At 33.2% G+C, this 69,205-nt stretch overlaps 1 protein-coding gene across 2 annotated transcripts; it reads left to right on the top strand.

Annotated features, from left to right (window-relative positions):
- The first annotated feature begins 14,113 nt into the window (after positions 1 to 14,113).
- LOC143058633 (uncharacterized) lies at positions 14,114 to 58,028 on the top strand. 2 transcript variants are annotated; one of them, XM_076232105.1, is made up of 8 exons: positions 14,114 to 14,210; positions 25,528 to 25,700; positions 27,252 to 27,673; positions 28,205 to 28,373; positions 34,953 to 35,140; positions 38,066 to 38,093; positions 48,846 to 48,944; positions 54,264 to 58,028. In XM_076232105.1, the coding sequence occupies exons 2-8, from the start codon at positions 25,601 to 25,603 to the stop codon at positions 54,434 to 54,436; spliced, it is 1,179 nt and encodes a 392-aa protein (XP_076088220.1). In that variant the 5' UTR covers positions 14,114 to 14,210; positions 25,528 to 25,600; the 3' UTR covers positions 54,437 to 58,028. The 2 variants fall into 2 exon arrangements, with proteins under 2 accessions (XP_076088220.1, XP_076088222.1); XM_076232107.1 differs by lacking the exon at positions 14,114 to 14,210 and adding an exon at positions 23,184 to 23,309.
- Positions 58,029 to 69,205: the final 11,177 nt, after the last annotated feature.

Genomic DNA, 69,205 nt, shown 5'->3' on the forward strand with positions numbered 1-69,205 from the left:
ACTTTGAAAAAAATAGATTTGGCTCGTTAAATTTTCATAAAATATTTCGAAATATTTATTTGTCTTGTTGACAACAATATAACGTTTTTAGGAAATTTAAACAACTCAAATTACAGGTTTAGTTTATCGTTTATAAAGCAGATAAATGAACACTAATTTTGATCACTGAGAATCTTCTCACACCTAATACTTTCAGATTTTCGGTATTGATATGCTATGGTAAAGTGTTCATTTTATATCCTCATCATGGGAAATAACATTTTCTTGCTGGGCTTGCTTTTGTTAAAAAAATTATTTTACCATTCAAGATACGTTTAAAGCATCTGTTTATATAACAGATTTCTTTATGTGACATGTTTATGGCCTTATAACAACAAAATGTTGCTAATACAACTAAAATGCCCACGAATTAAAGTACTTTCATAATAGTTAATTCTATTAGGTGTGCTTGACCTCCGATCTGTTAACATTAGTCCAGTGTCAATATTTTATTTCTCACATAACTTAAACGAACCAAGTATACTCGATGGATGCAATTCCTTTACTTATGATTGGAAAATTATGATTCAGAAAATCTGTTCAAACGAAATAATGAAAACAGACAGTATGATGTTATCATCAATGCGAAAGAGAATTGAAAGGTGACAACGGAACATTCAAACTCATCTGACAACGTAAAAGTACACAATGTTGAATGTACAACATGATATATAAATAGGCTCTAGAATATAAGGAATAGAGACTATTGGGTAAAATAGTATGAAGATTAAAAAAAATGGCCTTCCAATTAATGAAAATATAAATGCAAGACTCCCATGCAGACCATCAACCAGACAAAGATGTTTTGCATAATTGAAGTCTTTTAGATCTACCAAACCGTTAACCATACTTGTTCTTTACTGTGAAATTTTGTCTCCTAAATAACATGTAATATATGTTAGGTTGTTTACAAACAATGCTTAATATTATTAATGGATCTACATCCATGTAAAAAACACAACATGAGACAACATTTAAAAAAGGAGGTTAATCATAAACAACCCCATATAAAAACATTACAAACATTTAAAGCAGGAGGTAAATTATAAACAACGCCACATAAAAACATTACAAACATTTAAAGCAGGAGGTAAATTATAAACAACGCCACATAAAAACATTACACACATTTAAAACAGGAGGTAATAAAGTAAATTATAAACAACGTCACATAAAAACATGAGACAACATTTAAAACAAGAGGTAAATCATAAACAACGTCACATCAAAACATGAGACAACATTTAAAACATAAAATAAATCATAAACAACGTCGTATCAAAACATGAGACAAAATTCAAAACAGGAGGTAAATCATAAACGACGTCACAGCAACACATGAGACAAAACTCTAAACAGGAGATTAATCATAAACAACGTCGCATCAACACATTAGAAACATTTAAACAGGAGATTAATCATAAACAACGTCACATCAAAATATGAAACAACATTTAAAACAGGAAGTTCATCATGCATAAGTAACGTCTCATCAAAACATAAAACAACATTTGAAATAGGAGGTTCATCATAAACAACGTCACATCAAAACATTAGAATCATTTAAAAATAAATGTTCAATTTTCTTAAATGGGGCTCTTCAAAGGCTTGTTGTGCATACTCGTGGTAAAAATCGAATATGTTGCATATCATCTGGTTTGGAACGTCGTGAATTGTTTTAGATGTACAAATTCTTCCCCACGCTTTATGTGCTTTTTAAAACGAATGTGAAACTGATGGTCGTCAAAATATAGACACATAATCCTCCAAGGACAAAATATACAAGAGAGACAGTCAAACTCATAGATCGTATAAACTGACAACGCCATGGTCAAAAAAGAATAAAAGACACAAGACACATAATTTAAATCTAAATTCTATGTCACACGAACCCTACCAAAAACTCGGGGCGATCTTAGGTGCTCCGGAAGGGTAAACAGATCCTGCTCCACATGTGTCACCTGACGTGTTGCTTATGCTAATACAAACCCGAATGCGGTAGGTCACATTCATGAAAAAGGAAGGGGGTTGAAGTTTGGACATAAGGAACATATCCGATATCATCTGTGTAACGGATATTCCCTAACGTTCAACCAAATCGTGATGTCATCCCTTTCAATTTACGAAGGAATGATTTAAACTTCACCATTTGGAACTCTTGGTTCAATAGCTTTATTGTGAGGAGCAACCCTCTATCTAGATCATGATAGGAAATAAGCTTGGGAATATTGTATGTATGTATATAATTCGTATGCAGGCGCTCTTTGAATATTGCTTTATAGAAATGGAAGGTTCACAATTGGGTAGCTAGAATAACCTCTTTTGTCGTAAAGTTTTGTGTTAAACCGACCCTTATTGTCAATTTCTAGATAAAAGACAAATTTTGAGACAGATTTAAATGTATCTGTTGTATCCTTTATCTCTAATCTAATGGGATAGAAGCGTTCAAGAAAGGCACCAAAACTTGATTTGCTTCGTGAACGAACATCATCTATATAAAGGAAAGTCAAGTGATAATGCAAGCTTATCTTTCTTCCTAAAATGTAAAAACACAAAAATACTGAACTCCGAGGAAAATTCAAAAAGGAAAGTTCAAAATCAAATGACAAAATCAAAAGTCCAAACACATCAAACGAATGGATAACAACTGTCATATTCCTGACTTGGTACAGGCATTTTCTTATGTAGAAAATGGTGGATTGAACCTGGTTTTATAGCTAGCTAAACCTCTCACTTGTATGACAGTCACATCGAATTCCATTACATTGTCAACGATGCGTGAACAAAACAAACAGACACAATAAGTAAAAATGTCAAAAAAGGTCAGCAGTCAACATTGTGTTATCATCTTATATAATCCCTATAAAAACAACAAATGTACATAAGAAGCACAAAAAGGCATACATCAAATTCAACATCCTCATTTTTCTTATCTTATACGATTTTATTTATCTATGTAAAATCTACCCATAAAGGATGGAAGGTTTTCAGTACTGGTGTAAAATTGCGAGTTTGAAATTCGCACAGGTAGTCATAAAATAATTTTGTCGTTCAAAGTATGACGGCATACATGAATGAAGAGTCACGTAAGATAGATATAACATAAAACAGACTTAACAGTAAAAGTAATAATAATAAATAAAATAATTATGTGGTTCAAAGTATGACGGGATACATAAGTACAGAGTCACGTCAAATGTATATCATAAAAACAGACTTAACAGAAAAAGTAGTATTAATAAATAAAATAGTTTTGTCATTCGAAGTATGGCAAGATACATAAGTAAAAGTAATATTAATAAATAAAATAATTTTGTCGTTCAAAGTATGATGGTTTACATAAGCACAGTGTCACGTCAAATGAACATCTAAAAAAACTGGCTTAACAGTAAAAGTAATATTAATAAAGACAAAAAAAAATAAAAAAAATACTATAACACGTTATTAAGATGATAACCAACGTCAGTACGCAAAATCTATACTTCAAGATCCTCTTGTATTATTTGTGAAGTTGATACGGAATATTTATCAACAAGTTCTTGGTACCTTCCGATGAACTTTTTAAAAAAAAGGACGAGAGGTTCTTTGACATACCCCTGGCTCATCAACTTTCTGCTGAGACACTGGTGACGTTTTACAAAGTCTGAATAGGACTGAAAAGATCTTGAATGTCAGCTTTCGAAAAATAGAGGAACAAGTTGACAAGAAGAGGGGCACAATTGATCTTTATTTGAAATTGAATAATTGACTTACTTTGACTGAAATCATGAATTAGCTAAATAAGTACACAAAAAAAAAAAAAAAAAAAAACACATTACAAATTGTAACAAGAGGTCAAATTAACAAAAAGTACAACGTAACAGTACTCGCAGTTATTGAAAGCTAGTTTGAAGCCAAAATCAATTAATAATTAAAAAAAAAATCATCATTTAATCAACTTAAAAACAATGGAAAGTCACAAAAAATATATACTTACATATTTATTACTGATTTAAACTTAACTTGTTTTTAAACTGTTTTATGTGTTGTATGTTTATTGTGCATATGTCTATTGTTTTAAAAATAAGGTCAAATATTTGCGAATAAATCCACATGGGAAAATGGGAAATTTAAAAAAATAACAATCTTTCTTTTTTGGTTGTTGTTGTTTTAGTTATATAATCTGACAAAACAGAAAATGTATACATGTTTATCTACTGGACGATACCCTTTCACTAGTAAATGGTTCTTTAAGGTATTTTAACGATAAGTACGTTTTGTTGTCAAGTTTCCAACTGCAATTAACAATCCCTGGACACTACAACATATGACAAATAAGTATTCCATTACTTCATTTTTGAAAATGGCTCTTAAAAGTCCTGTAATCCATAGCATGCCTGTCACAAGACTTATGCGCACAAACACAGGAAGGTACTGAACTGAATTTTAATGTGCGTATTGTTATGCGTTTACTTTTCTGCATTGGCTAGAGGTATAGGGGGAGGGTTGAGATCTCACAAACATGTTTAACCCCGTTGCATTTTTGCGCCTGTCCCAAGTCAGGAGCCTCTGCCCTTTGTTAGTCTTGTATTATTTTTTAGTTTCTTGTGTACAATTTGGAGTTTAGTATGGTTTAGTTCATTATCACTGAACTAGTATATATTTGTTTAGAGGGCAGCTGAAGGACGCCTCCGGGTGCGGGAATTTCTCGTTGCATTGAAGACCTGTTGGTGACCTTTTGCTGTTATCTGCTCTATGGTCGGGTTGTTATATCTTTGGCACATTCCCCATTTCCATTCTCAATTTTACTGGAAAGAATTTGATCTTCGAATGTGTAGTATACCTAACGACTGTTTTGTTATCACACCTGCAATGTACAATAGACATGCGATGTTGATCACAACGGCCAATCATATAGGACCGGACAAAACTATCAAGTTACCTGGATATCCCGTTGGAAAACAAATAGACCCACTGTAATCAATACTCACACCTTGGAATTCCAACAAATCAATTATAACTGCTGGTACAACAAACAAAGATGGCAGGAGGAGTCCGAGCAATGTAAAATGGGGCCTCTTGGAAGACATGTCTATATCTTCAGCGATAAGTGACATGCTCATAAGGCTGTGGCACATGTGAAGTAACGCAATGCATTTAAATGAAAACACTAGCAGCCAAAGATAATGAAGTGCAACCCCTACATTATAGCAAACCAGAGAGAAATCATTAGCACCTATTCCTTAAATAAATATAATATCTGAAATTAACAAAGCAATTGATAGGTTTTCTACATTTGACCCAGGAATACTTCTGTGCACACCCAACCTTCTATAAACGAGTATATATGTTGTCAAGGCAATCACAGAAATGCCCATACCTGTATATGTAATAACATTCCTGTTCATATTCGTACTGCTGGCAAAAGATGGTTGCTTTTGGATAAAATCAACACCACAAGTAAATTTTTTGATGACGGTTGTTGGATTGTCAGAGTCCCTCTTTGACTCACATTCAATAATACTCTTAGCACATAGCTGTGTCATGAAGTTGTCTTTGAGGCCAACTTTTAATTAGTTCAATCTGCTGTTGAGATTAAATGACGTACTCTGCCATGATCTTTCATTCCTGTTTACAAACATTGCATTTACTTCATATGTTAATCCGTTTTGGGGGGAAACACGTATCAGCCACTGTGCTTCTTTAAGTTTGTTATCAATGTTTAAAGACTCTTCATATGACACCTTTCCTACTACCTGACCAGTAATAGAAACGTGTTTTACATGAAATAGATTGTCGATCTTTTCTACCATATAAGAATATTAGATGTCGTAAGTTTTGATTTCATCACTAATGACCATGCCATGATGATTAGTATTTCTTCTATCATGCTGCTTGACAAATCTGTAGATGATATCAGTGAGTAATCTTGTTTTATATCCTTTCTGTAAGTGCGTGCCAAGCATGTTCCATTAACATCAAACTATTTAGGAAAAAAAAGAAAAGGTTGATTTATAATCAATTACATAAAATTGAGAATGGAAATGGGGAATGTGTCAAAGAGACAACAACCCGACCAAATAAAAAACAACAGCAGAGGGTCACCAACAGGTCTTCAATGTAGCGAGAAATTCCCGCACCCGGAGGCGTCCTTCAGCTGGCCCCTAAACAAATATATACTAGTCCAGTGATAATGAACGCCATACTAATTTCCAAATTGTACACAAGAAACTAAAATTAAAATAATACAAGACTAACAAAGGCCAGAGGCTCCTGACTTGGGACAGGCGCAAAAATGCGGCGGGGTTAAACATGTTTGTGAGATCTCAACCCTCCCCCTATACCTCTAACCAATGTAGTAAAGTAAACGCATAACAATACGCACATTAAAATTCAGTTCAAGAGAAATCCGAGTCTGATGTCAGAAGATGTAACCAAAGAAAATAAACAAAATGACAATAATACACAAATAACAACAGACTACTAGCAGTTAACTGACATGCCAGCTCCAGACTTCAATTAAACTGACTGAAAGATTATGATTTCATCATATGAACATCAGGCACGATCCTTCCCGTTAGGGGTTTAGTATCATACCATCATAACATATATGAGAAGAACATAACCCGTGTCATGCCAACAACTGTTTTTAGAATAAATGTGTTTAGTTCCGATGCAAAGACCTTATCAGTGACTCAATATTAACGCCAAAATATGCAATCTTTAATGACTTGACTACAGTATCGTAATTATATCCCTTCTTAATAAGTCTATTCAAAGGTTTTGTAAGTTTCTGAGGTGAATACTGACACCTTTGTGCTTTATAAAGAATATTACCATAAAAAATTGGATGTGAAATACCTGAACGTATTAGAAGTCTGCATGTTGAGCTATATTTACGAATATACCGATGATAAAATTTAGTAAATGTTTTGACTAGTTTGTGATATCGAAAACCCTGGTGTAATAATTTTTCAGTAATACATAAATTTCTCTCGTTAAAATCGAAAACATTGTTACATAAACGAGCGAATCGTACAAGTTGAGATATATAAACACCGTAAGATGGTGACAAGGGAACGTCACCATCTAAAAACGGATAATCAACGATAGGAAATGAAAAATCATCCCTTTTATCATAAATTTTAGTATTCAGCTTTCCATTAGTGATATAGATAACAAGATCAAGAAAAGGGCAGTGGTCATTGTTAGTATTAGCTTTATTTAAAGTAAGTTCAACAGGATAAATTTTATTAATATACATACTGAAGTCGTCATTATTGAGAGCCAAAATATCATCCAAATATCTAAAAGTATTATCAAATTTGTTTATCAGATGTTGTTTCGATGGGTCTTTGCTTATTTTTGTCATAAATTGTAACTCATAACAATACAAAAACAGGTCCGCAATAAGTGGTGCACAGTTAGTCCCCATTGGAATTTCGATAATCTGACGATATATGGAATCTCCAAAGCGAACAAAAATGTTATCTAGTAAAAATTCAAGGGCATATATAGTATCAAAGCATGTCCAATTAACATAGTTTTTTTGTTTATTGCTACTAAAAAATGACCTAAAAGAGTTTGAACATATATATTCACATTCTGATTTTTTGAATGCCCATTTAATTAGGTGTGTGAATTTTTTCTTAATGAGAATGTGAGGCAATGTGGTATACAGGGTAGAAAAATCAAAACTTTGAATAGATTCAAAATCACCAATATAAGCATGCAATTTATCAAATACTTCCAACGAGTTCTTGACACTCCAAAAGTAATTTATTCCACTATTTTCGAAGGCCTTATTTGAACAATTTATTATCAGGTTTTTAATTGTACCAAGTGTGCTGGTAAGAAGAATAGACAATTTAGTAGTTGAACAATGGCTTGAAGACGAAATAAATCTATATTTGTAAGGGGTTTTGTGTAGCTTCGGAAGCCAATACATAGTTGGGACTTTCATTGTATTTGGCTCTGCTTGTAAAGCGGTGGCTAAAAGTTTATGTTTGTTACAGATTTCGTTTTCTGAAAATGGAGTCAGTTGGAATGTTGGTGAATTGGTGATTTCCTTTTTCAGAACCTCAATGTAAAATTTACGTCAAACAATAATAATATTATTAGCAGCTTTATCTGCCGGGACAAAAACAAATTCCTTGGCTAGTTCTTTTAGTTTATGTTTGATGCGAGAAATAGGTTTATTGTGGTTATTGTTTATAGTAAAATGTTCTTTAAAATGTTGAATACGTATATCAACTATCTTCATTACTGAATTAAAAAAAGAGTCCAAAGATGTTTTGTCAGCTTTTTCCTGTTTTGTCCATTTCATACAGTAAGTATGGAGTGAGTCGTGGATGATATTACGACACTCATTCCAATTAATAATTGACGGGGGACGATATTTAGGTCCTTTACTGAGGAATGATTTTAACTCTCGGTCTTGAACGATGTTAAGATCTCCTGTTATAACATGGGAAATGGGTCCATAAATATATTCAGAATTACTGCAATTACATGAAGTAGGTGTATTTTCACTGATATTAACATTTTACATGTATGTAATTCTACTTATTTGTTGATATAGTCACATTAGAGAAAATACTGTTGATATAAGTAAGATAAGATCAGGGGCGGATCAAGTTTTAAAAGGGGACTTAACCATATGTCCAAATTAAAAAAAGCGTTGATTGTCAAGGAAGGGGATTCAAACCCTTGGACACGCCACTTTTTTATCTGTCACTAGGGTTCGTTGACCGATCAAAGAAATGTTTTCGGTCAGTTGTACCTCCTGGACTACTAAAATTCATACAATATTTTCATTATGAAATATATATCGGTAAACAAGTTATAATATTTGTGTACATCACTTTCACAAAACAATACGTAAGAATTAGGACATCAAAATAATCCAGTCTGTTACCTAGAAAAATATCAACTTCAACCATATACCCAAAGTAATATTTAAATCTGAATTATTAATTTTTTGTAGTCTTCAAAAAAGTCTTACTTTCCTATAAAAAGTCCGTCTAATGGTTGTTTCGTTTAGAATAGGGGTTGCAAGATTTAACTTTCATGAATCAACCGTTTGGTAAAACTTTTAGGAATTTTGGTCCTCAATGCTCTTCAACTTCGTACTTTATTTGGCCTTTTTAACTTTTTTGGATTCGAGCGTCACTGATAAGTCTTTTGTAGACGAAACGCGCATCTGGCGTATATACTAAATGTAGTCCTGTTATCTATGATGAGTTTATTAATTAATTAAAATTGTATCTTCCATCCTTTGAACTTTAGCCGTATTTGGCTTTTTTGGAATTTTGAATACTTAATGCTCTTCAACTTTGTACTTGTTTGGCTTTATAAATACTTTGATATGAGCTTCATTGATGAGTCTTATGTAGACGAAACGCAAGTATGGCGTACTAAGTTATAATCCTGGTATATTTATATAAGTTAAAACAAAAACAATAATTTACTTTAATAAGTTTAGTCAAGGAATAACTTACTATCTATTTCTGCTCATGACGAAATAACATTAAAAAGGTGATGCAGACTAGATAATCCGTGTAGGTCACCTTACGATCATATACTTTAATATGTTTAGTAAAGGAATAACTTAACTATCTGTTTCTGTTCATGACGAAATAACATAAAAAAAATTGGTGCAGAGTAAATATTCCGTGTAGGTCATCGAACGATCATATACTTTATTATGTTTAGTCAAGGGAAATTGGTAAGCAGAGGAGGCATCCTTAACGTTCTTAGTTCTTGCAAAACCATAGCAAAAACTGTATTTGTTACTTGTCATAGCTTTATTTATACCTTCTTCGATTAAAGTCGTCATTTTCATTTACTCCTTAGCAAATTACAAGTACTAAATATTTGTTCTTTCTGCATTGGTCATTCTTATTGTAATAACATTGAGTTAATGGTCAACAGTAAATGCTGCCTTTTTAGACATATTTATCGATAAACTCATCAAGGATACAAATTTCAAAATTGTATACGCTAGATGAACATTTTGTTTATAACAGACTCATCGTTAACGCTGGAATCAAAAACATAAGCAGGTACTTGTCATTGCGTTGATAGCGCGTGAAGAAAGTAGCCATTTAATGTTTTTTTTCTTATAACCTTTTCTAACTGTTAAACATTGAATTGATTGTGCGTAAATAAATTAGTCATTTATTAGCTAATTACTTTTTTTTCTCTTTCTGTTAAAACATTGAACTGATTGTGCATAAGGGAAATTTCATTTAATACCTAATTAATTGACAAAATTAAAAATGGAAATAAGGAATGTGTCAACGAGACAATTACCGACAAAACGCAGAAGGCCAGTAGTGATTATAGGGTATCTACACGTCTCAATCTTCAAAATCGCTTACATTTTTTGCAATAAAAATCATGGTACCCTTCTATCGAAAAGTGGTATGCCAAAAAATGACTTACATGTACCCATCTTTCTACCAACATTACCATGATTACGGTAAAGTCCACGATTAATGGTCGCACAGCTTTTTTAATTTTGAAACTTATATTTGGAAAATTTAGTGTTCACCCCAAAAACCGGTTTGGCCACAACATAAAAATTTCAATAATTTAAACACGCATGAACACTAATTATGAATAAGAAAGCATTAACCTTTTATAACATTAGGCATAAAACAGCACAATTTGAATTTCTAAAAGAAGTCGTTTCCTTAAATACACAAAGTAATCGTTTCGAAGGACAATTTTTAGCTTTTATTCTCCACTAATTCAACGTGGTCACCTTCTATAGATAAGTGTAATGCCAAAAAGTTACTTACATGTGCCTTTCCTTTTAACAATGCGGTAAAGTGCACGTTTAATGGTCGCACATCTTTTTAAATTTTGAAACTTATATTTGGAAAATTTAGTGTTCACCCCAAAAACCGATTTGGCCACAACAAAAATTTCAAGTTTATTTACAATTTTCACAGTGTGTATATGTTAAGTATGTTTAAATGAAGATATATTCCAATAGTTTGGACTTTATTCATTATAATTATGTTAACAAATACAGGCAAATTTTACATGTTGATGAAGTGTCCTATATTTTGACTTATAGTGGAACCTTAATTAGCCATTGTTAGATGGTGACGATCCCTTTTCACCATCTTATGGTGTTTATTTATCTCATCTCTTACTATTCTCTCGTGTATGTAACAACGTATTATATTTAACGAGAGACATTTACTGAAAACATATTACTCCAGGGTTTTCGATATTACAAACTAGTCCAAAAATTACTAAATTTGATCATTCGTAAATCCAACTCAATATGCAGACATCTTATAAGTTCAGATATTTCACATCTAATCGTTTATGGTAATATTCTTAACAAAGCACACAAATGTCAGGTTTCACCTCAAAGTTAAACAAACTAATTAAAAAGGGATATAGTTCCAATACACAAAATAGGTTCAGACAATATGAAAATGATGAGATGTGTTATAATTTGCAATAATACAACTATCCACCAGAGATCAAATGACGTAAAACTAGTCAACCATAGGGCAAACTTGTTATTTTAATACAACTAGGTCGGTTAATTTTGTTGGCTGGGTGACTGTTTCTGATCGAAAGTGTTTTTTTGTAGTTTTATTTACGTAGCAAATAATTCGTAACTACAGTATAAAAAGGGTATGACTAAACATGCTAAACAAAAGTTGCAATTGAAAACAAATATTGAAATCAAATTCAAATCAGGTATCAATTTACCGTTAACTTGTATAGAATTTAATAGATTGTTTGAATAACAAGGAAACATAGAAAAGTGCTGTTTTACATTTTACACAGGGACAAAAAAAAAAATAATCAACAGTGTTCGGAATTACGCGCTTTGGATGTCGGAACGAGACCCGTGTAAAAGGAGGGGATATGGAATATAGGTCGTTAAAAGAACTCTGAGACGGAAGGGTTATTGTACCTGTAGAAAACTTACAAAAAAGCAAAAAGAATGAGAAATGAGCACTGAGTGTCAACTCTGTCCCTCCTATATATATATGTATAACAACAAATATATTAGGTATTTCAAAAAATGTAACACAGATTTGATTTTTCTCTTTCGATATATGAAATTGAGAATGGAAATGGGGAATGTGTCAAAGAGCCAACAACCCGACCATAGAGCAGACAACAGCAGAAGGTCACCAACAGGTCTTCAATGTAAAGAGAAATTCCCGCACCCGAAGGCGTCCTTTAGCTGGCCACTAAACAAATATATACTAGTTCAGTGATTATGAACGCGATACTTATCTCCAAATTGTACACAAGAAACTAAAAGTTAAAATAACGCAAGACTAACAGGGGCTAGAGGCTCTTGACCTGGGACAGGCGCAAAAATGCGGACTGGTCAAACATGTTTGTTAAAAATGCTATATATGAATTTTCATAGTAAATGTCGTTGTATAGACTCTGCAACCTTTAGAAGAAATATTGATATGAACTTTAATTTAAAAGTGTTAAAATATGTCTTGTTTAAAATTGATCTTTTCTGGCCTAGAGCGCTAATTCATTATGTTTATGAAGAACTCGAAATGAGAAAAACACATTCAGCCAATGTTACAAACGAAAAAATGTGCTGTATTGGTCTATTCATAGAATGTCCTCTTTTTATTTGAATAATAAACAATAACCAATGTAAATAAAAGGATAACATTCAATAAAAAGACCAATGCTTTCCGTAATTTAATTAATGCCTTTTCCATTCGGAAAGGGAGGACATTTAAATAGATGCTAAAACGTCTTGAATTTAAAGCTGTCAGTCGATATACATTTATATAAGTGCTAGCTTCCGGTATCAAATTGCATAGGTGATAGATAAATGCCTCTTTCTGATAAAGTATTTATAAATTCACCAGACGACAGTATCTGCTCAGCCTTTCTGACTATGTTGAGTAAGCAGCAAACGAAGACGGTGGAGAAGATTATAAAGACTTAGGTATACAATGACAAAAAAGGTATGCATTTCTAACTTTGCTAAAATGTTTCAAACCGTTGAATAGTTCGAAATGCTTATGATTTTTTTATCCAAATGAATAGTTACATGTACCTGAGCTGTAAGAAAAAAACAAAAAAACTTTCGGAATTTCGGATCCTCTTTGGTCTTTAATTTTGTTTCTTATTTTGATAAACTTTTTAAATTACTTTAATTTTGCGAACCAAATTATTATTTTGTTCTCGAATTGCGCCTCTGGAGTACTTTATTTTAAATCTGGTATGCATGGTTTATTTCCATTCGAATTTGTTGAACCGAATACTTTAGTCAAGGTCTGTTCACTTCCGAATTTTGCTGATTTTACACAAATAACTATTTGTGATTAAGTCGTTTTAAGAACAGAAAATCCTCTTTGAACAGGCTGAATTAAATGGTCAAACAAATCAAACAAATTGAAAACAACGTCATATTCGTAACTTGAACAGGTGTGTCTTTATGAAAGAAATGATGGATCATAGCCAGCGAAACCGTTCATTTGAATGAAATTAATATAGAATTACACTAAATAGATAACAATAAGTGAAATAAAATAGAACTAGCACACTGAATTTGTATGTTCCCTTTGAGGAATTTTTTAAATTGGTATGATAAGGGAGAAAAAAAAGCTAAATATAGTGAATTGGTATTACCCTGCTGGGGTTCATTTTTACAAACTAAAATCCAGTGAAAGAGGCAATTTCCATAAAAGTGTATAAACAATATACCCATACACCTATGATAAACAAAATTAAAGTTGTCTCTATACCTAAAACAAAGAAAATCATTAAGACAATATACTACACAATCTATCAAAACCATGTATGACAAATTGATAGACATTATTAAAATCTCATTTGTGTTGGTCCTATAGTATTTCTTGTTTCGAATTGTTATATTTGTAGGGTGTTTTGAATAAGAAAAAATTGTTTAGTGTTTTTAATTAAAAAAAATTATTTTTTTCTGTTTCTATATTTTGTTTTTGTTTTTATTTTTATTTATATAGTTTTCTTCTTTTGTACCGAGTACGGGTACGTCTCACTAATTTTATATATATTACATGTAACTATTGATTATTTTGGTTTTCCCACTAAACCGAAAGTACAACGTCAACAAGTACAAACTGTGACAATAGTGACTAGAATATTTACCTATTATGTCCCAGGTAATATATAGGAATGATATGACTTCTACGATGGTAAGAACATGATTTATTACATGGTATATTCTATCAGCCGTACTTATAATTTTGGAATAAAGTATTATAATCAGGCATGATAATGCTAACTATTTGACAATAAAAACATGAAAAATTAAAATGGTTAATATGAGTTACCTGTGAAAGATGTTTAAATACTTATTATTCCAAAATAAAAATATTACGTGTGAATATAATATGCCCACCATTTGTATTTATTTTATGACTTTATATTTAATGTTTTAAGCTAGGTGATGTAAATCATATTTAAAAGCAAAGATCGACTGTCCTATAAATAAATTTAAAGTTATTTTTAGAATGATATCATTGATAAAAATGCCCGTATGTTATGCAAGCGGATATGGTTGTCGTTGTGAACAATTAGCTGCATGAGGTGAGAGAAGAGGGACGAAAGATAATATCAGAGGGACAGTCAAACTCATAAATCGAAAATAAACTGACAACGCCATGGCTAAAAATGAAAAGGACAAACAGACAAACAATAGTACATATAACACAGCACAGAAAAATAAAGACTAAACAACACCGTCACGAATCCAAACAAAAAACTAGGGATGATCTCAGGTGCTCCGGAAGGGTAAGAAGATCCTGCTCCACATGTGGCATTTGTTTATGAGATAACAAATCCGGTAAAAAGTCTAATTCGGTAGGTCACATTCATGAAAGGGAAGGGGATTGTAGTTACGACGTAAAGAACATATCCGATATCATTATAGGTGGCGAACTAAAATTTCCTGGCACATAAAGGAGAAGGATAGCCTTTTTAGAATGTTCACCACTTTCTAAAAATGCCGCAACTTTATGCCTTAAAATGCCAATGATGAAAGATAAATATTTGACTTAATATAAATCTTTCTGTATTTGATTTCAAAAACAAAATATCAAACTAATAAACCAGGAAATGGATATATTTTTTTAAAGATTTAAACGATTGTTCTAAGTGTTTTCTAAGGTACAGGCCTCCTATACAGGAAGAAGCTAAAGTTAGCAATTCTACAAAATTTAACACACTAAAACACAGTTCCATAAAATCCCTTGTATACAGTCTGAAGCCAAGACGTATCATAGAATGATCTTGTAGCAACATTAAAGGGTCATTAGCTACTATTAAATAATAAATGGTTACCTATAGGTGTTTGTTAAAGTGTCATTAGGCTTTTGTGGAGAGTTGTATCATTTATGAATTATAAAATATTTTCCACATCCATGTAAAAGTAACACAAAATCATTCCCTTTTTATCAGAATGAGATACTCAACATATCAAATAGACTAATATATAAAATCATATTGTTTAAATCCCATGCCTTTGTCTTGCCTCAGCGACTTGAGCTGATTAGAATACATCAATTCTAAATTTGTTATCAAAGGTACCAGGTTAATGTAATACACCAGACGCGCGTTTCGTCTACATAAGACTCAGCAGTGACGCTCATATCAAAACAGTTCTGAATTCACATATAATCCGCCTGGCCACGTTATTACCGGTGACCTCAACACTGTTAATAACACTTCCCTACGAAATGTGTTATCTTAAATTAATCCTAATTCTATCTTATTCATTTTTATGTGACGTCATTTTTTGATGCTCTGTTTTACTAATTCAAATGACGTCATTTTTTCGTCATTTTTCAGTTTCAAATAGGACGTCACTTGGCGTAGAGGTTTAAACGTATTCGGATGTGTCTACTTTTGTGTTTCAAATGTCTGGTTATGTAAATGTATTTCAGTTGTTTCCTGTAATTAGTTAATACTTCAGCTTGATCATGTACATCTTTTGTATATTCATTTTATTAAATTTACTGTTTGCAAAAGTATAAATTACTCTAAATTATAGGGATTTTCTGGTAACTTAACAGAAAACCCTTGCCGTTTTTGGCACAACCTTTTTGATCTTTTGGTCCTCGATGCTGTTCAACTTTGTACTCGTTTCGGCTTTCAAACTTTTGTATCTGTGCGTCACACATAGGTCTTGTGTGGACAAAATACACTTCTGGCGTATTAAAATTTTGAACTTGTTGCCTTTTGTTGGCTGTTGTTCGTGTGATTCTTTGTCAATTGTGTTCTCCAATTTATTTATATTGTAGTCCTGTATTGTCATTTTGATGTTATATTTCACATGGCCATAAAAGTGCGAGGTTTGGCATGCCACAAAACCAGGTTCAACCCACCATTTTTTCCTTTAAAAATGCCCTGTACCAAGTCAGGAATATGGTCATTGTTATATTGTAGTTCGTTTCTGTGTGTATTACATTATAACGTTGTGTCGTTTGTTTTCTCTTATTTTTGAGTGTAAATTCACATTGCGATAAGACGTGTCACGGTACTTGTCTATCCCAAATTCATGTATTTGGTTTTGATGTTATATATATATGTTATATTTGTTATTCTCGTGGGATTTTGTCTATGTGTGTTACATTTTAGTGTTATGTCGTTGTTCTCCTCTTATATTTAATGCGTTTCCCTCGGTTTTAGTTTGTTATCCCGATTTTGTTTTTTGTCCATGGATTTATGAGTTTTGAACAGCGGTATACTACTGTTGCCTTTATTTATCGAAAGGTCCAAAAAATCGTGAGCCGAAATCAATCAATTGGAAATACAACTTTAAAATTTTGATGGATTCAGTCGAGGAAATTGCCAAGCAATGGGCTAAGCGTGAAAAGGAAGACGTAGATACTTTTTTCCGAATGGATTAAGGCAGTGAGGTCGTTGATACAAATCAGAATTAAAAAAACTGAATGGATCTATCAATGCCCAAGCTACGTCAATATTTAAAGACCCTAATGTTGCAAAACACTTATCCTACATTCATGACAAATATGTTGTTGTCCCCGCAGATAAAGCCCCAAACAACATCATTTTTGTGTGTAAAACTTATTACATTCACTGCTTGATAAACGAATTAGGTATTGCCAATTCACTTGGAAACCCAACATATACCCAAACGACACTTACCAAAGAGGAAATCTTGATAATCATAGGTCTGTTCTATGTTCCTTTGGAATTTCAACCAAATATGATGAACTGGATCTTCCATCACTGTATTGGATACATAAACTGCATAAGTGTCCATACAAACAACGGTATATTTCTGGGTCTTCCAAGTGCTCCACGAAACCTATTTCTAAATTATTAACATCTATTTTATCAGCAATCAAAAACGGGCTTCAAAGTTATTGTGAAACTGCCTGTTCTAGAGGTGGCGTGAATCAGATGTGGATACTTAAAAATTCCAAAGATCTTTTAGAGTACATACAATCTAACTCTCTTTCATCTTGTAACAGTATTAAAACATTTGACTTTTTTACACTTTATAGAAGTATTCCATATTCCAAACTAAAAGACAAATTGAAAGAGTTGGTATTGCTTTGTTTTATAAAAAAGAATGACCAACGAAGGTACAAGTATCTTGTCTTAGGAAGGGATAAATCTTACTTTGTAAAGGATCACTCTGATTCAAACAAAAACTGACATTATCAAGATGCTTAATTTCTTGATTGATAACATATTTGTAACGTTCGGAGGACGTGTTTTTCAACAGACTATCGACATTCCAATGGGAACGAATTGTGCCCCTCTTTTTGCCGACTTGTTTCTTTATTATTATGAGGCTGACTTCATACAGGAACTTCTTAGCAAGAAATATTCAATTGCACAGTATTGTCCCGTTTTCAAATTGGTCTACATTAAGGTCCAAAGGGTCAAAATTTAAACTTTGTTTGATTTCAACAAAAATTGAATATATGGGGTTCTTTAATATGCTGAATCTAACCATGTATTTGAATTTTTAATATTTGGGCCCGGTTATCAAATTGGTCCACATTGAGGTCTAAAGGGTCTAAAATTGACCATTATTTGATTTCATCAAAAATTGAATTATTGGGGTTCTATGATATGCTGAATCTAACAATGTATTTAGATTTTGGATATTGGACCATCATAGGTAAATGTCCAATTTAAAATTTTTAAGTTTTTAAGTGTAAGTTCTTGGACGACATTCATTCTGTGTCAGAAACCTATGTTGTGTCAACTATTTAATCACAATCCAAATTCAGAACTGTATCAAGCTTAAATGTTGTGTCCATACTTGCCCCAACTGTTCAGGGTTCGACCTTTGCGGTCGTATAAAGCTGCGCCCTGCGGAGCATTTGGTTTCTATTTGCATACTTGTCCATGACAAATCCAAGAGATCTCGCCCCACAGCAAAATTAGCCCAGACAAATTTGCAACACTAAAATTGAGAATAGAAATGTTGAATGTGTCAAGGCGACAACAACCCGACCATAGAGCAGACAACAACCGAAGGGCACCAATGGTCTTCATTGTAGCAAGAAACTCCCGCACCCGAAGGCGGACTTCAGCTGGCCCTAAACAAATATGTATACTAGTTCAGTGATAATGGACGTCATACTAAACTCCGAATTATACACAAGAAACTAAAATAAAAAAATCATACTAGACTAACAAAGGCCAGGGGCTCCTGACTTGGGACATGTGCAAAATTGCAGCGGGATTAAAAATGTTTTTTGAGATATTAACCCTCCCCCTATACCCCTAGCCAATGTAGAATCTTTATCAACTTTGGCTTATATATCTACAAAATGTATAATCATGATAATGGTTGCATTATGTCATGCATCAATTGTAAACAAAAATATCAGGTTTGCAACACAGGCTTCTTAGAGCCTCTAGTTCATATTTGAGACATGTTGACAAGACTCAATACATTGGGATCTTACATTTTTCATAAGTGATGCTGGTCAATGTTGGTTGGCAGACCTTTATTCATGAAGATTTGACCTGTTTTCAGAAATTGATAAAAAAAATTAAAAACTTTTTTTATTCCTTTGGAGGAAATTTTATGTCCGAAATACTTCCTTGTTACTTTATCTTAAAATGGTTAGTTTTCTAGAAAAAAAAGATGTCATAAAGTGATGAGGTCATGCAAGTTAATTATTTTTTAATCAATTTCTGTTATCCCCTTCAATATATACACGTAGTGTACTGTGTGTAACTTATTCATTTTAGATGAAATAAGTTCGACAACATGTTCAAGATCTGTTCTGATTGAGCAAAAGCATTGTTGGAAAGAAATAGAGATTTAGAATTATGGACGAAATGAGGATTTTGTTGGTTTATTTGACAAACATAGATCTATCATGTGTCTATCATGTCTATGTTTGCCTCAAAACAGCAAAATATGACAACAATTTCTTGTTAATTTAGGAACTAGATTCACAAGTGACATTACATAGTCCTTAGTCATTTTAGTACTCTGTTGTCCATGGGTTAATTTTCTTTTCGACTAAGTTAGTATTCATGAAATTTCTTGCAAATATTGGCACACTAGTAACTTGCTTTTCTGTGTTTAAATAAGGAATAAAATTGAAAATGGAAATAAGGATTATGTCAAATAATAAAATTAACGGTACCAATTTTCTTGCACCAGATGCGCATTTCGACAATACATGTCTCTTCAATGATGCTCGTGGCCAAAATATTTGAAATCCAAAGCTTATATAAAAGATGAAGAGCATTAATCCAAAAGGTCCAAAAAGTAAAGCCAAATCAGTGAAAGGAATCAGAGCTTTGCATGAGGGAGATACATTCCTTAATTTAAAATAATTTCTAATATTTTGTAACAGCAAATTTAAATAACACAAACAATCCGTATTTTCATGCCAGTACCGAAGTACTGGCTACTGGGCTGGTGATACCCTCGGGGACTAATAGTCCACCAGCAGAGGCATCGACCCAGTGGTAGTAATAAAATTAACGGTACCAATTTTCTTGCACCAGATGCGCATTTCGACAATACATGTCTCTTCAGTGATGCTCGTGGCCAAAATATTTGAAATCCAAAGCTTTTATAAAAGATGAAGAGCAATAATCCAAAAGGTCCAAAAAGTAAAGCCAAATCAGTGAAAGGAATCAGAGCTTTGCATGAGGGAGATACATTCCTTAATTTAAAATAATTTCTAATATTTTGTAACAGCAAATTTAAATAACACAAACAATCCGTATTGTCATGCCAGTACCGAAGTACTGGCTACTGGGCTGGTGATACCCTCGGGGACTCCACCAGCAGAGGCATCGACCCAGTGGTAGTAATAAAATTAACGGTACCAATTTTCTTGCACCAGATGCGCATTTCGACAATACATGTCAAAGAGTCAACAAAAACAACTGGACCATCCTAGACCTAACTTTTGGTAACACTTTTAGTGTAAAGGATGTACTTGGGTGAGGTTTGGTGAAAATGAATAGATCGAGAATTTAAAACTGATACTATAAATTGGTAGAGCATTCTTTATTTAATTTAAAGGATAAAAATAAGAATAATATTTTGATAGGTCATGGACCTACTTTTTGAAATATTTGAGATTTAAAACCAGGCGTAAAAAGGCTGACTCGGACTTTTACCTTATATTTGCATTGGTATTATTTTGGTCTCAAAACAAAAGAAAGAAAATCCAGAATCTTCTTAAATATTGGTAAATGACCTTTTCATGGTGCAAAATGTTTTACCCTGTAACGGTATGGAAAAACACCAAGGAGTCCGAACATTTCACAGGAATTCCAAAACATCACCTAAGTACATCCTTAACATTTCAATAAAAGAATGAATTAAGTTCTAATTAACATGATAAACATGATAAAATTGAAGAGTTTTGTGAGGTATTAATTTAATTGAACATGTTGAAGATAATCATCAATTTGAACATGATAAAATTGTGTACTTTTCACTAATCATGCTAATCCGAGGAATTATTACTATGATCCTCGAAATTTACAGAATTTTTTCATGTGCATGTATTCCATTATTAGATACATATATTATATATCAGTAAGAGATATTATAAGTAGTACCCCTAACAGTATGCTATTTTGATTCTATAACTGTTTTTGGAAATGGCTAAATTTAATATTCTGTAACTCAGGACATGAAATTGCACATATGCAAGTATGCCAGGCTTTAACTTTTTACCAGAATAATGTTTTGATATCTGTAATTCTTCAATTGAGAGTAAATTATTAAAACTTCCTGTCCAAGAATAATTTGAATTTACCATTTTGTATGCCCCTACAGTAGTGGCATTACTGTACACCTTGTCCATCTGGCATCTGACATCTGTACGTATGTCTGTATGTACTTCCCAAAGTTGGTTTCCTTTCTCTAACTTAAGTTTGCTTCAACCAAATCTTATGAAACTTATACATAATGCATATTACCAGTAAACACAGACAAAGTTTAAATTTTGATGGTGTCACTTTTAATGAATAAAATTGAGAATGGATAGATAGCTAGAGTAATGTTCCTTTTCTATAAAGTAAAAATTGCTCTATTTTTTGGTTCCGTTTTCTAACTTAAAATTTGTCTCATGAAACTAAATGTTATGAAACATATACACAATGCTTATTACCACAAAACTCAGATCAAGTACAAATTTGTGTAGAGTCACACATGTCACATTTACAGTTCTTAAGTTATGTCGCTTTATAACATTATAATGCAAGCGTGGCATCATCTCTATCACATGAACAAATTCCCTATTTAATCAATTTTTTTTCTATAAGCATATATTATAAAACCCATTTTCTCATGTTTTCTTTTAAAAGAGGGACGAAAGATGCCAAAGGGACAGTCAAAATCATAGATCTAAAATAAACTGATAACACCATGGCTAAAAATGATAAAGACAAACAGACAAACAATAGTACACATGACACAATATAGAAAACTAAAGAATAAACAACACGAATCCCACCAAAAACTAGGGTTGATCTCAGGTGTTCCGGAAGGGTAAGCAGATCCTGCTCCACATGTTGCACCCATCGTGTTGCTTATGAGATAATAAATCCGGTAAATAGTCTTATTCGGTAGGTCACATTCATGAAAGGAAAGGGGATTGTAGTTAAGAAGTAAGGAACATTTACGATATCATTTGTGAAACGGTAATTCCATAACGGTCAACCAACTCATGATGGCGTCCGTAAAATGTACGAAGGGATGATTTCAACTTCACCATTTGGAACTCTTGGTTTAACAGCTTCCTTGTGAGCAGCAACCTTCTATCAAGAAAATCATGATAGGAAATACAAGCACGGGAATATCGTATCGATTGGGAGATATATACCCCGTACGCAGGTGCTGCTGGAATGTTGCTATTTAGAAACGAGAAGTTCACAATTGGAAAGCTGAAATCATCTCTTTTGTCGTAAAGTTTTGTTTTCAACCGACCCTCATTGTCAATTTCTAGATGTAAATCAAGATATGAGGCCGACTTAATTGTATCTGAAGAATCCTTTATCTTTAGTTCGATGGGATAGATGCGTTCCACATAGTCACCAAATTTTGAATTATTTAGTGAAAGAACATCATCTATATAGCGAAAAGTAGAGTTAAAGGATATTGCTAACTTCTTGTCTTTCTTCCTAAGAAGTTCCTGCATGTAGTCAGCCTCATAATAATAAAGAAACAAGTCAACAAGTAGAGGGGCACAGTTTGTTCCCATTGGAATGCCGACAGTCTGTTGAAAAACACGTAATCCGAACGTAACAAATATGTTTTTTTTTTGTTTGAATCAGAGTGATCCTTTACAAAGTAGGATTTATCCCTTCCTAAGACAAGATACTTGTATCTACGTTGGCCATTCTTTTTTATGAAGCAAAGCAATACCAACTCTTTCAATTTGTCTTTTAGTTAGGAATGTGGAATACTTGTGTAAAGACTAGAAAAGTAAATGTTTTAATACTGTTACAAGATGAAAGAGAGTTAGATTGTATGTACTCTAAAAGATCTTTGAAATTTTTAAGTATCCACATCTGATTCACGCCACCTGTAGATTAGGCAGTTTCACAATAACTTTGAAGCCCGTCTTTGATTGCTGATAAAATAGATGTTTACTATTTAGATAGAGGTTCCGTGGAGCACTTAGAAGACCCAGCAATATACCGTTGTTTACAAGGACACTTATGTAGTTTAGGTATCTAATACAGTGATGAAAGATCCAGTTTTTCAACTTTGGTTGAAATTCCAAAGGATCATAAACCTATGATTATCCAGGATTTCCTCTTTGGTAAGTGTCGTGAGGGTAAATATTGAGTTTCAAAGTGAATTGTCGATACCTAATTCGTTTATCAAGCAGTAAATGTAATGATTTTTACACACACACACGATGTTGTTTGGGGCTTTATCTGCGGGGACAACAACATATTTGTCATTGAGGTAGGATAGGTGTTTTGCAACATTTGGGTCTTTAAAGATTGACGTAGCATGGGCATTGATAGACCCATTCAGTTTCTTAATTCTGATTGTATCAACGCCCTCACTGCCTGAATCCATTCGGAAAGAGTGTATACGTCTTTCTTCTCCGGCTTAGCCCATTGCCTGGCATAATCCTCGACTGAATCCATCAAAATATTAAAATTGTATTTTCAAATTGATGGATTTAGGTTCACGATATTTCGGACCTTTCGATAACACATTTCGTAGAGAAGTGTTATTAACAATGTTGAGGTCACCGGTAATAACGTGGCCATCAGGATTATATGTGAATTGGGAACTAGCACAAGTGCATTCAGGAGGTTTAGACTTGAAGTCCTCAATATCGAGATCCTGCAAAACGTGTTTGTAATTGAAAATTTTAGTTGCAATAGGTTTGGTATAGGTATACGAAATGATTGGTACAGACTGGTCTTTGTAATAAGGAGGTATTTTTGATTGAACTAATTTATGAAGAAGGATATTGCCTAAGTTGACGCCATCGAGACCTTTGTTGGCAAAGGAAAGATTCAGGAAAGATCTTTTCTCTTTTTCATCTTTTCCAATGCAGACTGGCTTGAAAACATGTTTAAATCTTATAGATTTCTTTCTATTAACAAAGCAGAGGAACTTTTCATAAATAATCCATTTCGGCAATTAACACACCATGCACACATATGCAACTTGAAAATAACAAGCTTACACATACTTTTTACTGTATTTTTAAGAGCGTAATAACATTTACATTTTGACAAAATATTAGTAAATATAATCTGAGGAAATATTTAGTGATGATCAACTTTCAATAGGATGTGCAAATATTACAATGTTGTATACACATCATATATTAAAAAATAAGAAGATGTGATATGAATGCCAATAAGACAACTCACCACCAAGAAACCAAATAACATAAGAATTGAGAACTGAAGATCACCATACGACCCTCAACAATGAGGCAACAGCTAAAAGTCTATAAGACCCAAAAATGACAAATGAGAAAGTTAAAAACTATTTCAACAAAAAGACTATAACCGCCAGATTTTAAGAATGTACCTAACTATGAAAAGAAAAAAAAATATGATAAACAAAAACAAACGACAACCACTGCATAAATGGCAGGTTCATACATCAATGTTCCATGTGTATTATCGATCTGTCATGAGGGGAAATAATTTGAAAACATCAGACTAAGGAAACAACCATTTAACTTCAAGGGGGTTTAGGTTTTTTATTTGAGTCAGAATTTATCATCGCACACACTGTTTTAAATAGTTTTTCAATGCTATCATCAAATTATTTTTGTTCAAAATTTAACACAAGTCCGGATTCAGAATATTGTTTTATTCATCTGCTTGAACACAATAATTTTTTTCATCAATTTGGGAATCAGAATATTTTTAAAACCATATAACCCCGCCCTTGAAGTTAAGTGGTTGCTCCCTAAGTGTGTGTTGTCCTATTTACCCTCTGTATGTTTTACTGGAGAAAGGTTTATCTCAAAACGATTGCTCACAGAATGAGAACATTTTGTTCCAGTTGCATAATTTATGTGTATTATACAGATATAACAACAGACAAAACTAGAGATTGAGCAATATATAAATACCTGAATGTGCAATCATCGAATTCATTTTGATTATATGATGATTGAAGGTCAGGGGGTTCTCTCCTGGTACACCACATCCTCCCCAACGAAACATGAATGTCATGATAAAAATATCAGATTGAAAATTGCATTAAACAGCACAAAAACACCCAATTGGAAACCTTTTATTATATATTGTCAATTGTTATCAAAGGTACCAGGCGTATACTAAATATGTGTGATATAATATACATGATAATTCAGTGCTCATGCTACCAGGCGACTAGGGCGAAGAAGTCACTTTCCCGACACTCAATTCTCTTTCCCGTACCCCCAAAAGCGAAAACAAGTCGCCCTGTTATTTCCGATACTCGCTTTCAGTCGTTTCATCATCAGAAATTTTCAATCTTTACCAAGTTTATATAATTTTTTACTTTTTTTGTAGCCATTGTTAAATATGTTAAGAAAAGGAATAGCTCTTTCAAGAATGACTGTTTGACTGCATTGAGAACAACAAAATGGCTGAACCAACAGAGCTGAGGCCATTAAAAAGGTCGATACCTCCTGATTTACAAAAACAAGTAGAAGACATTAACACAAAGGTTCCAAGAACAACAGGTATACAGAATATGCTAAATTTTTAACATGTTAAATAATTGTACAATCGATGAAAGAAAAATGGAATATCTCATATATGATATATAGTATTACTTTTTATGAATAAGAATACATGTAGCTATAGCCAAAAGGAATATATGTTTTTACCAAAATGAATAATTAGTCCCCTACCAACGAAGTCAAGGGGGACTTTAGTTTTGCAGTTCGTCTGTCTGTCCATCGTTAGTCTGTCAAATCAGTTTTCCACTCTTTTTATTGTCATGCAAGACGAAATGGATTTGAAATTGGTATATTGTTTTATCAAAACAAGTAACATATCAAATTTGAGTTTTATTCCTGTCTGATGATTTTGTGCAGAGTTATGGTCCTTGTACTTAGAAAATTCACTTTGATAATCAGGTTTTAGCACTTTTTTTCATCATACTTGACACCATGACAACTTATAGATCAAGAACTTTAGCATTTTGTTCCTACACAATGAAATATTAACAGATAGGGGACTATGTATTGCCATGAAATATTCTCAGAATGCTAAGTAATTTCGTATTTCAAAATTTTGGCACAGTATCGCGCAATACCAAGAAATCTTCAATTGCAAAGTATTGGGCAGAAGCAAGAAATCTTCAATTGAACTCCATGCAATTTCTTATTTTTCAAAATGTCATAATTATTGCATGCTCTACCAAAAAATGAAAATGAAGAAAAATTTTATTATAGAGACTAACAGTCACTTATCAAAAGCAAATTTTTCTCAAAAGGTTTTTAATAAACAGCAACATTTCCCATACTACTTAAAATACTTAAAATAGTGATAATTTGAAAATTTTTGGTATCATCATTGTACTACAATCTTTATTAATACTAATTTAATATCCAATCAGAACAGGTCATACAGTTACCTGAAATCATTGACCAACAACTCTGAAAAAAGCCCATCTTTTTAAAAGTTCTACGTTAAAATATTCAATATAAAATAAAAAGTCAGTACATCATTTACATGTATGTATGAGGCTGAAGAATAGCAATTTTTTAAATTATACACAGAAAAATGCACACTTTTTTTTTTTTATTGAAATGAACTTACTGGTTTCTGGAAATCTATATTTGAGCTTACCACTTTGTCTTTGATTCGAGAAGCAGGTTTCCGTTTTGAAACAAGTTTAGGGGAAAGGGTAAAATGAGATTCACAGCAAAATGTTTTTTTCCAAGGTGATCAGGATGATAAAATATATAATATATTAAGTTATTTCTTAAGTTTAGTCCCCGTTACTGACTTGGTTTTACTGTACTAAATAAGTTAAAACATGCATTGCATACAAAAATCATCACCTTTTGATGTAGTATTCTGTAAAATGGTCAAAAATTGTTTAACTTGAAAGGAACAGTTTTATACATTATATATATTTCAATTTGTTTCTTAAGTAATCAAATTCTCTTGTTGTTAATTTCATTTCAAAAACGGAATACATTAACCTAAAGAGGTGACAGGATAAACTGTATTTTGTTAACTACCGGTAGACAAATTTAATAGTCTTGTTAATTTTCTTCTAGGCCCACCAGGAGATTTAGATGAGGAGAAGAAAAGATGGCTAATAGTGGGGATCTGTCTACACTCGATTATTTCTCCTTTGCTAAGAAAATATGTAAATCCTATCATTAGTAATTTATATAATTCACTGGTTTCCAGCGATTCCATTGATACACAGGGATACCATAGATATCTTAAGAAATACCCAGCAACAAATAGATATTTTCTCAATTATGAATCTATTAACAACAACAGGACAATGAACAAGAATTACAGGAGCTATGATTACAGAGTAACGAGCCATGTGGATTTGTCAAAGTTGTTCTTACCGCCTAATATGGCTCATTACTCTGGCATTGATGGGTCATGTGACTCATCTGCTCTACTTGGAATGGTCATTAACATCAGTTCATTTCCGAGAGCTGTACAGACTGATGCTGAAAAGGTATTATGACTTATTAAATTTCAAAACAAACGATATATCAGTTTAAAGCGATAAATACATGTTTTATTGCAATGTGTTTTAATTTTTTTAAGGGGGCATGTAATTGTATTTTCATCAATATTTCAATTTGTTTTCTCCTAAGAATAGTACACTATACATAACACAACTCAGACATTTTATGAGCTTCATTTTTCATTATTGTGTTTGACCTTTTGCTAATCTATCTGCTTATTATATATTTTACTAAAACTGGGGTTATTTTCAGATGTCACCCTTATTCTAGAATTTAAGGTTGAAAATTTACATCATTTATATGCATGTTTGTGTTAACTGTTGAATTGTTTTGAAATTTCATGATTTGACTGAATATATTCACGTTTGATAGTGTTCATTAAAGAAATTGAAAAGTACTTATGATGATTTTAAGTCCTAACAGATTGTACTTTTTCCATCAAATATTTAAGAAACAATTGCTTGTCATGTTGACCAATAATAATGGCTTTTCTCAAATTATATGTATTTTTTTTATAGATACGATCTGACATACGTAATCCCTGGGCACATTGTGACTTCACAGAATGGACGACAACAAAATATACAGATTTATTTCAGTTGATGGAACAACTTGTTAAGGACCTTGGACTAAGTAGCAGAGAAGAGAACAAAGTCTTGGGAGAACTGAATACATGGGCAACAAATGGTAATATATGATGAATATGTATTGTATGCTAAATGTTTCTTACTTTATTTTAACAAAATTTAAACTTACTTTCCACTTAAAAAACAAATTACAGATTTTTATGCCCCCACAGTAGCATTAAGTGTTACCCTTATCCATCTGTTTGTCCGTCCGTCCATCAGTCATCCGTACTGGTTTCTGTCTCTATCTTTAATTTGCCTCAAACAAATGTTATGAAACTTATGCACAATGCTTACTACTACAAAACACATATCAAGTTTGAATATGGACCATAATTTGCTATTGGGCTCGTTTTCTATAATGATAGAAAAGTGATAAAAATGTGTATTACTGTAAGAAAAGTTGTAACTACATCTAAAGATGCCTTTATTTTTATCAACATACAAGTGTATGCTACTCTTCCCTAGAAAAATAATTGAAATTAACAACCTTCAAAGATTATACGACCGTATTTTTGTGTCGTTTCTCGCGTTACTTTTCGCTTCCGATGTGCATAACGCTGACTAATTTATAGATAATCGTCACCGGCAAATTCGTAACTTTTGCTTTCAAATGATAAAGAACATCGACCAATAAGAATAGTCAGAAGAAAATGCCGAGAACTATTAGTATTTCTGTAGCAGGTGTAAGAACACTAGCGTTACTTTGGTTTCCGATTTCGTAACGCAAATTTTAGATGATGTAATCTGCTTTGTTGTAATAGAATTCTTTATAACAATATGCAAATATGAACTCTCGCGAGATGTTCAAACAGGTAAATCAGAGATGATTTACATTCTAGTTTTGTTCTTCGTAATAATTAAGTTAGAAAATGACGTTATCGTTATGCGTTACATTTCACACAAAACAGAAGTCCAGTTATTTTCTTTTTTTTTATTAAAATTGTTTTTGTCAATAAGTTCTAATCATTTCCGGTCATACGTGAAACATGTGACTAACATGTGATCACGCCCTTACGGCCGGATATATGAAATACTAGGTCTAAACATTGTTTTTGTTTCCAACGGGATGTTAGCAAAAATAATCTGTAGACTAATGTTTCGTCTTGTTTAAAAAAGGAAAATACAATTTTCAAAGAGATTGCGCCGGGGGTCTATTATTTTTCCTATGTGCATAATGTTACATACGATCTTGTGTAAAAATAAATGCCCCGTGACTTGACAAAATCGATTTCAGATTTGACAGACTTTATAACACACTTCGTTTCCGGATAACGATGTAAAGGGTCCTTGGAAAATTCAATCGACATTACGTCTCTTATCATTGTGCCGATGCTCGTTGGATTGGTTTTGCTTCAGCAGTACATATTACTGGATATTTTAGGTGAATAAAGATAATTTAATAAAAAATACATGTTAATATACCGTTACACTTGGAATGTACAAAGTTGGTATCTTTGTCACAATTTTTAAGTATTTTTTTTTATTCATGTTCTGCAAACACTTTTCAGAATCGCAATAAACTTGTCAAAGGAGAATTAAACTTTTATCATGCATGACTTGAAAGGAAGTACTTTATTGATTTTAGCCCACTAAAGTAGGTTAAAATGTGGAAACCATGTAGATGGTGTACAGGTCACAAATATCACATGGTGCCTATTTTAAAGATTTTAATTCCAAGTTAAAAGTTTTTTTCTTTACTGGATTTAAAGAATTTTACATTGCCAATGATTTGGAATAAATTGTACATAACTGGAATTTCAAAACCAAATATAAATACATTTTTTTGGCTAAAACATCAAGATACAACGATTATGGTATCCTGTATCAATGAAAAAAATATGGAAATTTCTGAATAAATTGTACTAATTGTTTTCAAAACAAGTACATATTTAGGAGTTTCACAATACTGTTACATTTAAGATGGATTTTAAGAAAAAGTATACTGTTCAGATTATTTTAAGCAGATTTTGCAATAAAATAAAACTATAAAAATGCTTTCGGTTTCTTATGGTTTCCTGTCGCCTTTACAAAAACCTTTAATTGAACATTGAAAATAGATTTTAAATATTAACATGAAGCAAGTAACACTAGTAATGGTGTTCATTTATGTCTTTTGAAATATATTGTGCAAAATAAAGAAAATAAAGATTGGTTTCCTGTTTGGTTTCCTGTCACTTAAAAGGTGAATTGAAATGTATTAGTTTTTTCTTGAAAAACAATTGTTCCATTAATACTATTCTAACACCAACACAACCCACAGTATAATTGTAATAAATTCAAAGTATGAGTCTTGCTATCATCATAATCCTCTCAAAAGGAAAATAAAACATGCTTCTATTCAAAGTTTTTAACGGAAATTTACTTTCGTTTTATTTCATTGCTAAGTGTTATGTTAAATCCCAAGAAGTACGGAAAGAATTATGTTGACATGGCTTACGCTAATTGGATAAAGAAAGAGAAGATCGAAATGTTCTCACCACGTGTACCTATTTCAACAGGGACACTTTCAACAATCTATTTTTAGAACGAAAGGACATTTCCGATTTTTTAATATTACAAAAATAGATCTACGCGACGACTATGTAATAGATAAGGGTAAATAACTCACACGATAGCGACTAAAAGCGTGAAGAACTCATGGTTTTGACAAATTATTGGGTTTTTCTTTGCATGAATTGGGTTTTAGAACTCTGCAATGGGCAATTGCATTGGGTTTTCAATTATTTTTATTGCGTGATCACGCAAATACGCAGCTTATCTGGAGCTCTGTCTAGATTTATGCCCTTTACAAATTGAAAAATTACTGGATTTTTTGTTTCCCTTCTTTAATTTAAGTTTGCCTTTTATCAAATGTTATGACATTTATACACAACGCTTATTACTAAAAACACCGATCTGGTTTAAATTGTGGTGGTGTCACTTAAACCATTCTAGAGTTATGTCTCTTTACAAATGGAAAATAATGCTGTTTCCATTCTCTAACTTGAGTGTGCCGTTACCGTCTTTACCAAATGTTATAAAACTTATACACAATGGTTATTACTACAAAACTCAGATCAGTTAAAAACTTGGGTTGTGTAACTTTTACAGTTCTTCAGTAATGTTTGTTTATAACTTCATATGATAAGCAAGTGGGGACATCATTTGTCCACATTTTTTTACTTGTACATGTACAGTACCGTTCAAAAGGACCAACTCTTCCACACCCTACACCAAGGAAAATGTCGGAGTCACTCCGAAAAACTCTGATATTCTTCCCAAAATATTGGGAGGAATTTGGGAGTAATCTCTCCCAAAATCAGGTAAATGTTTATTGTGATAGCGAGCTCACTCTACACCGAGGAATTAATTGCCCTTATCCTCCTTTGATCTCTACCGGCACACGACTGATAGGGTAATTGGATTACCTGACAGGTAAAGGTTGAAGTAATAAAGAATTATATTTCCGGTCTACTGTATCAGTTTAAGTGTCAAACAGGTATATAATTTTAAATGTCATTTAATACTAATTAAGTTTAATTTGTGGTAATATTAAATAAGTCAAAATATTTTCGTATTTTTTGTTTGCTTATCTAAAAATATCTTTACCTTAATGTACTTGCTTTTAAAAAAAAAGGATTATAAAATATAGTGGAATATGTGAAAAATCCAATATTCTACTTCAAAGTTAAAGTCTTTATTTGAAAATTATGTGTCTAAAAGTTTTGTATATGCAAGTAAAACGGAAAATTTATTCACCATTCATTAGACATAATAATGGCCCCGTAATAATTGTGTAAGTCTACGGCATTTTCTTTTTACGATTATCTAATTGCTGGAATGAATAAAATATTTAAAGCAAAATATTGTTGTTAATATTTAAGTTTTATAGAAAATATAAACTACTTAATTTTGACCTCGATGTCTTTACCAGTAAATTAATATTTTATTTACGAAATGGACATGTGCACATACTTGTGTAAAAAGAACCGGAAACTTCCGCTAAATTAATGAGAGCAGTTTAAAGAAAATCATAAAAATTACATGTCTCAAAGTTTTGTATATGCAAGTAAAAGGGAAAATATTATTCACCATTCGTTATGCTTAATAATTACGGCATTTTCGTTTTACGAATTGTTGGCAGTACTGTAGGATAATAATACATTTCGGTTACAACAGGAATACTTCCACAGCTGCATTAATTTCGTCTTTGTATAATAATTATTTTCGCACAGTGAATGTAAATTTATGTATTTTGAACAGTGATCTTAAAAGATTATAAAAACAATTATTTGCCGTGTGAAGACAATTCCACGATACACATCTCAGTTATCAGTAGTTTGGGTTGAACTTGAACTTGACTTACTTAACAATGTTAAATGCTAAAAATAGTTAACATTAAATTGATTAATTTTATCCACAGCACGAGTTTTTTAAAGGGCGGGAAATAATATCGCGTACCAGTAAACTCAGGTGACCTTTCTAGACAACCGTGGGAAAAATTCATTCAAGGTGAACGACATTTTTGTGCGATCGTATTGAGGCTCCCGAAGGTCCTTTTACAATCGATTAATCGGAATCTAAAATATAATTCTTTTCCGAATAAACGAGAACACATCTTTGACTATTTGAATTTTAATGTTTTTATCTTTCAAAAAAGGACGTAGACCTGAACATTAGTTATACGTCCATGGTCAATAATATAAATTTATGGTTGATGAAATATTGAAGTTATGATGGAAATTGTCCCGGGTGATCAATTGTGTTCAAATGACAACAATACGATAAAGAACTGCCAATTATAGGCGGTTGGGAAATTTTGAAAATAAAATAATGACTGATTTAACTGGAATAGAATATTATGATGGGCAATAGTGAGGTTTGATAATAATTAAAGGATTAGTGACCTGTCGGATAGCAATAAGCGGATTACTTATCATCACAACTTTTAACATCTTTTGTAAGGGAGCTACCATTTGATTTTTATGGGGGGCTAGGATGAAAAATGTTGTCCTGCATTTTTTTAGCTGCAATCTCTGTCCTGTCTTTTTATTTTTCACTCTGTTCGGTCCTGCCTTTTTTTTTATAGTTTATCCTGACTTTTTTTACCTAAATTGTCGTCCTGACTTTTTTTTTTGCAAGTGTCTCATCCTGCCTTTTTTTTTTTAACTCAAAACTCCTGTCCTGCCTATTTTTTTCAAATTTCATCCTAGCCCCCCCCCCCCCCCCCCCATAAAAATCAAATGGTAGCTCCCTAAACGTAAAATGTATTGAGCGTCATAAACTTGTCAAAAACATGAAGACAGGTAGAATTATAGTAATTTAAATTTTTACACTTTCCAAATTTAAATGACGAAATTGATACAAATACTTTTGTCAATTTGAAAACCGTTTCGTAAAATAGCAAAATGACGAGCGCTAACAATATCACTTTAAGTTATTTCCTTTGTCCAACAGAGTTGTCACTTTACAGTTTCTTTTCTAATTTAAATTATTCAAGTATGTATAAATGTACCGAGGTGGTGAAACATAATATTTTACATTGCTCAATAAATTAAGTTTAATTACTTGTTGATCCGATGAATCGTGTTACCGTAAAAACAACACGATTTTATTAGCCAGTTGATTTTTAAATAATGAACAATTAATGCACCGATATTGCTAATTGAGTAAGTCATAAAAGATTCTAATTGTGTCAGAATCGTCTTTGTTGAAAGAACACAATGTATGTCCTTACCGGACTGTAATAGAAACACAAAATAACAAGTTTTTTCTTCATACTTTTTCGTATGTACGTTTTATTCAAAGATAATGGCATAGGACAAAAACATATAAGATAATAATTATCTTCTTCTAAATGATAATGTCACATCTTTATCTGTCAAAGAAAGGAAAACATTTGTTCAATTTTTAATACCGTGATTTTAAAGCACACCTGTGCAATCAAGATCGATTAAATGTACATAGGTAAATTATCTGGGTAATCCGATTATGTTGTCACGCGTCGTTAATTTCTAGTACATCCGATGGGCAATAAACCAATTAACAGCCACGCGGTGTTGGGAGAGAATCTTTGGAGGACTTTGGGAGTGAAATCCGCGGTACTTGGTGTGATTCCGAGAAACACGGAAATCGGAAAAAAACGATATCGAATCGATCCGTTTGAATGGTACTGTATATGTCTTGTAGTTAGTGCCTATTTAAAAGCTGAGGTCATCACATGGCCTTCAACAATAAACTAATTCCATATTGCATAGCTAGTAAGCTATAAAAAGCCCCAAAATAACAAATGTAAAACAATTCAAACGAGAAAACCAACAACCTGATTTATGTTGTACTTATTTTTTATAAACCACTAATGTTAATATATATCTACCAATAATGAGTTTATATGTCTGCTTCCATAATAAAGTCTGCATTCTAAATCACAATATTTTATTGTGACATGGTTCACACCTAAACTCCAGATAGATTATACATGTTATATACTGAAATTGTTTCAAAAAAAAAAGTCAAATTAAAGCTTAATATGAAATGCATTGCTTTGACTTCGATTACAGCTGTTTTGTTGTTATCTTTTGTTTTGAACCTTGAATCTTGATTTGTATCATCGAAATGGATTTATTAGATTTGCAAATTGTTGTCTCTTACTTTACAGGTCAAAATTATTTGAGTGGAACAGTTCTTGGTTTAGAGATTGTTGAGGAAATCCGTCAACATACAAATGTTCTCAGTGAATATGTACAGACATTGTGTACAGAAACAGACAGTCAGTTTATCAACGTGAAAAAAGAATTGAAAGATTTAGAGAACAGCTTACAGGATAGGATAGGGAAATTAGAAAATGTATGTAACAATTACAAAATAGACGGTATATTTGAACAAAATGACAACCTCAAAATACTTGTGTGATATTTACTTATAGTTTAATAGATGATATGTTACAGTTAATTTGTATAATCAGTGATTGTGTAGAATCACTGGTCAGTTTAGGGATTATATACAATCACTAGAATGTTCAGGATTATGTATAAGAAAAATGTCAGGGATTAGACATAATAACTGAAAGGATGAATAAGTTTTATTTGTATAGAAAATGAATAAAGGTTAATTATTCCATTCTAGGAAATCATATCAAAACATCATTATAAACATAAATTGTAAAATGTTAAACCACAATACAATAAAATTGTAAAGGGTTCCACTGAACCCAGTGTCTAGCCTACTTTTACTGTCAGTGGCAGGTTAAACAAAAAGGGGAGACAAATTTTTTTTTTCTCCTCTTGATACTTTCTTTTTATCGTATCAAGCTTCTGTTCAAATGTTTGTTAAAAATCCAGAATGGTTTATGAATTTAATAAATGTTTTAAAAACTTTAACTTTAGATTGTTTGTAATGTTAACTTGTAGAAAAAAAAAAGAAAAAGTCCATTTAAAGGTAAATATATGAAAAAACAAGAAATACATTTTTACAAAATTTCCTTCTAGATACTAACTTTTGTCCAATCTTTTAACAAATCCAGGAAATTTTGAAATAGACTTTAAGCAATGATATGCTAACTGGCAGAAAAACGTCCACTTAGAAGTTAAATATGGATAAATTGGACTCTTTTTAATTTACTATCATCTTATGATCATACACAAGCTTCTGTCCAAGTTTTGTAGAAATTGATATTTTGAGAAAGTTTATCCTCAGAGTGAATATTTATGGGAACTGCAGACAATGATGACCCCAACATGGAACCCGGGAACATTCTGCATTTTCTATCAAATCCAGTATCAACCAATAATTCAAACTCACCAGGAAAAACAAACTATAATTTGTCTATGTTTAAATTTTATCAATCAAAAGATTTTTGAATTTTGATAATCCCTAAAATCATATCAAGTTAGTTGATATTAAAAGGGCATGATCAGTAAAAACAAGGTAGACAAAAAGGCATGATCTGCCAAACTGCACAGAAAATTAATTACTCTGTTAATATCTACAACAAATTAGTAGAGCAAGAATAGATTTGAGCTGTGAATTAAAGGCCATTTCTAAAGTAATAGTTGTCATCACTTGGTCTTAGTTGAATTGTCAGTCGGCAAAAAAAAATGTGTTAACTCCTTTCTGAAACGACTTGTCCGTGTGCTACCAAACTTTACTCAAACAAATGGCGAATATAAACAAGGAGATGTGTTCTGATTGCCAATAAAACAACTGTCCATAAGAAACAATATCAACTGTCCTTTACAGGAATTTAGATTTAAACTTGTATATAGGGATTTGATCCATCATCAATTATGGCCACTTTTTATGGCCTCGCAACGAAGTCGGTGTCATGTAGTTTTACCCTTGTTCATAACTCCGTATTTCCGAAATTCCGTAATTTCGTCATTCTGTCATTCCACAACAAACCATAATTCGGAGTTTTTTTTATAAACGCCTTTAGATCTTGGGCTAATTTTTTGGTATGTGAGTTTACCATGATGCGTTAAAGATCAAGTTTAAGTTTTGTTCTGCTCCGCTAATTTTTACCGACATTACAGGCTTTATTAAGAGGCTAGGTATTTATTATTTCTTATTCACCTAATTCACACGTTGACAAGAGAATGTGATTTATATGAAAATGTCACTTTGAAATAAAGGTGATTGAAGTTAAAAAAAAAAAAGTTTTGTTCTGCTCTGATAATTTTTACCGAAATAACGGGCTTTGGACTTTAAAATGTGTTGAAAATCACAGCTATAAATACTTTTTTCTATACGCTTCCAGATTTCAAGCTTATTTATGGTATGTGAGACTTCCATCATGTTTGTGTCCACATGTGTTATTGAAATTGCAGAATTTTCAATTTTTTGAAACAGGGCCATTCGTGTCACTTTTACACATGTAGATACTATGTTTCAAATACTTATCCCATATGGGATCCAGACTTCAGATGGTTATCCTGTCTTATTGCCAATTTCACCGGGATTTCATTGGAATCCTAATGGATCCCGCTTTCTTTTTCTCTTTGGATGTCGGGCTTTTTTTAGTAGAAAAACTCCAAAATTTTTAGTTTCTGTTCTCTAAATAAACTCATCATAGATACCAGGACTAAATTTAGTATATACGTACGCCAGACGCACGTTTCGTCTACAAAAGACTCATCAGTGACGCTCGAATCCCAAAAAGTTGCTAACTTAAGTTTGCCTCAACCAAATGTTATAAAACTTATGCAAATTGCTTTTGACCTCAAAACACAGACCAAGTATGAAGTTTCAGAGTGTCACTTTAACAATTCTTGAGTTATGTCTGTTTATAAATGGAAAAATTGCAAAATGTTAAGTTACTGTTCTCTCACTTGAGATTGCCTCAACTAAATGTTATGAAGTTTATACACAATGCTTATTATCACAAAATTCAGATTATTCATGTTATTAATGGAAAACAATGCAACATATTTAGCTTCCGTTCTCTAACTTAAGTTGCCCAACCAAATGTTATAAAACTTATACACTGGCTTTAAACAACAAAACATTATGAGACCTATACACAATACTAATTACCAGGGAACTCAGATCAAGTACAAATTTGGGTGGCATAACTGTTATAGTTCTTGAGTTATCTCCCTTTATAATGTTGTATACAGTAAAAGAAAAACTGATTGTTATGTACAAATGTTCATTTTCAGATAATAATTGGGAAATTCGAAGTTGAGTTATTGTCATAACAAACATTTTGTGAAATTACTTGATGTGTGAATCCTATAGTTAAATATAGTAAAATCTATCACATTTTTTCCCCAGAAAACTATGGAGCAGGAAGTTGAAATAAGTAAGTATTCATGTACATTTGCATTGTTAAGGTAAACAAAGTTTAGCAGCCTGTAATTCATTGGTTGTCGTTTGTTTATGTGTTACAAATTTGTTTTTCGTTCATTTTTTTTTTACATAAATAAGGCCGTTAGTTTTCTCGTTTGAATTGTTTTACATTGTCGTATCGGGGCCTTTTATAGCTGATTATTAAGTATGGGCTTTGCTCATGATTGAAGGCTGTACAGTGACCTATGGTTGTTGATGTTTGTGTCATGTTGGTCTTTTGTGGATAGTTGTCTCATTGGCAATCATACCACATCTTCTTTTTTATATATTCAGTGGTATAATAGGACTCATCATGTCTTTCTGTCTGTCTGTCCTTTTTTGTACCATAACACCTAGGTTAACGAAAACTTGCAGTTGTATCTTGGGCTGTTAGAGTGTCATATACCATAGTCACGATAGTCAGGTCACTCTAAAGTAGGGTTTGGCCATTGAACCCAATGGTAAAAGTTCATGTCCAATGCATGTCCAGCTCATAACCTGTGTAAAGTAGAACTAAGCTTAACCAAACTTGGTATGCAGTATCATCATTTGTATAATTCATAATTATAAATATCAGTGTTAATTCATGTCAACACTGATGTGCTGACTAAAAGGCTTGTGTTACCCTCAGAAAGGAAACCACCACTATTGACACAGGGGTTGGAAATAAAATTTTCGAAGATACAAGGCTTACATATTATACACCAGATGCACATTTTGCATATGAAATAAACATGAAGGATGTTGGAATCGTTAAAAAAAACAACATATCATTAAGAAATTGAAGACCCATTCAGGACCCAAAAAGGTTTTGATGAATACAAATGCAACTGCATGTAACTATGAATAAACTCATCATAGATACTAGGACTGAATGTTATAAACTAGTCAACAAAAGAAACGATACACGACTTTGAAATAAAACTCATCAAAAAGTATTGAATATAAAACAAAATAAGGTACACTTTTTTAAAAAGCTTTCATTTGCAATGTATGCACATGTGATAATGAAAATCAAAAATTGTCGAAAGGTATCTAAATTCCGTGAAAACGATCATAGGGTGCAAATTAGTTTTGCGGAAAGTCGAATAAAAATCGACACATAATTTTTAAGTACAAAATAAAATTTCAAATTTGTTTGAAAATATTCAATATGCTAATCAAGTTATGTTTATGTTGCAAGTAATGAGTTGAAATATTGTTTTTTTCAAATTTTTGGGAAAAAAGTTTTTTTTGAAATCTCAAAAAATGCAAAAAAGTGTTTTATATTTTCGTCTTAAATCAATGCTTTAGACATGAAAACAACACACAGTAAATTTGGAACCTTTCGGATTAGTTTTAAGATTGTTACCGCTTTTTGAATATCACTTTACACATACTGTCTATGGTAAATAAGTTGATAATGTATACATTTTAACGTTTTCTTGTGGGGCCGAACTTTGCTTAACAAATAAACGAAGAAACTGTATGATTTTAAAAACATATTGATGGCAAACACTGTCTTTACCTTCAAATAAGAGGTTGGCATCATTAGTTGGAACTTCTGTTTTTAAAAGTGTCGTCTTATGTTAATTTTGTAAAAAAAATAAAAAATGCGAAAAAACGTCACAAAAGCAAAAAAAAATTTTTTTTTTTAAACGGATTTATATTTCTATAATGATTAAGTATTACTACCTTTAATATTGGCCCAATGAACGGAAAACTTAATCTTTAATTTGAAAACAAGTCTTGTATCGTTTCTTTTGTTGACTAGTATATACTGTCGATGCCACTGCTGGTGGACGTTTCGTTCCCGAGGGCATCTGTCAGCACTTCGGTTTTGACATGAATATCAATTATATGGTCATTTTTATAAATTTTCTGTTTACAAAACTTATTTTCGAAAAAACTAAGGATTTTTTACCCCAATAGTAGATTACCTTAGCCGTATTTGGCACAACTTTTTGGAATTTTGGATCCTCAAAGCTCTTCAACTTTGTATTTATTTGGCTTTTTAACCATTTTAACCAGAGCGTCACTGATGAGTCTTATGTAGACGAAACGCGCGTCTGGCGTATAAAATTATAATCCTGGACTTTTGATAACTACAGTACTTGCAACCTTAGGCGTTACTGTTTGACGTGAACTTGACTGATCGGTGAATGATCGGTGACGGATGTTTGACTGATCGATGAGTGATCGGTGATCGGTGACCCATAGGATCCATCAGATAAGTCAAATAACCTATGTAAGAGTTACCCTGACAACTGTAACCGATCGATCAGTAAATTAAATTTATGCACGGATCGGACGGAAACGTATATATTTAAAATTCTCATGTAAACCGAACTCCACAGTGTTTACAATCGAACGCGGACCTCTACGAAGACACCTTAATTTACACGTTATAATTTGTAATAAAATTAGTTGCAATAAAAAAGTAAAAATAGTTTAACAGAATAAGATGCTTAGAGCGTTAAATTGTTTGTGTTGATTAATATTTTCGTATTAAATATTATAAACATCAGAGACATATAATACATAATTGTATTATATGACTCAGTTAACATGAACTTATTTCTACGAAAATGGTTATTGTTGACCGCCATTAGATTTTTGAACTTTTAATAGTTTCGAATAGGTTGTTTTTTTCATGAAATTAAAAGAATGTCAAAGAAATGATATTAAAAGTTTGTTCCCATTGTTTAGAATTATCAAAATTAATCATATGATTTCAGTACTTTTTGTACATCATGATTGGCTGTTCTTCATAGAATAATCTAACTTTCAGGGAATTTTTGTATGCGTTTCCTAAAATGCAAATATTTCTTCATTTTACTGAAAATTATTGACCGCCATTGGATTTTTGTACTTTTTATATTTAAGAATAGTTTTTTCTCATAAATTAAAAGAATGTCAGAAAAATCCCACTAAAATTTTGTTCCCATTGTTTAAAATAATCAAAATTATTCTTTTTATCAAAAATGATACTATTTTATTTGAAATCAGTTATTTTTACCATCTTGAGACAAGTCTTCTAATCAGAATAGAGATATAGTGAGAATTGAAATACTTAAACTTTTATTTTTGTGGAATAAGAATGCAGTTATTGATTTATTTTGATGCAAATTATTAACCGTCATATGATTTCAGTACTTTTTGTACATCATGATTGGCTGTTCTTCATAAAATATGCTTACTTTCAGGAAAAAGATATAAATTTTTTGTACGCGTTGCCTAAAATGCAAATATTTCTTCATTTTACTGAAAATTATTGACCGCCATTGGATTTTTGTACTTTTTGTATTTAAGAATAGGTTTTTCTCATAAATTAAAAGAATGTCAGAAAAATCCCACTAAAATTTTGTTCCCATTGTTTAAAATAATCAAAATTATTCTTCTTTTTATCATAAATGATACTATTTTATTTGAAATCAGTTATTTTTACCATCTTGAGACAAGTCTTCTAATCAGAATTCAGATATAATGAGAACTAAAATACTTACACTTTTATTTTTGTGGAATAAGAATGTAGTTATTGATTTATTTTGATGCATATTATTATAACTGTCATATGATTTCAGTACTTTTTGTACATAATGATTGACTGTTCTTCATAAAATAATTTTACTTTAAGGAAAAAGATATTAAATTTTTGTACACTTTGCCTAAAATGCAAATATTTCTTCATTTTACTGAATATTATTGACCGCCATTGGATTTTTGTACTTTTGATAGTTTAGAATAGTTTTTTTTTCATAAATTAAAAGAATGACAGAGAAATCATACTGAAATATTATTCGCATTGTTAAAAATAACCAAAATTATTCTTCTTTTTATTAAAAATGATACTATTTTATTTGAAATCAGTTATTTTTACCATCTAGAGACAAGTCTTCTAATCAGAATAGAGATATAGTGAGAATTGAAATACTTAAACTTTTATTTTTGTGGAATAAGAATGCAGTTATTGATTTATTTTGATGCAAATTATTAACCGTCATATGATTTCAGTACTTTTTGTACATCATGATTGGCTGTTCTTCATAGAATAATCTAACTTTCAGGAAAAGGATATAAAATTTTTGTACGCGTTGCCTAAAATACAAATATTTCTTCATTTTACTGAAAATTATTGACCGCCATTGGAATTTTGTACTTTTTATAGTTTAGAATAGTTTTTTTTTCATAAAATTGAAAGAATATCAGAAAAATCCTACTAAAATTTTGTTCGCCATGTTTAAAATAATCAAAATTATTCTTCTTTTTATCAAAAATGATACTATTTTATTTGAAATCAGTTATTTTTACCATCATGAGACAAGTCTTCTAATCAGAATTCAGATATAATGAGAATTAAAATACATAAACTTTTATTTTTGTGGAATAAGAATGTAGTTATTGATTTATTTTGATACAAATTATTAACCGTCATATGATTTCAGTACTTTTTGTACATCAAGATTGGCTGTTCTTCATAAAAGATGCTTACTTTTAGGAAAAAGATATAAAATTTTTGTACGCGTTTCCTAAAATGCAAATATTGTTTCATTTTACTGAAAATTATTGACCGCCATTGGATTTTGTAATTTTTATAGTTGAAATAGTTTTTTTGTTCATAAAATTAAAGGAATGTCAGGGAAATCATACTAAAATTTTATTCGCATTGTTTAGAATAACCAAAATTATTCTTCTTTTTGTTAAAGATGATACTATTATATTTAAAATCAGTTATTTTACCATCTTGAGACAAGTCTGCTAATTAGAATTGAGATGTAATGATGTACTTTTTATTGTTTAGGAGAAGTTATCTTTTTTATTACAAAAAGACTATCAGAAAATATAAAGTTATGTTGTTTGCATCGTTTAAAATTATTTCTTTTTCTTGTTAAAAAATACAGCAGTTATTGTAACAGTTGTAATTTGTTATTTTAAATGCTTCGATTGTGACGAGAATATAGAAAGTCCGTGATTATGATAAGTTTTTTTTAAGAATTTTATGATGATAAGGCTGAGACTACTATAACAGTAGTCTCAGGATAAGGATACAAAAATTGAAAATATTGAAAAAAAATAGACTACATTTTTCAATAACTGATTCTTTCATTTTGTTTTCCCGAGAATGTTTGGAAAATAAGAAAATAAAACCGCGATGTAGACACCGTTTTAGAACTCGCCGGTTTTGAAAATATATAACCTAAATAAAACGAAAAAGACCATTCTTTAACGATGATATTTTAATTTAGGTTTTATCTGTACATTTCTTTTCATTTCAATTCATAAAACTTTGCTAAATAATTAATAAACAAAGTGTATAATTGAACGTTCGATTTTCAAGAGTCGCCATTTTAATTAGATTAAACGAAACTAAGATTCCGTAATTTGTATTAGTTTATCATGTGACGTATTAAAGTTCAATCCGTCATCAAGGTCGATCGGTACTATCCGTGCGATCAGTCCGATCAGTCAATTACTTTTACTATAAGTCTGACGGATTGCTGACGTGAGTTTGACGCGAACTTGACTGATCGGTGACTGATCGAACTTGACTGATCGGTGACTGATCGATGACCACTGACTGATCGCTGAAATAGTAACGCATAAGGTTGCAAGTACTGTATATATACGCCAGACGCGCGTTTCCCTACAAAAGACTCATCAGTGACGCTCGAACCCAAAAAAGCTAATATAAAATTATAAATAAGTGTGTTTGGGTTCCCTCCTTTTAGAATATGCAAGCAAATATTTAATGTGAAGAATATAAAAGTTTTTACTTTTTTCCGTCGATGTACGATACAGTAGAGGTAACCAAGAAAAAACAAATATTTAGTTTGTATAAGATAATTATTTTCAATTCAATTTTTCCTTAACCAATTTACTAACTGTTTAATTATTTATTTAATTGACGATAAACAATTTGTTTTAAAGCCAAACAGTTAAAAGGGTTTAAAGGCATTTTACACGGTGGTTCTTTGAGCAACTTTTATGATTGACTGAAATTAGCAAGAATCATAATTGCAGTCATTTGATGTTGTCAAAATCTTATTCATCGCAAAATGTAATATATTATTCTGTTTTATGGGGCTTGACAAATCTTTTGGTTATCACTCATTTTTAAATGTTATCTCAAATTTCAGAAAAAAGGCGCTGTTTATTACAAATACTTAAGTATTTAAAGAACATTTTATCATGTTTATAATTGAATAATAGTCTCTGGTAATATTTTTTACAAAGTACAAAATTGTCAGCATTACCTCAAAAGCTAACAAAATCTTTAAACAGAATAATTAGGAAAGAGGTATTTTTGGCTTTAATGTTGATTGACTTAAATTGTCTTTGCATCGGAAATAAACACATTTATTCTAAAACCAGTTGTAAACATGATACAGGTTTTGTTCTCATATATTTTATGTCGTTATACTTTTAATACTAATATAAACCTCTACTGGCAGGGATTGCACTTGATATTATTCAGGTGATGAACATTTAATCTTTCAATCCACTCAATTGGGGTCTGGAGCTGGCATGTCAGGATATTTTAGTAGTCCTTTGTTAATCAATATAACATTGTCATTTCGTTTACTTTCTTTTGTTACCTATTCTGATATGGGACTCAACCTTCTTTTGAACTGAGTTTTACTGTGCTTATTCCTGTGGTTATTGTTTTTCTACATTGGCTAGAGGTAGAGGGGGAGGGTTGAGAATTAAAAAAATAACCCTGACACAAATTTGCGCCTGCCCTTGTCAGGAACCTCTGATTTTTTTAGTCTATTATGAATTTTAACTTAAGGTTCTTGTGTATATTTCATTGTGTTGTATGACATATTCTATCACTGAACTGGTATACATTTTTGTTGAGGGGCCAGCTGAATCACGCCTCAGGGTCCAGGAGTCTTAACTACATTGAATACCCATTGGTGGTCTTTGGCTGTTGTCTGCTCCTTGATCGGGTTGTTGATAGATTACCATTTCCATTTCCATTCTCAATCTAATTATCTGTTCTTAAAATTTTCAATGGTTCCATACAGAATTTCATTATTTGGAAGACAGCATATGCAAAAAATGCTGACATCTTGTAAAATAATAAAAAATGGCTGTCCTTAACCTTTCAAAATGATTTGACAGAAATTGTACTGTACAAATATGAGAGGATGAAATAAAAAAGATTTTACAATTGATATGATAATATGAGGCAGGCATTACCTGTGTATGGGGAAGTAGTCACCCTGTATGATTTAAAAAAAAAATCAAACATGTTAAAGAGAAACGGAAATACCGTAACGTTTCCGATTTGGTGTCTGTTGTTAGAGACTTTAGTTGTGACGTTATTTAAGTTATGACGTCATATTCAATGTAAACAAAGAAACGCTATCATCAGGTAACGCTTTTAGCTCACCTGACCTGAAAGGTCAAGTGAGCTTTTCTCATCACTTGGCGTCCGTCGTCCGTCTTCCGTAAACTTTAACAAAAATCTTCTTCTCTGAAACTGCTGGGTCAAATTTTACCAAACTTGGCCACAATCATCCCTGGGATATCTAGTCTACAAAATGTGTCCAATGACCTGGCCATCCAGCTTTTCTCACCACTTGGCGTCTGTCGTCCGTCGTCGTCGTCCGGCGTCGTCCGTCGTCGTCGTCGTTAACAATTTACATTTTGAACTTCTTCTAGAGAACCACTGAATGGAATGGAACCAAACATGGCATGAATGTTCCTTATGAGGTGCTGACCAAGTGTTGTTACTTTGTAGCCGATCCATCAGCCAAGATGGCCGCCAGCGGGGAACTTAGTTTAACATAGGACGCTATGGGAAATGCATGCAAATGACTTCTTTTAGAGAACCATTGAATGGAATGAAACCAAACATGGCATGAATGTTCCTTATGAGGTGCTGACCAAGTGTTGTTACTTTGTTGCCGATCCATCATCCAAGATGGCTGCCAGCCGGGGACTTAGTTTAACATAGGACCCTATGGGAAATGCATACAAATGACTTCTTTTAGAGAACCACTGAATGGAATAAAACCAAACATAGCATGAATTATCCTTATGGGGTGCTGACCAAGTGTTGTTACTTTGTAGCCGATCCATCATCCAAGATGGCCGCCAGCGGGGGACTTAGTTTAACATAGGACCCTATGGGAAATGCATACAAATGACTTCTTCTAGAGAACCACTAAATGGAATGAAACCAAACATAGCATGAATGTTCCATATGGAGTGCTGACCAAGTGTTGTTACTTTGTAGCCGATCCATTATCCAAGATGGCCACTAGCGGGGACTTAGTTTAACATAGGACCCTATTGGAAATGCATACAAATGACTTCTTCTAGTGAACCACTGAATGGAATGAAACCAAACATGGCATGAATGTTCCTTATGTGGTGCTGACCAAGTGTTGTTACTTTGTAGCCGATCCATCATCAAAGATGGCCGCCAGCAGGGGACTTAGTTTAACATAGGACCCTATGGGAAATGCATACAAATGACTTCTTTTAGAGAACCACTGAATGGAATAATACCAAACATAGCATGAATGGTCCTTATGGGGTGCTGACTAAGTGCTGTTACTTTGTAGCCGATCCATCATCCAAGATGCCGCCTGCGGGGGACTTAGTTTAACATAGGACCCTATGGGAAATGCATACAAATGACTTCTTCTAGAGAACCACTAAATGGAATGAAACCAAACATAGCATGAATGTTCCTTATGGAGTGCTGACCAAGTGTTGTTACTTTGTAGCCGATCCATTATCCAAGATGGCCACTAGCGGGGACTTAGTTTAACATAGGACCCTATTGGAAATGCATACAAATGACTTCTTCTAGTGAACCACTGAATGGAATGAAACCAAACATGGCATGAATGTTCCTTATGTGGTGCTGACCAAGTGTTGTTACTTTGTAGCCGATCCATCATCAAAGATGGCCGCCAGCAGGGGACTTAGTTTAACATAGGACCCTATGGGAAATGCATACAAATGACTTCTTTTAGAGAACCACTGAATGGAATAAAACCAAACATAGCATGAATGTTCCTTATGGGGTGCTGACCAAGTGTTGTTACTTTGTAGCCGATCCATCATCCAAGATGGCCGCCAGCGGGGGACTTAGTTTAACGTAGGACCCTATGGGAAATGCATACAAATGACTTCTTTTAGAGAACCACTGAATGGAATGAAACCAAACATGGCATGAATGTTCCTTATGAGGTGCTGACCAAGTGTTGTTACTTTGTTGTTAACTATCATCCAAGATGGCCGCCAGCCGGGGACTTAGTTTAACATAGGACCCTATGTGAAATGCATACAAATGACTTCTTTTAGAGAACCACTGAATGGAATAAAACCAAACATAGCATGAATGTTCCTTATGGGATGCTGACCAAGTGTTGTTACTTTGTAGCCGATCCATCATCCAAGATGGCCGCCAGCGGGGGACTTAGTTTAAGATAGGACCCTATGGGAAATGCATACAAATGACTTCTTCTAGAGAACCACTAAATGGAATGAAACCAAACATAGCATGAATGTTCCTTATGGAGTGCTGACCAAGTGTTGTTACTTTGTAGCTGATCCATTATCCAAGAAGGCCGCCAGCGGGGGACTTAGTTTAACATAGGACCCTATTGGAAATGCATACAAATAACTTCTTCTAGTGAACCACTGAATGGAATGAAACCAAACATGGCATGAATGTTCCTTATGTGGTGCTGACCAAGTGTTGTTACTTTGTAGCTGATCTATTATCCAAGATGGCCGCCAGCGTGGGACTTAGTTTAACATAGGACCCTATGGGAAATGCATACAAATGACTTCTTTTAGAGAACCACTGAATGGAATGAAATCAAACATGGCATGAATGTTCCTAATGTGGTGCTGACCAAGTGTTGTTACTTTGTAGCCGATCCATTATCCAAGATTGCCGCCAGCGGGGGACAAAGTTTAACATAGGACCCTATGGGAAATGCATACAAATGACTTCTTTTAGAGAACCACTGAATGGAATAAAACCAAACATTGCATGAATGTTCCTTATGAGGTGCTGACCAAGTGTTGTTACTTTGTAGCCGATCCATCATCCAAGATGGCCGCCAGCAGGGGACTTAGTTTAACATAGGACCCTATGGGAAATGCATACAAATGACTTCTTTTAGAGAACCACTTAATGGAATAAAATCAAACATGGCATGAATGTTCCTTATGAGGTGCTGACCAAGTGTTGTTACTTTGTAGACGATCCGTCATCCAAGATGGCCACCAGTGGGGGACTTTTGAATGAAATTAAACATGTTCCTTTCCTTATAAATGAGGTTGTGTTGTCACTTTTAGCCAAATTTTATATTTTTTTATATGATTTCAAAAACCCAAGTAGAATCAGGTGAGCGATACAGGCTCTTGAGAGCCTCTAGTTTTCATTACAGAAACAATAAAAGATTAAGGTTCATTTTTTTAGGGGAGAAGTATAAACATGTAAAATTTCTTTAATGACCATAACAGAAAGCAATAGCTATAGTAACTATTCAATGGACATTGTATAAAACAGTTATTCTTGTCAAAAAGTGGATTTTTTCCACAATAATAGTATTGGCAATTCATGTAGTAAATAAAACTTCTAAATCAATGAGATCGTTATAGTAATTTAAGTGAAAAAAAGTATGTTTAATCAAATACTTTGGCTTGTAATACATCAGGACTGAAAGCAAATATTTATAGTAAAATAGATAGGCTTTACTTTGTTTTGTTGCAGATAAGTTCAGTTCACTGGCCACTAGTGTTTCCATAGAAATGGAGATCTTAAAGGCTGAAGTAAAAAGACATGAAGACCATATTCCAAAGAATATTAGAGGTATAAAATATGTTGTAGTAAATCTATTGAAAGGGTTTCATGATAATTACACTTATCACTACTCAACTATCATCATGATCATAATTTAATTTGAAACACCTGATATGTGCAAGATACAATCCTCACTATTGACTATACAGTGATGTATATTTTGGATTACTTAGATCAATCGTCCATTTATAAGTTTTTCTCACTATGCATATTTTTTGTCATACATTTACATTGAATTAGAGATAAAGAATACTACAGATACAGTCAAGTCGGCTTCATATCTTGACTTACATCTAGAAATTGACAATGAGGGTCGATTGAAAACAAAACTTTGCGACAAAACAGTTGATTTCAGCTTTCCAATTGTGAACTTCCCATTCCTAAGTAGCAACATTCCAGCAGCACCTGCATACCGAGTATATATCTCCCAATTGATACGATATTCCCGTGCTTGCATTTCCTATCATGATTTTCTTGATAGAGGGTTGCTGCTCACAAGGAAGCTATTAAACCAAGAGTTCCAAATGGTGAAGTTGAAATCATCCCTTCGTAAATTTTAGGGATGCCATCACGAGTTGGTTGACCGTTATGGAATAACCGTTTTAGAAATTTTCTCGGATATGTTCCTTACGTCGTTACTACAATCTCCTTCCCTTTCATGAATGTGACCTACCGAATTAGACTATTTACTGGATTTGTTATCACATAAGCAACACGACGGGTGCCACATGTGGAGCAGGATCTACTTACCTTTCCAGAGCACCTGAGATCACCCCTATTTTTTGGTGGGGTTCATGTTGTTTATTCTTTAGTTTTCTATGTTGTGTCATGTGTAATATTGTTTGTCTTTTTGTCTTTTTCATTTTTAGCCATGGCGTTGTCAGTTTGTTTTAGAATTATGAGTTTGACTTTCCCTTTGGTATCTTTCGTCCCTCCCTTACAGTCCACCTCAACATTTTCTAGCCATACTTTCTTTAACACATTCCCAATATAGAGTAAAAAGGGATTATACCACTTGGTTTCTTTGAGTAATCATTGCATTTCATTTTTTTCGGCTTTCTAACTGTTTTGATCTAAGCGTCTATGCTGAGTCTTATTAGACAAAACCTGCGCATGGTGTTTTAACTTACAAGTCTGGTAACTTTGATTTCTATGTACTGCATTGTGTCATCAAATATACGCAGTACGAGTTAAAAAGTACATTATTCCTAAATTTATCAACTTTATTGCCATAGTGTTAATCACCAATGCATTGGATAAATTTGTAATGAGTTGAAATCAACTACAAATGTATATTAAACTAGAGGCTCTCAAGAGCCTGTATCGCTCACATGATTCACCTTGGGTTTTTGAAATCATATAAAAAAATATAGAATTTGGCTAAAATAAGGAAAGGAACATTCAGGCTATGTTTGATTTCATTCAAAAGTCCCCGTGCTGGCGTCCATCTTGGATGTTGGATCAGCTGCAAAGTAACAACACTTGGTCAGCATCTCATAAGGAACATGCATGCCATGTTTGGTTTCATTCCATTAAGTTGTTCTCTAAAAGAAGACATTTGTATATATTTCCCATAGGGTCCTATGTTAAACTAAGTCCCCCGCTGGCAGCAATCTTGGATAATGGATCGGCTACAATTAACAACACATGATCAGCACCTCATAAGGAACATTTATTCCATGTTTGGTTTCATTCCATTCAGTTGTTCTCTAAAAGAAGTCATTTGAATGCATTTCCCTTTGGGTCCTATGTTTAACTAATCCCCCCTGGCGGCCATCTTAGATAATGGATCGGCTACAGAGTAACAACACTTGGTCAGCACCTCATAAGGAACATTCCTGCGATGTTTGGTTTCATTCCATTCAGTTGTTCTCTAAAAGATGTCATTTGTATGCATTTCCCATAGGGTCCAATGTTAAAATAAGTCCCCCACTGGCGGCCATCTTGGATAATAGATCGGCTACAAAGTAACAACACTTGGTCAGCACCTCATAAGGAACATTAATGCCATGTTTGGTTTCATTCCATTCAGTGGTTCTCTTAAAGGAGACATTTGTATATATTTCCCATAGAATCCTATGTTAAACTAAGTCCCCTGCTGACAGCCATCTTGGATGATGGATGGGCTAAAAGTAACAACACTTGATCAGCACCTCATAAGGAACATTCATGCCATGTTTGGTTTCATTCCATTCAGTGGTTCTCTTAAAGGAGACATTTGTATGTATTTCCCATAGGGTCCTATGTTAAACTTAGTCCCCTGCTGACAGCCATCTTGGATGATGGATCGGCTACAAAGTAACAACACTTGGTCAGCACCTCATAATGAACATTCATGCCATGTTTGGTTTCATTCCATTCAGTGGTTCTCTAAAAGAAGTCATTTGTATGCATTTTCCATAGGGTCCAATGTTAAACTAAGTCCCCCACTGGCGGCCATCTTGGATGATGGTTTGGCTACAAAGTAACAACACTTGGTTAGCACCTCATAAGGAACATTCATGCCATGTTTGGTTTCATTCCATTCAGTGGTTCTCTAAAAGAAGTCATTTGTATGCATTTCCCATAGGGTCCAATGTTAAACTAAGTCCCCCACTGGCGGCCATCTTGGATGATGGTTTGGCTACAAAGTAACAAAACTTGGTCAGCACCTCATAAGGAACATGCATGCCATGTTTAGTTTCATTCCATTCAGTGGTTCTCTAAAAATGTCATTTGTATGCATTACTCAATGGGGTCCTATGTTAAACTAAGTCCGCCGCTGGCAGCCATCTTGGATGATGGATTGGCTACAAAGTAACAACACTTGGTCAGCACCTCATAATGAACATTTATGCCATGTTTGGTTTCATTCCATTCAGTGGTTCTCTAAAAGAAGTCATTTGTATGCATTTCCCATAGGGTCCTATGTTAAACTAAGTCCCCTCCTGGCGGCGATCTTGGATGATGGATCGGCTACAAAGTAACAACACTTGGTTAGCACCTCATAAGGAACATTCATGCAATGTTTGGTTTCATTCCATTCAGTGGTTCTCTTAAAAGAAGTCATTTGTATGCATTTCCCATAGGGTCCTATGCTTAACTAAGTCCCCTGCTGGCAGCCATCTTGGATGATGAATCGGCTACAAAGTAACAACACTTGGTCAGCACCTCATAAGGAACATTCATGCCATGTTTTGTTTTATTCCATTCAGTGGTTCTCTAGAAGAAGTTCAAAATGTAAAAAGTAAATGACGATGACGACGACGGAAGATGACGGGCGACCCCGGACGACGGACGTCAAGTGGTGAGAAGAGCTAAAAATGAGAGCTATTCACTTTAAGATTGTGTTTTAAAAAGGAATTTCATTTGATGCACTCTCACATTTCTTGATAGATTATTTTAGAATTTTAATGAAAGTGTATATCAGTAAAGTCTAGATTCAAATCAATGCTAATCAAAATGCCAAATAAAGTACGAAGTTGAAGAGCATTGAAAACCAAAATTCCTAAAAGTTTTGCCAAAAACAGTTAAGGTAATCTATTCCTGAGGTATCTTTCACCCTTCTTCTAGAATAGAACTCTGATCGGGCCTTTCTAAAGTTCCTTTAAAATACCACGTATGATTTTTTTTAACATTACTAGGAGATGTATTCTGTATATAAGAATAATTTTAATTTGAATGTAATGGGCAGAATCCTATTCAAGAATGCCATAATTTTACATTACAAGAAGGTAAACAATCTTTAAAATCAGATACTTACAAGAAAACTATATGTTGATGATCATATCAAATGCTATCTTGAACTAATAGATACCTTTGTGAAATAGAAAGATTCTGAAAGGTGCTGTGAAGGTTATGGTAAAATCATTACATTTCCACTTGGTACTAGTTATACCCCACGCAACGAGTTGCGGAGGGTATAATGTTTTTGACCCGTCCGTCAGTCCGTCCGTCATTCCGTCCGTCAGTCCTGTTTCTTGTCATCGCAACTCCTCTCAAACCACATAACAGAATTGCACGAAACCTTTTCAGATAATAAGGACATACTATGTAGTTGTGCATATCGACGGGAAATTGCGATTCAATTTTTTTTCTAGGAGTTACACCCCTTTGAACTTATTTACTTTAATGTACTACTGCAACAGTTTGTCATCGAAACTCCTCTCAAACCACACAACAGAATTTCACGAAACCTTTTCAGATAATAAGGACATACTATGTAGTTGTGCATATCGACGGGAAATTGCGATTCAATTTTTTTTAGGAGTTACGCCCCTTTGAACTTATTTACTTTAATGTACTACTGCAACAGTTTGTCATCGCAACTCCTCTCAAACCACACAACAGAATTTCACGAAACCTTTTCAGATAATAAGGACATACTATGTAATCAATGTAGTTGTGCATATCGACGGGAAAGTGCGATTCAATTTTTTTTCTAGGAGTTACGCCCCTTTGAACTTATTTACTTTAATGTACTACTGCAACAGTTTGTCATCGCAACTCCTCTCAAACCACACAACAGAATTTCACGAAACCTTTTCAGATAATAAGGACATACTATGTAGTTGTGCATATCGACGGGAAATTGCGATTCAATTTTTTTTCTAGGAGTTACACCCCTTTGAACTTATTTACTTTAATGTACTACTGCAACAGTTTGTCATCGCAACTCCTCTCAAACGACACAACAGAATTTTACGAAACCTTTTCAGATAATAAGGACATACTATGTAGTTATGCATATCGACGGGAAATTGCGATTCAATTTTTTTTCTAGGAGTTACGTCCCTTTGATCTTATTTGCTTCAATGTACTTCTGCAACAGTTTGTCATCTCAACTCCTCTGAAACCACACAACAGAATTTCATGAAATTTTGTAGATAATAAGAACATACTATTTAGATTTGCATATTGGCAGGAAATTAATTTTTCTTATACAATTTTTTTTTCTTACACTTATATAATTTCTCCAATGACAATGTGGGGACGTGGGGTATGTGAGCATGCTCACTAAGGTTCTTTAATTGAAAATTATAATGATTTACAATTACGCATTTTATTCCTAAAATAACTTAAGTGGTTTGTCATTGAATTTATGTGGGCACAGGATATCAGCTGTATTATGGTGGTTTAACTTTCTCAATCATAAAACTGCAACACACTATACATATAATACTCTGTATTATCTCATATAACTTTCTTTTCGTTAAATCTAAATTTGCGAATAAACTATTCATTAAAACCAATTGTTCTATTCTCTTTTGTACAATACTGTATATTATATAGCCCGAACAATTATTAGTTATTATTCACTAACCTTTACTGAATTCACTATCTTTGTAGATCAACACAATCAACTAATTATGGAGTGGGAGGATGATGAAGCTACTTTCTTTAAAACCCGAGCAGCGAATTACATACTATCATCTGTAGCTTCTAATGATTGCATCATAGTCACTGGCAGCTCCGGGTGTGGTAAATCTTCCAATATTCATCATGTTGCCCTGCACTTATAACGTAAACAATTTGGATATGAGATTGTTCCTGTTTTAATAGGACCATCAGATATTATAAATTATAAAGATGAAAAGACTAAACAAGTCTTTGTCGTTGATGACATATGTGGAAAGGAAACTATCAACATGCAGACATTGCAGACGTGGAGAGATTATTCTGAAAAAATGGAAAAAATATTTAAAACTGTAAACACTGAAGAACAGAATCAACATACTGATAATGATTCAAACATATCACGCTCAAAATTACTGATTTCCTGTAGATTGCATATATATAAAGAATCACAGTTCCAACTAGACAACTTTCTTACTAGAAATGAATGTAATGTATTATCACCAGAGTTGTGTCTGCTGCAAGGGGAGAAAATAAAAATGGCAAAAATGTACCATCTAGATCACATGATTGATAAAGTAATTAAAGTCGAGGAGAACATTAATTTCTTTCCATTGCTTTGCAAATTGTCAAAAGACAAAAATTCTGAAGAAGTCTTAAATCTTTTTACTGCTCCCGTTGAAAGCATTAGAAAGAATATAAAGCATATTATTTTTGAAAGTGATATGCAGTTTTGTGCCCTTGTTTTATGTGTATTGTATGAAGATGGATTCGATACAGATTGGCTTAAGTTACAATCCATTTTAGAGACTGAAAAAAGAAACAAACTTGAAGAAATTGTGAAAGAATTTGATATAAAATTATCCAGAGAAATGTCACGAAAAACTTTAAAATTGGCTTTTGATACATTAGTTGGTACCTATTTGAGGCAAAGAGGCACAGAGTATCGAATGATACATGACATTATTCATGAACTGGCTGCTGTAATCTGTGGCAAGAAGCTTACAGAATGTTTTATAAAATATGCTCCTTCTGTATTTATTCGTGATCACTTCATCTTTGAATCTGTCACTGGTTCACCAGTGAATGATGATGTTATAATGCTATCAGAAGACGAAGAAGATCAGTATTTTGAAAGATTGTTAAATGACTTAAAAGAATCCATCATTATAAGTACTTTTCATAATAAACAATTGATACATAATGCGTTTAGAGAAAAATTAATTCAAACATTCTTAGGGAAGGACGAAGCAAAACAAGTATTAAAAGATTTTGACCCGAAAGGTCATAAGATGAAAACGGATGAGTATTTTCAGGATTGGTATTATAGTTTAACAACACCTTTGATGCAATCAGTTTCAAATGGCTACTATGATATTGTTCATTTTCTGATTGAGACTGTTAAATGTGATGTGAACATCAGAGACCAAAACGGAAGGTCACTTTTATATAAGGCATCAGAAGGAGGGAAAACAGAAGTAGTTCAACTGTTATTACAGAAAAATATTGATGTGTCTGATTGTCAAACGTACGGATCGTGCCCACTGTATGTAGCTTGTGAAAAAGGTTATACAGATATATTAGATATGTTACTGAAAAACATTGCTCAATTTCATGGTTTGTTCCTCATTGAATGCGTAAATGGGCATACATCTACTAAATTCACAGAACATTCACGTTTCTGTTCTAGTCAAGGTCGAAGTAACCGTTTTAGATCGTCACCCAATAAAAATCGCCGAGGTAGAGATTATTTCTGCAATTGTCAACAAGGACAAGCAAGAGAGTCTCCATTATATGTTGCCTGTAAAAGCGGTCACTCAGACATTGTGAAATTATTACTGAAGAACAATGCTGATGTCTCTTTGTTTAACAGGTTAGGAGAAACACCATTGTACACTGCCTGTGAAGAAGGCCACAAAGATATAGTAAAATTGCTTCTTGAGAACAAGGCTGCTGTATCTCAACGAGGCATATTTAACAAATCTGCATTGCATGCAGCCCATAATGGAGGACACACTGATATCATGGAACTGTTACTTCTGAATAATGATGTGAGTAATGATTTTGATGCATTTGAAATATTTTTGGCATTGCGGATAGCATGTGAACAAGGAGATACAAAATTAGTGGAACTGTTACTAAAGAAAAATGTTGATGTAAATCTTTGTGACAGTAATGTAAAATGGTCTCTTTTGTATATTGTTTGCAAAAGAGGTCATGCAAGTATAGTAGATATGTTACTGAAATACAAAGCTGATATCTCTCATTGTAATAATGATGGAGAATCACCATTGTATGCGGCCTGTGCAAACGGCCACAAAGATATAGTGGAAATATTGATGCAGAACCAGGCTAATGTCTCGCAGTGTGACAATAATGGAAAAACGCCATTGCAAGCGGCTGTTGCAAATGGACATACCGATATAGTGAATATATTGCAATTGAAGTAGGCTGGTGCATTTTAGTAAAATGTAGTGAATGGTGTGCATTTTATAAGAGAAAGAGCAGTAAGATGAGGTTAAACTGTTGCTGCAATATAACGATTAATGCTGGCATTGTGCGGGCAATGTGGAAATCCGCATTGCACATGCCCTGTAGAAGAAGACATTTAACTTTACATCATTTGATATTTTCGAAAATGATCTCATTTGCAATTATACTTCATCTTCTAATTTTTTGACAGTAAGACAATTGTTTTAGATAAATACTGATATTTCGCAGTGTGAACAATACGACAGTCAGTCCCCTTTTCATATTTTTTTTAAACAGAGATACTTTCAGTATCTTCTGTCTTATGCAGATGCATATACGAAAATTAATGTTGATTGCATTGAGATTGTTAATTGCATGGAATTGAGATGTTATATTATAATATAATTTAGTTACACCACATTAAATATTATCCACACATAAGAATACTCTAAAATTGTGTATGTTTTGGAGGAACTTCTGAAATAGAAATCGTAAGATTAACCTCTATAGGATAACTGCTACATTATAAGAATCGTTAATAAATATTTTGTGGAGAGGTTTGCAAAAAAGTTCATGATAATAAAAAGAAAAGTGTATATATTTTTGTCTGTGTGGAGTTTACTACATGTTATATTACTAAGCCTCTGATATGTTTTATTTCCTTTCTAGGTCTAAGTGAGATCTTAAACAATTAAAAATTTCTTTTTCATTTTCGTATATTTAAGCCCTAAGCAACACTGCAAAGAATATTTTTTTTCTTGCAAGTAGCAACATTTCCTCAGTTAGTTTGATTTTTACAATTTATACCTTACTGTTTATGGTAAAATGGTATTTAATTATTGATCACACTTGCTTTCTGGCTATGCAATATGACAAAATTAAGAGTTTTGTATGGAAATGTTATCTGAATGATAATACATATACAAATATAGACATGCTTTCATATTCAACAAGGTCAACGGCTGAGAATGAACATCATATATCTTGGATTGATAAATCAGTGTATTAATTGATATCAAAAGTCAACAATTGTATAATTAAATTACTCACCAATTTTAAGTATTTATTTAAGATATTTAACTGCTCCTTTTATGCTAGATATATTATCTACGTTGGCAGTCTAACTTTTATAAGTTGAAATATTAAATTCAGAAAAAAGTCAACATCAACACAAAGAAAAAAAACGACAATGCGCATGCATTCATAACCCTGTGTCATTGACTTTGCATTGGAAAACACTATTTATATGTACATGTAAGGTATTCCAAATATAATATTAACATCTAATGTTTTTTTGTTGTTGTGAATATAAGTTAATTACAGCCTTTGTATGAGGTCGATACGCGATTATGTCGACTTTACAGAAGAATATCGAACGAGGACAAAAGTCAAAAGAGCATCATATTGACCTCAACTAAAGGCTACAATTATAATATTATTAATCAACAATTATTGTATGAACAATTAAAAATTAGGGATTACCGGAATGTATTGTTAGTGACATGCTGTATACCCTGTGCAATATGCTGTTTCTTTCCTAGGAAAAGCTTAAACCAAATGGAATTGACGTGCAAACAAAAAAAAGTTAATCTATGTAAAAAATACATCCGATCAAGTGTAAACTAATAAAAAAAGTATTTAAATATTCGATTAATTATATAATGTTTCATACATAAGAGATTGTCTCATTTATTTCACTTGACTGAGCGGAGTTGAACCGATTCGCTCATAATAAACCAGTCCATCTATAGATAGGTGTTTTAGGATAAACTCATCAATGAAGTGTCCAGTCATTCTTTGGTAAATTCCTTTGATGTCACTGACACCTGATTCGAACTCAGTTATAATTATAACGGCACTCATCTTCATCACACACAATTTCAAATAGACTGTCCTTATGCAAACTAAAACACAAGCTACGCCAGATCAGTTGAAATAACATTGGTAATAATAAGATAAAATTTAGAATTGAGACGGGGAATGTATCAAAGAAAGAAAAAAGGACGAGGGAGCAGACAACAGCCCAATATCGCCAACGAGATATCAACACAGCGAGAAAATTCCGCATCAAGAGGCTACGACTTAGATTTTACATAAGTATACTGATTTGTTTATGACTTACGACCAATCTTAATTATAAGTTTTTTTGTAAATCAGTCTCCAGGTCCCAAATAAAAAATGAATGTATATTGTTCAATTCTAAATATAAAAGTTACTTGTTTTAATTTCGTTCAACTGCTTAGAGCAGGCGGATGAAATATTATTTTAAATTTATTGTCAGAAAATGGTTTTGTTTTTTTTTTCATTAAAAAAAGAACAACCTATAGGATTTAAGAATTTGAAATTTTAGTACTACATATTTTGTATCTAGAATAACTTCGGGTATAAAACATTTAACTCCGTACAGAGCATTATGAAATTGCTATCAATATTGTCATATATATGTTCGTTCCGTGAAAAATAAAATAACATTGGTATTCGAAACTTACAATTTCTCAATTCTACAGTGTATCTTGTCTAAAAGTCTTTGAGTTCTCAAAATTTTGTACTGATTATAATATTTGAAAATAGTATTTATATACTTAATTCATACTTTTTTACTTGTTACGAAGATATTAACTGATGTGTTTTTTTTTCAATTCTAGTAATCAATTCTATCTTCTTGTCTGAGATCATGTTTTTATCATATTTATTCAGCATTAAAATAAGATGTATTAAATTGACAATAGTGTTTTTAAGGTCTTTCCTTTTTCTATAAGGAAAGACCTTACTGTATTTCTTCTGATTATTAAGGTCTTTCCTTTTTCTATAAGGAAAGACCTTACTGTATTTCTTCTGATTATTATTATTATTCTTTTTGTTCCGCCAAACTTTGACAAAATAAACCTCCGTAACCATAAACCATGTCGCTTTCATGTTCACACTTTGTATCGGTGTCATGAATACCTTTCCGGAACTGTTCAGGACCAGACCCCGGTTCTTCGTTACATTTGGATCGAAAATATTCAACGACTCATTGGTAGGGTTATGCCCTATGAAAATTAACCGTTGTCGGTTGGCCACCAAAACTCAGAAACCGTAAGTCGTAGACACCTAGGATCTTCACCAATCATCATCAATTCATGTATCTTTGAAAAATACCTCAAGGTCAAATTTGTATGTTGACCTTGACCTTTGACCTAACACCTTGTTATGGGATAATTTCAGAAACCATTATACTTACAGAAGTTTTAGATAGTGGAAAATGTTTGGGTCATTACGGCGCAACTTTGTTACATTTTGACCGAAGAGATTTGACCTTTTTGTAAGGGGCATAACCCCTGTTTTAGGTTTCTGAAAAGACAAAATCCGCTTTTACTACATAACCAAAGGTCCTAGACCCATGGGGTCTTCAGCAATGACATTGGGGACTAATGACCTTGACAAAGGTCAAAAGGTCAAAGGTCAAGGTCATATCCCAGATAGCGAATTTAGTGTTTTTAACCTTATATAAAGGATTTTTAGTGTGTTTTCAAGCTTTTTAAGGTTGACCTTGACCTTTGACCTTTCAACTTTTTATTGGATATCTCAAAAACGATTATACTTACAGAAATAGTAAATAGTGAAAAATGTTGATTTGACTAAGGCTCAACTTTTTTACATTTTGACCGAAGAGCTTTGACATACCCTTAAGGGGCATAACCCCCATTAACGGTTTCTGAAAAGACAAAATTAGCTTTAACTCTTGAACCAAAGGTCCTAGACCCATGGGGTCTGATACAATGACATCGTGGACCAATGACCTTTACAAAGGTCACAAGGTCAAAAGTCAAGGTCATGTCCTAAAAAGCAAATTTGTTGTTTTTGTCATATTTTAACGGTTTTGTGTGTGTTTGAGAGCTTTTCAATGCATTCTACGACTATTGGAACATGTATTTTACATTACGAAAAGGAAAGACCTCTTAATTGTTATTATTATTAAGGTCTTTCCTTTTACAAAAGGGAAAGACCTTACTGTATTTCTTCTGTTTATTATTATTATTATTATTATTATTATTCTTTTTCCGCCAAACTTTGACAAATTTAGCCGCATTAACCGTAAGACGTGTCGCTTTCATGTTCACACTTTGTATCCGTGTCATGAATACCTATCTGGAACTCACCCTGTTAGTCGAAATATTTTGTCGGTTCGGAGTAATCCCTCCGACACCCAAAAACCTTGTTATCGTTCCAACACCGTAACCGTAATAGGTAGAAAAAAACGAAGGGTGAAATTTGTTCAGGACCTGACCCCAGTTCTTCGTTACATTTGGATCGAAAAGATTCAACGACTCATTGGTAGGGTTATGCCCCTATGAAAATTAATTAGTGTCGGTTAGCCACCAAAACTCAGAAACCGTAAGTCGTAGACACCTAGGATCTTCACCAATCATCATCAATTCATGTATCTTTGAAAAATACCTCAAGGTCAAATTTGTATGTTGACCTTGACCTTTGACCTAACACCTTGTTATGGGATAATCTCAGAAACCATTATACTTACAGAAGTTTTGAATAGTGGAAAATGTTTGGGTCATTAAGGCGCAACTTTGTTACATTTTGACAGAAGAGATTTGACCTTTTTATAAGGGGCATAACCCCTGTTTTAGGTTTCTGAAAAGACAAAATCAGCTTTTACTATATAACTAAAGGTCCTAGACCCATGGGGTCTTCAGCAATGACATTGGCGACTAATGACCTTGACAAAGGTCAAAAGGTCAAAGGTCAAGGTCATGTCCCATATAGCGAATTATGTGTTTTTGACCTTATTTAAAGGATTTTCAGTGTGTTTTAAAGCTTTTCAATACATTCTACGTCTATTTGAACATATATTTTACATTATAAAAGGAAAGACCTCTCAATTGTTCAAGAACAATTGACATTTTAATTAAGGTCTTTCCTTTTACAAAAGGGAAAGACCTTACTGTATTTCTTCTGTTTATTATTAAGGTCTTTCCTTTTACTAAAGGGAAAGACCTTACTGTATTTCTTCCGTTTATTATTATTCTTTTTGTTCCGCCAAACTTTGACAAAATTTCCCTCCGTAACCGTAAGACGTGTCGCTTTCATATTCACACTTTGTATCGGTGTCATGAATACCTATCCGGAACTCACCCTGTGAGTCGAAATATTTTGTCGGTTCGGAGTAATCCCTCCGAAACCCAAAAACCTTGTTATCGTTCCAACACCGTAACCGTAATAGGTAGAAAAAAAACGAAGGGTGAAATTTGTTCAGGACCAGACCCCGGTTCTTCGTTACCTTTGGATCGAAAAGATTCAACGACTCATTGGTAGGGTTATGCCCCTATGAAAATTAACCGGTGTCGGTTGGCCACCAAAACTCAAAAACTGTAAGTCGTAGACACCTAGGATCTTCACCAATCATCATCAATTCATGTATCTTTGAAAAATACCTCAAGGTCAAATTTGTATGTTGACCTTGACCTTTGACCTAACACCTTGTTATGGGATAATCTCAGAAACCATTATACTTACAGAAATTTTAAATGGTGAAAAATGTTTGGGTCGTTACAGCGCAACTTTGTTACATTTTGACCGCAGAGATTTGACCTTTTTTTAAGGGGCATAAAGCCTCTTTTACGTTTCTGAAAAGACAAAATCAGCTTTTACTATATAACCGTAGGTCCTAGACCCATGGGGTCTTCAGCAATGACATTGGGGACTAATGACCTTGACAAAGGTCAAAAGGTCAAAGGTCAAGGTCATGTCCAAGATAGCGAATTTAGTGTTTTTAACCTTATTTAAAGGATTTTCAGTGTGTTTTAAAGCTTTTCAATACATTCTACGTCTGTTGGAACATGTACTTTACATTAAAAAAGGAAAGACCTCTCAATTGTTCAAGAACAATTGACAGTTTAATTATTATTATTATTCTTCCGCCAAACTTTGACGAAGTTAGCAGCCTAAACCGTAAGACGAGTCGCTTTCATGTTCACACTTTGTATCGGTGTCATGAATACCTATTTGGAACTCACCCTGTTAGTCGAAATATTTTGTCGGTTCGGAGTAATCCCTCCGAAACCAAAAAACCTTGTTATCGTTCCAACACCGTAACCATAATAGGTAGAAAAAAAACAAAGGGTGAAATTTGTTCAGGACCAGACCTCGGTTATTCGTTACATTTGGATCGAAAAGATTCAACGACTCATTGGTAGGGTTATGCCCCTATGAAAATTAACCGGTGTCGGTGGAACACCAAAACTCAGAAACCGTAAGTCGTAGAGACCTAGGACCTTCACCAATCATCATCAATTCATGTATCTTTGAAAAAAACCTCAAGGTCAAATTTGTATGTTGACCTTGACCTTTGACCTAACACCTTGTTATGGGATAATCTCAGAAACCATTATACTTACAGAAGTTTTAAATAGTGGAAAATGTTATGGTAATTATGGCGCAACTTTGTTACATTTTGACCGAAGAGATTTGACCTTTTTGTAAGGGGCATAACCCCTGTTTTAGGTTTCTGAAAAGACAAAATCCGCTTTTACTACATAACCAAAGGTCCTAGACCCATGGGGTCTTCAGCAATGACATTGGGGACTAATGACCTTGACAAAGGTCAAAAGGTCAAAGGTCAAGGTCATATCCCAGATAGCGAATTTAGTGTTTTTAACCTTATATAAAGGATTTTTAGTGTGTTTTCAAGCTTTTTAAGGTTGACCTTGACCTTTGACCTTTCAACTTTTTATTGGATATCTCAAAAACGATTATACTTACAGAAATAGTAAATAGTGAAAAATGTTGATTTGACTAAGGCTCAACTTTTTTACATTTTGACCGAAGAGCTTTGACATACCCTTAAGGGGCATAACCCCCATTAACGGTTTCTGAAAAGACAAAATTAGCTTTAACTCTTGAACCAAAGGTCCTAGACCCATGGGGTCTGATACAATGACATCGTGGACCAATGACCTTTACAAAGGTCACAAGGTCAAAAGTCAAGGTCATGTCCTAAAAAGCGAATTTGTTGTTTTTGTCATATTTTAACGGTTTTGTGTGTGTTTGAGAGCTTTTCAATGCATTCTACGACTATTGGAACATGTATTTTACATTACGAAAAGGAAAGACCTCTTAATTGTTATTATTATTAAGGTCTTTCCTTTTACAAAAGGGAAAGACCTTACTGTATTTCTTCTGTTTATTATTATTATTATTATTATTATTATTCTTTTTCCGCCAAACTTTGACAAATTTAGCCGCATTAACCGTAAGACGTGTCGCTTTCATGTTCACACTTTGTATCCGTGTCATGAATACCTATCTGGAACTCACCCTGTTAGTCGAAATATTTTGTCGGTTCGGAGTAATCCCTCCGACACCCAAAAACCTTGTTATCGTTCCAACACCGTAACCGTAATAGGTAGAAAAAAACGAAGGGTGAAATTTGTTCAGGACCTGACCCCAGTTCTTCGTTACATTTGGATCGAAAAGATTCAACGACTCATTGGTAGGGTTATGCCCCTATGAAAATTAATTAGTGTCGGTTGGCCACCAAAACTCAGAAACCGTAAGTCGTAGACACCTAGGATCTTCACCAATCATCATCAATTCATGTATCTTTGAAAAATACCTCAAGGTCAAATTTGTATGTTGACCTTGACCTTTGACCTAACACCTTGTTATGGGATAATCTCAGAAACCATTATACTTACAGAAGTTTTGAATAGTGGAAAATGTTTGGGTCATTAAGGCGCAACTTTGTTACATTTTGACAGAAGAGATTTGACCTTTTTATAAGGGGCATAACCCCTGTTTTAGGTTTCTGAAAAGACAAAATCAGCTTTTACTATATAACTAAAGGTCCTAGACCCATGGGGTCTTCAGCAATGACATTGGCGACTAATGACCTTGACAAAGGTCAAAAGGTCAAAGGTCAAGGTCATGTCCCATATAGCGAATTATGTGTTTTTGACCTTATTTAAAGGATTTTCAGTGTGTTTTAAAGCTTTTCAATACATTCTACGTCTATTTGAACATATATTTTACATTATAAAAGGAAAGACCTCTCAATTGTTCAAGAACAATTGACATTTTAATTAAGGTCTTTCCTTTTACAAAAGGGAAAGACCTTACTGTATTTCTTCTGTTTATTATTATTATTATTATTCTTCCGCCAAACTTTGACGAAGTTAGCAGCCTAAACCGTAAGACGAGTCGCTTTCATGTTCACACTTTGTATCGGTGTCATGAATACCTATTTGGAACTCACCCTGTTAGTCGAAATATTTTGTCGGTTCGGAGTAATCCCTCCGAAACCAAAAAACCTTGTTATCGTTCCAACACCGTAACCATAATAGGTAGAAAAAAAACAAAGGGTGAAATTTGTTCAGGACAAGACCTCGGTTATTCGTTACATTTGGATCGAAAAGATTCAACGACTCATTGGTAGGGTTATGCCCCTATGAAAATTAACCGGTGTCGGTGGAACACCAAAACTCAGAAACCGTAAGTCGTAGAGACCTAGGACCTTCACCAATCATCATCAATTCATGTATCTTTGAAAAAAACCTCAAGGTCAAATTTGTATGTTGACCTTGACCTTTGACCTAACACCTTGTTATGGGATAATCTCAGAAACCATTATACTTACAGAAGTTTTAAATAGTGGAAAATGTTATGGTAATTATGGCGCAACTTTGTTACACTTTGACCAAAGAGATTTGACCTTTCTATAAGGGGCATAACCCCTGTTTTAGGTTTCTGAAAACTCAAAATCAGCTTTTACTATATAACCAAAGGTCCTAGACCCTTGGGGTCTTCAGTAATGGCATTGGGGACTAATGACCTTGACAAAGGTCAAAAGGTCAAAGGTCAAGGTCATGTCCCAGATAGCGAATTTAGTGTTTTTAACCTTATATAAAGGATTTTTAGTGTGTTTTGGAGCTTTTTAAGGTTGACCTTGACCTTTTCAATACATTCTACGTCTGTTGGAACATGTATTTTACATTACAAAAGGAAAGACCTCTCAATTGTTCAAGAACAATTGACAGTTTAATTATTAAGGTCTTTCCTTTTTCTATAAGGAAAGACCTTACTGTATTTCTTCTGTTTATTATTATTCTTTTTCCGCCAAACTTTGACGAAGTTAGCAGCCTAAACCGTAAGACGTGTCGCTTTCATGTTCTCACTTTGTATCGGTGTCATGAATACCTATCCGGAACTCACCCTGTTAGTCGAAATATTTTGTCGGTTCGGAGTAATCCCTCCGAAACCAAAAAACCTTGTTATCGTTCCAACACCGTAACCGTAATAGATAGAAAAAAAACGAAGGGTGAAATTTGTTCAGGACCAGACCCCGGTTCTTCGTTACATTAGATTCGAAAAGATTCAACGACTCATTGGTAGGGTTATGCCCCTTTGAAAATTAACCGGTGTCGGTGGACCACCAAAACTCAGAAACCGTAAATCGTAGAGACCTAGGATCTTCACCATTCATCAACAATTCATGAGACTTTCAAAAATACCTCAAGGTCAAATGTGTATGTTGACCTTGACCTTTGGCCTAACACCTTGTTATCAGAACAACTCAAAAACCATTATACTTACAGAAGTTTTAAATAGTGGAAAATGTTTGGGTCATTACGGCGCAACTTTGTTATATTTTGACAGAAGAGATTTGACCTTTTTTTAAGGGGCATAAATCCTGTTTTAGGTTTCTGAAAAGACAAAATCAGCTTTTACTATATAAGCAAAGGTCCTAGACCCATGGGGTCTTCAGCAATGACATTGGGGACTAATGACCTTGACAAAGGTCACAAGGGTAAAGGTCAAGGTCATGTCCCATATAGCGAATTATGTGTTTTTGACCTTATTTAAGGGATTTTCAGTGTGTTTTAAAGCTTTTCAATACATTCTACGTCTATTGGAACATATATTTTACATTATAAAAGGAAAGACCTCTCAATTGTTCAAGAACAATTGACATTTTAATTATTATTATTCTTTCCGCCAAACTTTAACAAAATTTCCCAAAAAAAGTACGCGACATGTTGAAATGATATTAGGTATCTAGTATCGGTTGACCAAAAGCTATCTTGTGGTGAGGGCACGACCCCGTAACATTTCCTTTATAGGGGTTATCTTCCCTAACACCGAAAAACTTGTTATTATTCTAACTCCATAACCATAATAGGTAGAAAAAAAACAAAGGGTGGAATTTGTTCAGGAACAGACCTTGGTGCTTCGTTACATTTGAATCGAAAAGATGCAACGACTCATTGGTAGGGTTATGCCCCTTTGAAAATTAACAAATGTTGGCTGGCCACTAAAACTCAAAAACTGTAAGTTGTAGCCACCTAGGATTATCACCAATGATCATCAATTCACATGAACATGAAAATTGACATAAGGTCAAAGGTCAAGGTCATGACCTAGATTTTGACCTTAGCTTGTTATCGGATTTACTAAATAACCGTTAAAGATGGCTGATAAAATGTAACGGAGAAAATATGTGTCTTGTCGAGATCTACATTTGTTATCTTGGAATGAAAATCATTGGACCAACTGTTATGGAACTAGGGCACCAAAACTGTTTTTGGGGTCCGAAATGATGATTGTTTGCTTATAACTCAAAAGTGGTTAGAGATAGAAAGAAACTTTGAACTGCAAAAATGATCAGCATAATAAGATCTACAAAGTTAGGTCGAGGTCAGAGGTCAAGTCCCTAGCAACGACATAAAACACCATAGCAACCATATATTTTTGAACTTAGAAGGCTATGAATAATATAAATATGACATTTCTATTACTGGAAATGACATTTTTGTCCCTAGCAACGACATACAAGTCCTTAGCAATCACTTATTTTTTTAACTTTAAATACTATGAATAGTACATATGACATTTTTAATAACTTATTTTAATATATTTATCCTTAGGAATGGTTTTTGCCCTAAGCAACCACTTATGAACATAAAAGTCCTTAGAAACCATATATTTTTTAACTAAGAAGGCAATTAATAAAAGAAAAAAGGAAAGACCATTCAATTGTTCATGAACAATTGACTTTTTTTTTTTTTTTGTTTTTTGTTTGTTGCATGATTTATATTCACTTGCAATTAACTCTATTGACTCGTGGTCATACGATTGCTTTAAAAGTGGAAGGTTGTAGATTCAATATCCGACTGTGTTCAACCAAAGACATCAAAATGTGTATATTATGGTTCTTCCATTAACATGTTGTATTTGGGATTGGATTAAAAGGAAAAGTCTGGTTGGCTTGTAGTCGTCAAAATATTTCTTGGTTAAATAATATATGTCTTCTTTGAACTGTTACTTTGCAAACTAGGTTATGACTGTTATCTTGCGAACTAGCATTGTATAAATATAACTCAGCTTCGCGGTGTAGAACAAAGAAGAATTCATGCTAATGTCACAGTTTTTTCAAACCAGTTCAAATTGGAAAAGATGAAATGGAGAAAAAAGCCTTTTCTTAAATTTCCCTTATCAATTACAAGCACGTGTTGCAGGATTTCGATATTACGGACTAGACGTCTAAACCTCCAGTTTGTTCCTATGCTAGTTCCCCTTTCATATATGATCCAACTGGCCACGTTATTATCGATGACCTTAATAATTATTAAAGGTACCAGGATTATAATTTAGCACGCCAGACGCGCGTTTCGTCTACATAAGACTCATCAGTGACGCTCATATCAAAACATTGCTAATAACATTTTTCTGCGATTTCTGTCATCAAAAGACCCGAAATGGTATAAGCCTAAATCAATCAATTGGAAACACAACTTCAAAAAATTTATGGATTCAGTAGAGGATTATGACAGGAAATGGTTAAAGGCGGGAAACATCAATCTTTATAGACCCAAATGATGCAAAAGATGTGTCCTACCTCCAAGACAAATATGTTGTTGCAATTGTAGGTAAAGTCCCAAATAACATAGTTTTTTGTCTGTAAATCGAATAATATAAACTGCTCGATAAATGAATTAGGTTCTGCAAATTCACTTGGAAACTCCAACAAACACTTACTTAAGAGGAAATCCTTGATTATCATAGGCCTGTTATATGTGTCTTCGGAATTTTGACCAAAGATGAAGAACTGGATATTCCTTCATTGTATTGGATACCTTAGCTATATAAGTGTCCTTACAAACAACGGTATATTGCTGGGTTTTCCAAGTGCTCCATGAATCCTCGTTCAAAATTATTATGTAAGAAATAATTCATGGGGGCTTGAATATATCGTGATTTTACCACGGGTTGGCCCTTTATGACAAATATTTTACCCTGAGCGATAGCGAGGGGTAAAATATCGGCATAAAGGGACAGCCCGTGTTAAAATCACGATATATTCAAGCCCCCATGAATTATTTCGATTCTAATAGGACAAATACTGCAATTCTTTTATATCGAAGCGCTCTAGGTGAAGGCATAATTTGCCGTTCCCATAAATGAACGCACTA

This window comes from Mytilus galloprovincialis, chromosome 14 (genome assembly GCF_965363235.1).
Source record: "Mytilus galloprovincialis chromosome 14, xbMytGall1.hap1.1, whole genome shotgun sequence".
Classification (NCBI taxonomy): Eukaryota; Metazoa; Mollusca; class Bivalvia; order Mytilida; family Mytilidae; genus Mytilus; species Mytilus galloprovincialis.

Excerpts from the sequence above, each read along its gene's own strand:
- LOC143058633 (XM_076232105.1), top strand. The coding sequence starts at position 25,601 with ATGGCTGAACCAACAGAGCTGAGGCCATTAAAAAGGTCGATACCTCCT. Across the intron at positions 25,701-27,251 it reads AAAGGTTCCAAGAACAACAG|GCCCACCAGGAGATTTAGAT; the intron begins GTATACAGAATA and ends ATTTTCTTCTAG. Across the intron at positions 35,141-38,065 it reads GGATAGGGAAATTAGAAAAT|AAAACTATGGAGCAGGAAGT; the intron begins GTATGTAACAAT and ends TTTTTTCCCCAG.